At 43.6% G+C, this 53,486-nt stretch overlaps 1 protein-coding gene across 1 annotated transcript; it reads right to left on the bottom strand.

The window, feature by feature from the left end:
- Positions 1 to 4,446: 4,446 nt before the first annotated feature.
- On the bottom strand, positions 4,447 to 33,217 carry ZBTB10 (zinc finger and BTB domain containing 10). The gene is made up of 5 exons (XM_072330219.1): positions 32,277 to 33,217; positions 24,822 to 25,719; positions 11,046 to 11,219; positions 8,834 to 9,009; positions 4,447 to 6,623 (listed from the first exon to the last, which is right to left on the bottom strand). The coding sequence occupies exons 1-5, from the start codon at positions 33,213 to 33,215 to the stop codon at positions 6,318 to 6,320; spliced, it is 2,493 nt and encodes an 830-aa protein (XP_072186320.1). The 5' UTR covers positions 33,216 to 33,217; the 3' UTR covers positions 4,447 to 6,317.
- Positions 33,218 to 53,486: the final 20,269 nt, after the last annotated feature.

The following is a 53,486-nucleotide window of genomic DNA, read 5'->3' on the forward strand; positions in this document are numbered from 1 at the left end:
CAGGCCATACAAAAGTAGTTACTTAAAGAATCTTTCAATTAAAGCAGCAATTAAAAATCATAAAATACCTTCTGAATTTCAGCAATGAGAAACACAAGACAAACACACCGGGTAGGACTTCTTTCATGACGTACTTCTTTGTTGTTAACAGTTTCAGATCTACACCCAGAATAGAGGAGCTGAAGGTTTGCTTGAATTCACTGGATCCATGCGACACGGTGTACTGGGGGAACATAGCACATACTGCCTGTTAACAAGCAGGTCTTCCACACTGGAGGCATTTCAGGAGATGAGAAGTGAGATATAGTTACTGTTTCTTGTGGAGTTGCCTGGTTCTAACAAATGGCTGCGATGACAAAATGCTTCTTACATCCAAACATGAAAACAACACATTTTTATTCTATGAGTATGAAGACAGTGCTGTCTGAAGTAATCGCTGAAGCACCAGAGGTTGGTGTGGCTGGAGAGAAGGAACAGAACACCACAGCAAGGGGGCTAGGCACACTGCACAGCCATTTCTGAAGGGATCCAATCTTTTCAGCACCCATCCCTTAGGTCAGCTCACAACTCAGCTGAAGGTCGCCCAAAATCCAGTTATAGGTATGCACAGCTTTTAGGATGCTTGGAGATATCAGTTACCTTAACGCGACCTGCCTTATTAGGAGGGAAGCTTAAACTACAAATAAACCCTGTGTTAGAAATTCCATGCAGGGAAGAAGTGCACATAATCCCTCATCCATCCAAAGAAGCCACTCTGCATCCACTTGTGGAAGGTGAGGAGGCAGAGCACAGAAAACAGATGGAACTCAATAGTTACATTTCAAATCTATTTGCTGTACAGTACGCTGAAGACTGAGGCACAAGTTATTAGAACTCCTGGAACTGCTCATGTGCTGATATGTGAGAAATGGTTTATGGCCGCCTTCTGAAGCAGCCAATCCAAACCAGTTCAGGTAACAAACCACTGCGCATTCCTTAATCGCAACGTTTGTTCCAATTGCAGTAACGGGAAAAACAAAGTGCTTACAAAATGGGAAAATCAAACTGGCTGAAGTCATAGGAGCATCCTAATCTATGTTTTTCCTTTTTTTTTTCTTTTTTTTTTTTAACATACAAATATTTTTAAAAACCAGTGTATTTATATATATATATATATATATTCACACACACACACACATATATATAAAATCTTTTACACCTCCAAGCATCCAGTTCACCACCTCTCCTGCCCCTGGATTTTAAACAGTCACAGAATCACAAGGTTGGAAAGAACCTACAGGATCATCTAGTCCAACCGTACTCCCATTACCATTGCTACTACAAACCCCTAAGCCATATCCTGTAGCTCCTCATCCAGACACCTCTTGAACACTGCCAACTCCACCACCTCCCTGGGCAGCCATTCCAGTGCCTGACCACTCTCTGAGAGAAAAAGTTTTTCCTTATATCTAACCTAAACCTCTTCTGTTACAACTTGTGGCCATTTGCTCGGGTCCTGTTTGTTGCCTGGCAGAAGAGGCCAAGCTCCTCCTCATCACAGCCTCCCTTCAGGAAGTTGTAGAGTGCAGTGAGGTCTCCCCTGAGCCTCCTCTTCTCCAGGCTAAACAATCCCAGCTCCCTCAGCCGCTCCTCATAAGACTTGTGCTCCAGACCCCTCACCAGTTTTGTTGCCCTTCTTTGGACATGTTCCAGGGCCTCAATGTCTTCCTTGCAGTGAGGAGCCCAACATGTATTTTCTTTATTAAAGAGAGGCATATTTCATTACAAAGTCACTAAAAAAGAAAACCTGTGTGAAAACCCACATTCTTCTTCTTCAGCGCTGAACCTTTAAGCACAGCATTCACTGAAACGCACTGTGCTATTGTAGCACACAAAAGACCAATCTCAGTTCTAAGGAGTACACGTTTATAGAACAAGGTTAGGGACAGCAGGCTACACATGCTGTGCAGGATGCTACGACTGCAGTGTACGGTAAAATACCTCCAGCAAAACTTCTCGGTTCTTGTGCAGCATCTTCACCAGAAGGCGGTCACCAAAGTGTGCTACAGAGAAACGTTTGATACGTTTGAGTAATAAGCAGAACTGTAATAACTCAAAAACAATCCGTTTGCTCATCACATTGTTTCCAACATTTTTCTCCCTTTTCAGCTCCTTTAGGCAGGGGATGTGGGAGCGTTCAGTATCTTTTCATTTCCCATATTAGTTTCCAAGCCTATTCAACAACAAAATAAAAAGGATGAGCCAATAACGTACTCTCTAATGAAGACACCTCTGCATCTGCAGAGTCAGCAGGCTGCAAAAGTATTACAGATGGGATACTTATATGACCATGTGGCCAAAACCTTAAAGGAGCCTATTACAAGACTTGCCAACCTCCAGCCAGGCAAAGAAAGCATCTTCTGCTCAGTGAACAAGTAGAAACCTATCAAATGCCACAGCCTCAAACTTCATTCGATGATGCTGATTCTGCTCAGACGGAAGGGGGGGGAGTAATAAATAACTCCCAACTGTGCATCTGCAGAAATACACCTGCACCTGCAAAGCAACAGCATCCTTATTAGGTCCTTATTACAGGTCCTTATTAGGACCTCTGATTTTAACCCTTACTTCTTCAGATGTATTACCGTGCTGACAACCAGGCATCATCTTCGGCTTTAAAACTAGTTTCACTTCAGAAAGTTATTAGACCAATGACCTATTTGTTAATATACATATGTACAGTTTCTATGCCACTGAAAAGAATCCTGAAAGCTGCAGCTGACGTTACAACTAAAAACACGTGTCGTAACTAATTCCACATAGGCACAAAACACATCACTAAGCTGGAAACCCGCTCTCCACATTTCTGCCACAGTAGACAGCCACAGAGAGGGCAGAACTCTTGTCCATCTCAAGCGCACACGGCCCTTTGCAGAAGGCTATTCTTGCATGGCACTGCCCCACATAAGCAAGTCTTGCTCAGTTTGGAAGGCATCATGTGTGAAGAGGATGGAGCCGGGCTTTTTGGTGGTGCCCAGTGACAGGACAAGAGGCAATGGGCACAAACCAGAACACAGGAAGTTCCATGTGAATGTGAGGAAAATCTTCTTTACTGTGGGGGTGACGGAGCACCGGAGCAGGTGCCCAGAGAGGCTGTGGAGTCTCCTCCGGAGATATTCAAGACCTGCTTCGATGCTTTCCTGTGTGACCTGCTGTAGGGATCCTGCTTCAGCAGGGCCGCTGGACTCCACCTCCTGAGGTCCCTTTCAAACCCTCCGATTCCTTGACTCTGTATTTCATCAGAAAACAAAACATCACTGGGTATCAAATCAGAACATCTAGAAGGATAAGGGAGACAGTCTAAGGGCGGCATTTCTTTTTAATTCTCTATGATGTTTATTACAGCCGAGTGCCAGCATTTAAGAGGAAGATGGTTTCCAGTGCAAATTTGTTCCTACTGTTTACACTGGTAAAGAAATTCGACTAGTCCCTTTCATGGTAATTGTTAGGAAATTCATTTATCCAATCCCAGCAATACATTAAGAATACCATCTGATAGCAGCAGAGAGCTGCAGATCACAGTCAAACAAATCCATTTGGTCCTCCAGCACAAGAAGACCGGATCGCCATTAAATGTCTCACAGCACCAGCTGAAGGGTTAGCATGGCATTGCGGTGGCCATCCCTCTCCCTCCGGCCCTACCAAGAGCAATTACACGCAGCATCTGAGGACACTTCATCATCACCAAGGAAACAGCGATTGTCACAACGCAACAGAACATTAAGGCCAGCGGATAATAATAACCAAACCTTTATAAGCAACACTGATCTCTATTAAATCCTGCTTTTCCAAATGTAACCAGAATAAAGCACAACAATTCTGTAGTGTACCAAGTGTATATTTCAATTTACTGTATGCAGTCTAACAACAAATTTGGTCATAATTTACCAGATATACATAAATGATTTAAGTAGTAAAAGAAGATTCAGTTCCAAGAGAATAAGTTCATACCTCCAGGAAGAAATGAACAACGAAAAAATAAAATAAAAAAAACCAACAGAAAAAGGAAGATACATTAAGAATGTAGAGCCAGGTCCAGTTTCTAAGCATTAAGTGAGCAGTATTCTAATAAAGCGGATTTAGGTGAATCTCAGATATATATATATATATATATATTTATATATATAGACAGATCTACCAATTGTAAACTATGGTTTTAAAGGGGATAAATGGGATGAAAAAATCTTTATGCTATACTTACATATTCACAAAGCAGAACATTACTTTAACGTTTAAAATACTTTTTCATTCGTATCATCTTTGCCCAACTAATTTCTACTTTGGACCCCACCAGAATTACACATTACTCGTCTCAGTATAGAACAATGAGAATAAAGATGCATTCTTCAGTGTAAAAAAGAAAAGGCACCCACCCACCCCGCCCCGAGAAAACTAAATCATGTCAGGCTTACAATAATGTGGAAACTACCAATGAAACCAATGGATGATTAAAAAAAAAAAGGTATTTTAATTCCCACGTAACTGTAGTTCAAACTTCTCTCAGCTTCGGTCAGCAAAAGCAACGTCTTAACATCGTGTTGCTTGTTCTACTGATGGGAAGGACAACAGTAAAGCTCGTCTCTTTAAATACATCCCAACTGGGATCAGATGGAGCACCATTACGATTCTGCCCATCAAAGCACAGTTCAAGGTTACCCACACAACTAGCATAATTTAGTTACCGGATAGAAAATAGGAAAAAAATATATATATACTTCTTTTAAAATTAAACAAAGCTGAAGAACATGGTGACCCTCAATTGGTTTGGATACAGTACTGTCACACTGGCCTAGCTATGCGTTATGACAAATGCTCTGCATATTTACGTCAGCTGTGCTGTTCCGATGATTGCCTGAACTCGTTTGTCTTCGGTCAGACAACACACGAGAGTTGAAGATTAAGATGTAATAATGCCCTCCCCTCCCTACGAAAGAGGCCTGAAAAATCATTGGTACAATATTACGAGCTTAAGAAGAAAAAAAGAAAATCCACATTGCTAGAAAAAATTCAAGTTTAAATGCCTTATAGAAAATTGGAAACAAAGAGCAGAGGGAGCACATCGTCCTGAAAAGTACGCAACTCAGCGAGCGCTGTTCTGCTTTGGACTTTGTTCTCTTTTCTTTTCTTAAGAAAAAGAAAATCCAGCAAATTAAGTCAAAATGTAACTGCTTCGTATTAAACGCCAGCAATATCCCGTTACATACAAAAGGATTAAAAAATAGTTTGTGTTCATTTTAAATGACGAACGATGGGCACAACAGCCTAGTGTCCAATCTATATCACATCGACTAGCCAAAAAGCGGACAAGAAATTATATATCAAAAAGTTTGTTTAATATGACACTTTCTCCATTCCTTGGACTTTTATTTTGTAGGACTGAGGTATACAGCAGGGAAGTCAAAAATGTGAAGGGGGGGAGCCTTGGAGGGGGGGAAAGAAGCTTCATTACAGACACTTTAATACGACTGTCTCTTTTGACTGAGTGGCAGAAGAGCAGCCCATGCTCTGATCAGTCTAGAACTTTAATAACCGGCCATTTCTCCTGCGACATTACTCTGCAACTGTTAAGTCAATAGCAACTTCCTGGAAAATACCAAACTGCGAAGAAATAGACTCAATTAATGCCATTATTAACTTCTCCAGTGCTTATCATCACCTGTACCACCTGCTGGCGTAGAGCCACAACTTTTAAAACCAAATTTCAATCAATTCTTGGCATTCTCCATGATGCATATTTAAGTAATTGGCTTTCACCTATCAGCGTATGGGAGAGGTAACGTTTGTATGGCAAAGACATGCTTGTGGAAGCAAGCCCACCAGCCCAAATTAGCGTTACTGGTTCACTACAAGTATGAGTGGATCTGGGGAAGCTGTCTCTGTACTTCCATACCAAGCTGCAATCTCCTTCATTCATGTTAACAGACACATGAATGTGTAACGTAAGTACAGTTACTATATCTGAATAGGACCCAAGTAGCTATATCCTATAAATAATAAAAAATACATTTTTCTTTTGATAACTGACTGTAGATGTGAGGACTCTGTATAATTCAACCAAACGGTTGTATGCTGTACAGTCCTGTGCAAATATCATAAAAAAATTAATAATCCTTTTTGTTTTTTTGTTTTTTTTGCTATAAGGCTTTGACCCTACATTTTTCACAGCAACTTAACTACCATCCAGCCTGTACCATATTTCACAAGCCTTCAGTCCAAAATTCAAACAGTCAATCCATATAGTGTCCATCTGCAGCACCCTGAAGTCAAATATGCTTTCGTCAGTCATCTAAAGGCATACAAACTTCACCAGATTCATCCCACCGAGACTGGTCGTTCTGTTCTTCTACGTCATCGCCAAGCTCTTCGTCACCTTCTCCCACTTCATTTTCTTCATATTCTTCATCCCTAGGGAAATCTGTGTCCTGCACCTGGTCTGCTCCCTCTTGCCCTCCAGGCTGAGATTTATCTGCACAGTCTACGCAAACTCCATAGCGTCGAGATCCGTGTCTTATTCCAACACTGGCTGCTAGCATGAAGATCTTCTTACACACCATACATTTATACTTTTTATCCTTTTTATGCACCTATGGAGAAGAAAAATTAACAGCTGAGAATAAGCACATCGTACTAGAATACTATTAACAATAATTACTAATAAAAATACCCGTTTTGTATCATATCATCTCAATACCGTTCAGAGAAAGATTACTACTAGAGATCCATTTCCACTTGAGCTATTCTCACAACCAACCACCACCTCACTTTAGCAGATAGCTAAACTGCTGCCTGTTCGATAAGCAGCCATCGGCTACTCATTGTTCAGACCAAGCCACTGAATGGCACCGAGAACAACATAAGTTTATCCTGCACACAGTACCATAATAGTCATGCTACCCATCTAGAAAATTACCTCTAACAATATTAAGCTCCAGAAACACCACAAACAAATAAGAGTCTGGTGGGAAATGAAAGAGCAAGATTCCTCTTCTACCCCCCTACTCCCACGAGCCAGTCAAGCAAAATGAAGTTCAGCATCTTTTCACTCCATTTTCACTTTCTTCCTAAGGGTGAGCCTGCCTGCAAAGTTGAACTACTGTGGACTAACTTGAGGAAAATACATCTTAATGTGTAGCCCGTTAAGCAAGGGTTACAAAGTAGCTGCAGGTGCGCTTTTAAGAGCAGGGAAGAATGAATTTGAGGCTACATGACTAAGAGAAGAAGAAAACAAAACTAAGCCAAGATACAAATAAGTACTTCAGTCCTTAATCTCTACAGCTGATACAGGATGCATTTTCCTCCAGCGCCCAGACTTCTTACTATACTGTTTCACACAAAGCAAAATGCTTTAGATGTTCCCTGTGTGGTGTGAGGGAGAAACTGGTGTTCTGAACCCACTGAGCACTGCAGGTTAAACACAGGACTGAACTGACTCTACAGCGATTTTCACCTTGTCTGACTTCACCACTTTTCCTGGAGGAAACATCTTTATCTCCAAGACCTAGTCAGACATTGCAGGACAGAAACCTGAACAGCCACTCTACCTGTCCTGTTACAAGACCTACAGGGTATTTCTACTACCTCCTGGAGTAAGGCACATCCACAACATCACCACCAAGGTGATAATGACCTTAATTCCTCTACTGAGTCACAGAACTGCTCCATACCATCACCACCTCCCTCACCTATACATGCTACAGGACAAGGTTCTTCACACTTAGTAGCATCGCAGCCACTGACATCCTCCCTTCATGCACTTATGTCTTCACCAAGTAACAGGGGAGCAGGATGAGAAGGAGCAGTTCAACAGAGGAAAGATATTTAAGGTGAGAGAATTCAAGTGGAATGTAAGGAACGTGGGTTCTAAGATCCACTTTGTAACTATTACCATAACCTGCCTACTGGTAGAACAGTTCAAGGATATCTGAAAACTACTATGTTATAGAATCATAGAATGGCCTGGACTGTAAAGGACCACAATGATCATTTAGTTTCAACCCCCCTGCTATGTGCAGGGCCACCAACCACCAGCCCAGGCTGCCCAGAGCCACATCCAGCCTGGCCTTGAACACCTCCAGGGATGGGGCATCCACAGCCTCCTTGGGCAACCTGTTCCAGTACATCACCACCCTCTGTGTATAAAACTTTCTTATAATCTCTAACCTAAACCTCCCCTGTCTCAGTTTAAAACCACTACCCCTTGTCCTATCACTATCCACCCTTGTAAAGCTGTACCCCTCCTGTTCGTCAGTACCTTCTAGAATTACATTCTTATATGACTCAAGTCATCATTTTAAGAAAGGATTCTTAAATGACTTTAGAAAAAAAAATATTACTGGCTTACATGAAGTGTATCTTATGGTAACAGGTTAGAAAGGAAAGCTGGGAGGACTTGCAGCTCTTTACTGCATTCAGATGAAAATCTAGAAGCAAGCAGCATTTTCTACACATTCGGGAACAAAAAAGCCAATTGCAAGGTGGCTACAGAGACCTACAGGAACACCTTCATGAGGACGAGCACGTTTAAAACATGTTGTAAAATAAACACTGTTTTTATATCTCACTTTTTACTTTTAAGATGACAGCTTGGAGAAATACCATCATCTTCTCAATATGAAATTACCTTGAAGTTTTCTCTCAGCACTTTTTGATACTGCATTTTCCCCACAAATAATAAGCAGCAGCTATTAAACAGATAAATATCTTCATTCAATTTATTTACACCATGACAAATGTAAATGAAGACTCCGCTTGTACACATGCATTGCACACACACAAACACACTGATGCTACCTACCAAGGAATGTCTCTTGACGTGCTCTCTTCGAGTAAACAGCTTCCCACAGATGTCACAACTGAAAGACCTCACGCCTGTGTGAATGAGCAAGTGTCTCTTTAGTGTTCTTCTGTATTTGGCTACATAATTACAGTGGGGACACTTCAGCTTGTTCATGATTAAAGCAGAGGAATCGCCTACAAGAAAAGAAGCCATCAGTAGAAAAGATGATGGAACAGAAGATTTTCAGTCTGTTCTTCCTGGTGAGAAAAGAAAACAACAAAACACAAGCAAATGCCAAAACAATAAAGCACCCACAGATGCTTTATATCAGAACAATGCCTGCCTGCTGGAAACCACAAATACCGGTGGGTCCAGCATGTATGATCTTACTAGAAAAAAACACTTGTGAACAAGGAGCATTAAGTACAGGAGCACAGATCAATTATTTGAAAACAATCATTATTTCATGAGTCAGAGCGAGTAAGTGACCGGTTGATCGCTTTGCTCAGGATTCTGTGGCATTTAGACAGTTAAAACCTTCTCCCAGTATTTCTGTTTTAGCACTATGTGTGAGAAGCACCTACCTGAAGATACGAATCACTACCAAAATCGAAATAAGGTATAACCGAGTAAAAAACGAATGGTGACACTGACTAAAGGAGGACAGCATGAGATAACGTGATTCTGAAATAGCTAAAAGCGAGAAGTGATTAGCTCAGATCTTAGCTATTCTGCCCTCCAAACCTAATTTAGTCTAAGCATAGAAGAAAAAAGGGAGCAGAAAAGACTTCTGGAAGTAGCAATATCCCAGTTCTTTCTTATGAAGAGAGCTATTTATATTGCTTGGACTAGGGACAACACAGCTTGCTCAAGAGTTATCTGCAAAACCAAGGTTTACTACAGCTGCTTTTTGCTATGTGAAGCAGAAGAGCTTAGGATTCTGTGACAGCTGTGAAAGAGGCTGCACAGCAATAAAGACCTTGAGAAAAGGATATAGACTGAACTTACTGTGAGATAAGAATTTATGGACACGATTGTAACCATATACAAAGGGAGCATCCAAAAAGCTCTAAAGCTGCGTGACTATGTATGAGAGTTTCTAAAGTTGATAGAAAGAAAAAACTAGTCAGTTACAGGCATGCCTCTATATAAGGTGCCAGCTTCATAGTTAAAAAGCTTCAAAACTCATCATGACATCCAAGTTAAATTTTGCTAGTATTCAACAATGTGCCTTGGGATGTCTGAGTATTGACACAAGTTGCATATCACCATGTAATGGGTTACACGGAAAAAACAGTTTGTAAGTTGGAGGGTTTTTAATTGCAGCCTTATATATATCAGCAGGGCTCTGGACAGATGGACACTGGGGCTGTAAGATAGGAACTTTAAAGCAGACAGATCTCAAAAGACCTCAGTTTTCATCTCTTGCTCACTAGTGAACTTCACCTCCTGATGCCTCCATTTCTTCCCGTGTAAAACAGAAATTGCTTGAAGTAAACCATAAACCACATTCACAAGTAATATCTCAAAGTGTTACAGGGAAGAAGCAGGCATCGCTACTGCCTGGTCATATAAGTTCTTAAGGTCCTCTTTTTACTATGATGCATTTTAAGATCTAGCAATAACAGATTTAGGTGTGCTGTTTTTGGGATACATTCCAAATGCATTCAGACAAAATAATTACAGATAATTGCTCACTTGAATAGGTTAAGGCACAGAAGTGTGAAAGAGTAGGTTATACAACATCAGTCTGACTGGAGAGGGCTTTAGTTACAGCTGCACTGAGTTCAAAGCATTTACTGTGATTAAATTTTTATCACTGTATAGAAAATACCGAGATGCACTTTTTAATAAACAGATAAGAAGTTGACTAAGCATTCAAATTCTACTTATCTGCAAGTTAGCTTACTAAGGAGGGTTAAAAATCCCAACAAAACAAACCAACAACAAACCATCAGACCACTTCATATCTATATCTACATAGCCAGGCACAATACAAGAGTTAACTCATTCTGTTTTCACTCTTCCACATGTCTGTGTTCATTTTAGTCCCTCCAGAGAAGCAGACTTATTGATGTTAGCCAAAAAAGTAAAAGGAAAGGGGGAAGAATACGTAAACACGTAATCTAATAAATCTCTATGGAAGTTAATCAAATATTACCAGCGGTGGCACACAGGTTAAAGAACGGCAGCTAAAGAAAGCAACCTGCTCTGCATCAGATATACTTGCCATTTTCCCAAGCATCTTTTGGCCAAGATTCTGGCAGCAATCCATACTTGAAGTCACTTGAAGTACCCGGCAGCAGTCCATACTTGAAGTCACTCGAAGTACCCGGCAGTAGTCCATATTTGAAGTCACTTGATGTCCCCGGCAACAGTCCATACTTGAAGTCACTCGAAGTCCCTATTACAGACACAGTACTACTTCAGCTTTCCTGCTTACAATCAGTCAGTTTGCATCTCAAACTATTTATCTTCCTTGAACCATGACAAAAAAGTTTAAAATGTTAAAACTCTTTCCACAGTCTTTGATATTGAGATGAATAAAGCTGCATTCCTGATTTAAATGAAATTAGGTCTTTGAATTACTCTCCATGGCATCATTTCTTTTCCCCATCTTGAGAAACACTCAAAGCCTCTTTAATACCACAGGAATGTTTATGGTAAGGATATTTATTCACTCACTATCATCACGACAGCACTAAGAAGTTTTCCAGTGGTCTCTCCTCAGAGCTTCTATGTTCAGTGACTTCATCTGGTCTACCAAAGGCAGACTACTGGTTGGTACAAACGCACTCATTTTCTACCAGAAGTGTGACTCCTTCTCTATTGCTTTAAACTACCTCAGTGGTCCATAAAGTGTTTTACATACCTTTATTTTTATAAAGCATCCCTACAGCTAGATCTAAACCCTTCTTTGAATAGTCATCCCCATTACTCTATAACCACATCAATTCAAGAGATCACAATTATTAGCAATAAGTCAGCTTGAAATACTAGCTTGTGTCTTTACATTTGGTCTTTAGACAAGCTCTCTATGTGAAGCCTGGATGGTTTCTGTAGCTTTTTCCCCCCATAAAAGAACAGAATTAGTCAGAAGCAAACAACACCTTAAAAACGTATTTACTTGGTTTTGACTTGTATTAATTCTACACTTTTGTAGTAAGTAAAATCTGCACGAGTGAATACAGATTACATATGACAGAGAACCATAAATAGTTCACCAAAAATTGCAGTAGGCATTTGACAATCGTGTTTGTAGGTCAAAGACTCTTCTGGCAAGAGAGCAAATCAATCTTACACCCAATCCCCAAGACAAGAGTTTGCTGGAAAACATGAACTCATAAATCCATTACTCTCCTCACAGACACACAGTTGTTAAATAAACAAACTGCAATGGAAACTGGCACATTTCCTTTTATTTGTCTGGATGGTGCTGAGATCCTCACCACACTGGATTCCCAAACGTCACTGCTGTCAAAAACCTTGAGAGTACTTTGCGCAGCAAGTACATCTATTTTTCACTCTCAAGCCTGAGACAGTAGGTTTTAATAGTCCACAGGCTTCTTCACTTGTCCCTACGCTGCTCGTTCCAAGGATTTTTCCAGGAAGGGAAATACTCTCAGAGGGTAAACTACATTTTCATACAGCTAGTGGTAAAAGCAGCATACCAAAACACTCCTGACTTCCAGTTTTACTGGAAAAGAAGTACAGATCATATATCTTCACAGTATTATGCACAGACATTAGTCATAGTTAAGGCTCTAGCAGTATTACAGTTGGCAGCAGCAATTGCAGCTGCAACATGAGAAGATAACAGTTCAAAAGGAAAGAAATTAACAAATAGGAAATCTAGAATTTTACCAGATCTTTCACACAATGGCAAACGATAAGCAAAGCAAGTGCCAAACTACAGAGTAATCATAAAGCTATTCCATCTATCTAAGCTTATCACAAGCTGAGCTTGACTGGACAAACTAAGAGAAAAATCAGTATTTTAATTAACCCACCCAACTATATTGGTATAGAAAGAAATAAGGGGAGCTACGGAGGAAGGAAGGCTCAGTCTCCCTCCATTTGAAAGAAACACAGTGAGAACATTTTAATAAAACTCTTTTAAACCACAGACTCCAGTCGTTCTTGTGTCCAAAAGAGGCAAGAAGTCCTTATGCTAATTTGAAGCTATACATTCCTGCAATGCCAGCTCACCAGCTCAAGCAATAGAACAGATACCCTATGGACACGCCAACTAAACATTCCTTCGAGGTGAGCAGTAAACCTTCCTTCAGTAAAGTGCAAGCAGTGAAGAAGCAGTGTTGTACATCACTAGGCAACAGCAAAGATGACCTCAGAGCCCAGAGCCTCCAAATTAAAGCAGGCTTCGGGAGCTAACAGAGAAAAACAAAACTGTAGTTTAAAACATTAGACGTTTTATTTATAAGCCGTCTCTCTCCACCCCAATAGAAATGCCCCGTCTCTCGTTGAACAACAGAAGATCTTTAGTTGAAGTACTTTAATCACTTTCCTCTCCCTTGTAAGAGGATTATCTGTAAAATCAACAGACCAAGGACTGGACTGCTCACAGGTGCAACAAATATGCCACGTATTGGCATATTACTTTACTTCCTTCAAAATAAGCATACACCAAAGACTGCCAACAAGTAAAGACTGACCAAGCCAAGCGCATTTATAACACTGCTGCTTGGAGACTTCTTCTGGAACTAAGAAAACACACACTGTCATGAGGATCATTTATGCCCACAGCTGATATGGAAGTTTGAACAAACTTAAGAGCTCAAATCCCTGGGTAGGTCTAGATCTTAGTCTAAGACTCGGCAGAGAGCCAGAGAGACTTAAGAGCTATAGTCTAGTGCAGATAAAAAGCTACTAAATCTGTCTGCCTCCAATGTGAACCTGCTGCGACATGAAAGAACACTGGTATAGATACCACAAGAGATAAGAGGTTGCTGCAGACATTTCAGTGTCTGCAGAATAAATGACTAAATAAATCCTAATTAAACCTAATACTTCTTCTCATAATAATTTGTTGGCTTAAAAAGCCTACTTCATAGATAGAACGAATACCTAATGTGTTCAAAACAACAGAGAGGCACTCTGAATGTCCAATGGTTCCCACACAGGAAAGACATATGGAGTGTGAATGGGAAATGCAATGCCTAGCCTCTAATAGCTTCCCCGAGATGGACACAGAGTCTACAGTAAGAGAAGCTCCATACTCTTGCTAAGCTAGGCATAAGATGCTAGAGGACCCAACAGCTCAGATCAGTCTCTCCCATTGCTCCCACCCAGGCTACAGCACCTCTCAAACCCACCTAGAAAGATGCAGCTATAGTCACTGCCTAACTTGTTCTTGTCAAGGTAACAACCTGACTGATTTTGACAGGAGACTGAGGGCAACAACATAAAACAGTTGTGCTGGCAGATCAGGCAGAGAGGGAGGGGAACACAGGAGAACACAGGAGAACAGCAGGGAGGAAAACAGAAAAAAAAAAGGCAAATAATTAGAAGCAATAATTCTCAGTACCTTCAGACCAGTTCATCTGTCTACAACCTTATCTTAATCTAAGGATGCTTTTCAACAGCATTGTTCATTCCTAAAACAGGTGTAAGCTAATAACTCAGATGTCAAATAGCCTCCAACACCCACCCATACTTAGACTACGCGTGGAGAAGAGATTTCTACTAGCAATGCTATGTTTAAAAGAGAAACAAAACCAAAACCAACAAGCCACAAAGCAAAATAATAATAAAGCAACACAAACTGATTAACTATCAGCATTAAAACTCTCAAGATGTCAGTCTGAGAAGAGATTAGGACAGTCCCAAATACAATTAAGTGTTTGTGTAGGTTTTTACACAGCAGAAAAACTTTTGAAAGCTTTTTATGCTCTAAAATGTGCTCCTTCTCAGATGAAAGGATAAACAAGATTCAGACACTGAACTGCTGTTTTAAAGGCAAGAGGTGAGGGAGTATAATCAGAAGGAAAACACGTGAGCAGAAACTTCCTTAGTTTGATGGCTTTGCTTTTTCTGTACCCAAAAATCTACTAAAATTCTGGGAAGGAAAAGAAACATCGGGTGGGAGAAGATTAAATAGATCAATGAAAGATCAATGATAGAAGCCTTTGAACAGGTCCTTACAGAAACGGATATGGAGGTAAAGTGCATAGAAGGACACAAACTTCACAGGAGAACTAGCTGACTATAATATCTTCTGTTTTCTTTATACCTACAGCCACTAAAAACAGTGCCAAAAGAGGAGGAAAAAGAAATATGGTTTTTCTCTGCAACTCTTCTGACACATTGCTTATTCAGACCAATTCAAAAAAGACAGAAAGTAGATCAGATAAGCGATTAGACCACAGCTTTCAAGGATTGTAAGGAGAGCCCCGGTAATCTACTGATACAATCTGGCTTGCTATTAGAGCTGGATTTGTTGCTTATGTTAAGTAACATGTGACAGAAAAAAACCAGCACTGCCAAGAGCTACATACTGGCAAGGTGAAGAGAAGAAAATACATTGTACTGTTCATTCCCAGAGTATTACTCACTTCTTTAACCTTGCTTCTGAAAAGAGGTCAAAGCAGATTACTTCTGAACCACCTCTTGCAACAGAATCCTCTGACAAACTTGAGATATTTTGCCAATCCAAATTCCAATCCCAATTGCTCGGAATTTTTCGCTATTTCCCATTGATGAAAATTGGTTTACAGCAGAAGCAGAACCACTAAATAACTGCCAGATAACCACCAATTGCTGCCAATCAATATTCTATTTATCGTATGTTTCCTCCAAAAGTCTGCTGTTCACTGTCACTGCTTATAAAGCCAGCTTGCTGATCTCTCCATAAAGGCTACAACAGTGAAACGCGAGCTAGTAAGGACTGTCCCGATCCACATCATTTATTTGTGGAGGAGCTACTGATCTCAGGGAACAAGGAAGAACTTAGATCACAAGGAATCTCTGAAGGTCACCTAGATCAACCCAGCTCAAAGCAAGGCTAACTTCAAAGCTGGATTATATCTCGCTTTGAACCTTGCCAAGTGTTAAATGTCTACAAGGATGGAGTACGCAATCTGCTCCAACAAAACTGCTTTCACAGTCCGCGTACAGGCAGAATTTCCCTTGCTGCAACAGATGTTTTTACAGAGGTGTGCAGCAGAAGGGCAAGTATCTGGATTCATATTCTATAAAATCCACTTAAGATGGTGACAGACTGCAGGTATACGCCCCTCCAGCTTCCCTATGCTAAATAAATTCAGTATCCCAGACTCTCCTCAACATTTCTCCAGTTCCTTATTTCTTTAAGTACGCACCCACTGGACTCTCTCCTGCTTAATGATACCTTTCTCATTCTGGGCTGCCCTGCACAGGGCACAGCATTTAAATGTGGTCTTGCAATCCCTGAATTCAGGGAAATTCCCCCTTCCCCCAGCCCACTGGCTATGTTCTTGTTAATTCTGACAGTCTACGGTGCCTTTGCTACTGCTATGATGCATGGCTGACTCACATTCAACTTGCTGCCCCCAAAGGGGCCTTGGTTCTTTTCCTCAGTTACTACACAACCACCCAGTGCTCAGCTGTACCGATGCAGAGTTGTAGAAGAAAAGGCATCCAGTAAAAAAAGGAAACTTTATGCCCACTTCAGCCCTAATACACGATTCTCCACAAAGTAAAGCTGTTCTTTCTGCACCAGTATCGAGAGTTGCTATTGCTACCATTTCATCTGCTACATGTTGTTCTTAGGCCCTTCAAGGAATAATTAAATCAAGAAAACATCACCAAAAAAATCATACATGTCTTTGTTTGTGTTTATTCTTACATAAAGACACAAGCACAGATACCATTGCTACATAGATTGTTTAGGTCAGAACAACCTTATATGCTAAGTAGTTTTAAGAAAATATTCAAGAATGCTTCAATTTATGTTAGCTTCTCTAGCAGTAGGCAGTCTTAGAAGCAGCAGCATCCTTGACCAAAATGGGTACCTCAGGATCACCCATTCCAGTCAGACATTGCCAAAGCCTGACCAGGAATACCAAAGCATTTGTCCTTTCATAGAGCTTTGAAGAAAAGGAAGGTACAAGACTAAGATATAGATCTATAAAAACACAGATTTGTACAAAACAAACAGGAAGCACACATGAAAATCTTGCCAAACAAATCATATAACCTTGCTATACTATGAGCAGAATACTACTGTATAAAGTTTCTATAATGCAGACATTTCTGGTTCACAGAATCATAGAATTATCAAGGTTGGAAAAGACCTAAAAGATCATCCATCTTGAACACCCCCACGGTTGGTGACTCCACCACCTCCCTGGGCAGTCCATTCCAGTGCCTCACCACCCTTTCCTAGCAGTAATACTTCTTAATGTCCAGCCTGAATCTCCCCTGTCGCAGCTTGAAACCATTCCCTCTAGTTCTATCACTGTCTACACGAGAGAAGAGGCTGACCCCCAGCTCACTACAACCTCCCTTCAGGAAGTTATAGAGAGCTATAAGGTCTCCCCTGAGCATCCTCTTCTCCAGGCTGAACAATCCCAGCTCCTTCAGCCACTCCTCATAAGGCCTGTGCTCCAGACCCCTCACCAGATTTGCTGCCCTCCTCTGAACACGTTCCAGGGCCTCAATGTCTTTCTTGCAGTGAGGGGCTCAAAACTGAACACAGTACTCGAGGTGCAGCCTCACCAGTGCCGAGTACAGGGGGACAATTACCTCCCTGTTCCTGCTAGTAACACTGTTTTTGATACAAGCCAGGATGCCGTTGGCCTTCTTGGCCACCTGGGCACACTGTGGGCTCATGTTCAGCCGTGCATCAATCAGTACCCCCAGGTCCATTTCCTCAGCGCAGTCTTCCAGCCACTCTGCCCCAAGCCTGTAGTGCTGCCTGGGGTTGTTGTGGCCAAAGTGCAGGACTCGGCATTTGGTCTTGTTGAACCTCATTCCACTGGCTTCAGCCCAGCTCTCCAGCCTGCCCAGATCCCTCTGTAGGGCCTCACTACCCCCAGCAGATCCACACTCCCAGCAAATTTAGTGTCATCTGCGAACTTACTGAGGGAGCACTCAATGCCCTCATCGAGGTCATCAATAAAGATATTGGACAGGACAGGCCCCAGCACCAACCCCTGGGGAACACCATTTGTGACCGGTCGCCAGCTGGATTTAACTCCATTTACCACCACTCTGAGCCCAGCCCACCAGCCAGCTCCTTACCCAGACAAGAGTGTACCCATCCAAGCCATGGGCTGCCAGCTTCTGCAGGAGAATAGCATGGGAGACAGTGTCAAAGGCTTTGCTGAAGTCTAGGTAGACCACATCAACAGCCTTTCCCTCATCCAGCAGATGGGTCACTAGATCATAGAAGGAGATCAGGTTGGTCAAACAGGACCTGCCCTTCATGAACCCATGCTGGCTGGGCCTGATCCCCCGGCCATCCCGCACATGCCGCGTGATCTCCCTCAAGACTATCTGTTCCATAACCTTCCCTGGAACCGAGTTCAGGCTAACAGGCCTGTAGTTCCCCGGATCTTCCTTACAACCTTTCTTGTAAATGGGAGTCACGCTGGCAAGCCTCCAGTCTTCTGGGACCTCACCAGTCAACAAGGAGCGCTGATAGATGATGGAAAGTGGCTCGGCTACCACCTCTGCCAGTTCCCTCAGCACTCTTGGGTGGATCTCATCTGGCCCCATGGACTTGTGGCAGTCCAGTTGGAGTAGTAAGTCTCTGACCGTTTCTTCCAGAATCAAAGGGGGGTTAGTGTGCTCCCCAGCCGAGACTACCAGGTCAGAGAGAGTACCCTGAGGATAACTGGTCTGACCTTTAAAGACAGAAGTAAAGAAGGCATTCAGAACCTCCACCTTTTCCTTATCCTCAGTGGTCACATTCCCAGCATCATCCAGCAAAGAGTGGATATTCTCCTTTGTCCTCCTCTTACTGTTAATGTATTTATTAAAGAGTTTCTTATTCCTTTTCACCCCAGCGGCCAGGTTAAATTCGAGCTGGGCTTTTGCCTTTCTGATTGTTGTGTATATTTACTGATGCCTGCCAGAAATTTGCAGGAGGAAGAAATGCTGCTCACCTCAATTTCTTCCAGTCCATGAAATTACTCTGAGACCTGTACAATACAACTTCAGAATTCTCACAGTGCACAGAGGATGAATGGTTGTACAGCAAGAACTCAACAGGAGAAACTGAAAATACAGTGAAAGGAAACATTCCCTAGTCAAACTTAACGTTGATTGAAACCTATAGCCCATTATACCATACTACAAATGCTGAGGTTGACCAAACCTTCCCTTCAAATGAAACAGAAACAAAAGCAAAAGAACAACCAGTCAAACCCTGAGGCCTGTCAACCCCAAGAAACTGAACAGGAGTTGATCCACTTATACTACAATAAACTCTTACGAGACAAAGTCACCTTAGTGTAAAAGCTCTCACAGGGAGTTACAGTAGTTTAATTGAATTGAACAGGTCTGCCAATGCAGAAAATCTGGAAGTTAAACAAGGAACTTATGGCTGTTTTTGTGTCAGTGAAAACAAAGTCATTATTGGAAGCCCTTTACCAGACTTCTAGCTTCATACAAGTAATCTATTAAGGAATCTGTATTCTAAACACGCTCCATTAAAGTCAACAACAATCCAAGAGGATCTTAAACTTTTGTGTCAAAATCACTTTCACTGCTCAACATGTTCTAAAGTTAATCAAATTTGACTTCCTGAGCTACGTTTTTGAGGCACAGGAGGGAATACAGCTGAAAGAATTGCACAGCTAACTTCTGCAGCCAGAGCTGCATACCCCAAATGAATCTGGAAGATATGCAGCCTCTGCTTTTCTTTATGGAGTTGCTGCCACAATCCTTATCATTTCTTAAATAGTTGAGGTAATGGAAAGATTAAGTCAGCACTGCAGATTGATGATTTCTTATAATTCAAAATATTGCCTGTGTTTTGATTGCATCCCTTAAAGTCATAAGGACAGCTGTCCTTATATCCATTCCATCAGAACGTGGGAATCTACCTGCATTCCTAAGAGAGGCAAATTTACTGGATTGGCTAGATTCCTGCTTGTTGGACTCTCTCTGGAGAGTCTTTCAAAATCCATGGGGCCTTTATTTCCTTATTAGATAGGAAATGGAGCAAATAGAAAGGTTAAACTTTCATTAAACAATTTTAACCATCCAATCAGGGTATAGTGCCAGGAAAGAAGACTGGAAAAAAGAAGTTTCCTAATGCTGTATTTGTTTTTTTCGTATGCCAGACAGTCCAAGCAAGCACATCACTCCTGATTTCTTCAAGTACAAAGTTACTTAACACTATAGTAAAACTTTTTCATCAAGTTATGACTTGAAGGAGCAACATATGACAAAAACTGTGACTAGCACGTTTTTTATAAGCAGCTTTAGACACTACTTGTAACGTTACGAAAAGTAGTTGCTTTTACAGCCAACTGAATTCAAATCCTTCTTTAGGAACTCCTACAAAGCTACCCAGAAAAACCTTTTTCCACAAAAAGCTGTTTTCATCTTGTCCTTGTTTTGTTACCCTTTTCTCGGATGCCATCAAACTAATAAGTAACAAACATTATGTAGCCTGAAAATCATGCAAAGAAATGGCCTGGTGTTAGCGTCACAAAACCAACCAAATACTCCATTAAAATGTTCCAAAGATTCAACTCTGTCAGCTCTGGAGAGCATAAGGAGTAACTGACGGTTATGTCTTGAAGTCTACGAACAGAATACTATTCCAAATCACAAACTGAAATGAAAAACAAGTCAGAAGTGGTGTGAATTTACAGAATCTACAGACAGACACTAAAAATATCATTAATTAGAATCACTGAGATTTCATGAACTGGAAACTGACTAAAAGATACAGACTGATTGCACTGTTATTTCCACCATGGTAAATGGTTAATTGCGGGATGCGCCCTGGTTGCAAACAGCAAAAGTATTTTTAACAGATGATTAACTAGAAGGAAAAATAACAAGATGGATTGTACAACTCAGTGAGAAGGAACTCAGCTACTTTATTTCCCATAGTTAAACTTGGGGAACGTTTGAAAGCATCAGTAGAAGTAGATAAATGAAGCAAAAGTGTCATATTGAATTCCAAACTCATCTTTATGAAGTTTTTTTGAAGCCCAAAGTGCTACTGCTTACAGGAAAGGTGTCAAATATAAACCCACTGTTAATGCAGAGCAAGAGGAAGGAGAACTGAAGTACCCTCATAGCTATCTGCAGGAAAACTCACATTCACATTTGCTTTACCAGGATAAGAGGCAACAGCATCACTGAGAGAAGTTTTAATATGATTTATCTAACACTTACCTAGTAGCACTCAATCAGAAACTCCATTTAGAATATTATTTAATTCAATGGCTTTTGGCTATTGTTTTTTTTCCTTCTCCCTCTCCAAGCATTGGATTCCATTTTAAGTTTTCATCATGAGAGCAGCAGTCCTTAAATTGGTTTCCCTTCCACCGCACCACCACCTATTGTACTTTTTCCCACCCCACAGAAAAGCCAAACAACCTAAAACCATCAAGGACACAGCAACCCACTTTGCATGTAATCAGACATCTAATAACCACAGCTGGTGTTAGTTATCCCCATCAGCACACTGCAAAGTGTAACAGTAGAACCTCATTCTCTCTCTTTCAGCAACCAAAGAGACAGCAAGTGTATTACTTAGCTTGCACCACAAGAATTTACTATTCATTCTTTTTCTTCTAAACTTACTGTCTTATATCTGTTCCAGAAAACATTTTCTCATGAATTTTTAACTGCCTATTCATTTTTCCATCTTCACAAAAAAACTTAATTCACAACTGCAAAGTTATCATGTAACCTGCAAGTTATTCTACAACCCATGCCTGTCATTCTTCCAATTCCCCACTCTTTCTTCTCTCTCTCTCTCTCTCTCTCCTGTCTCTTGTACCTTTTCTTGGATCTGAAGGGAGGAATTACAGAGTGTTTTAAAGAACAAATGCACAAATCATCCATGGAATCTACCTTTACTTATCTGGCACACAGTAAAGGAGAAAACACAAGCTACTGAAGCATAACTAAGACTAAAAGTAAGCGATATCATACTCTACCTCCACCATCTCTCATAGAAGAATTGTAAAAGTAAATATTTTAGTACAAAGATATTAAACAGCTTCCAAAACAGTTCTAGTACTGACAGGAATAAGTAAGTATTTGCCTAGGACCTCTCATGTTGCAGTCAAAGTACCAAGGAGATCATTACTTGATAACACTGTTTTTTTTAGTTACAGAATAAATTCATTCTCCACAACCTAAAGCTCTCCACGATTTTGGACTGACAACACAGCATAAATTCAATGCCTTTAATACACTTCTTTTCATCAAGATGTAGAATGAAATACATTTTACAACTTAATTCTGCAGTACAACAAATGACTGGAAACCTCAGATTCAGCGTGTGGATGAGGGGATACGAGATATGGTTTAGTGGCTTCTGATAGCAAGGGTAATGGGAGGATGGTTGGACTACATGATCTTGTAGGTCCTCTCCAACCTTATGATTCTATGATTCTATTTCTGTCCAAACAACTGAACAAGTTTAGTACTTGTTCAGTCATTGCTGAACTGCCCCACCACCCATTGCTTCCATGAGAAAGCTCTAGTACACCTATTTCAAGTCTGCAGAATGCAAACAACCATTTATTTCTGTTGTTGAACACACCATTTGTTAGCCGGATACTTACTCCCTGTAATGTTTCAAACAGTAAAAAAGCTTAACTGGCTAACCCAAATAAATCAGATGTAAAGACCACGCACTAAATTGCATCAGAAACTTGATATTTGTGCAATTTCTCGGAACTCGGATCCCCATTCCTGCTCCAGACTTTTTTCTGCTGCCCTTCTTAAAGCTGCTGCAGCTAAAGGCATGCTAGCAAGTAGTGCCATGCAGCACAAGTAGATAGATCTGTTAGCGTGGGTTCTGAAGACCCAACACCCCTACCATACAAATTCAGAGCTGTTTTACTTCAGGCCAGATCTAACCCTGGTGCTGTGGATCTAAAGCCTGTCAGTGGTTGGCACGTAACAAGCATGTTTCTGAAACACAGCTTCCATTTTCTTTTCACACAGAAGAAACTCTCTGCAGGCCAAGAATGCTTCACAACATTAATCAAAGTACACTAAGAGAAGATCAAGAAATCCACTTTACAAGAGTACACTCTCAAGCTAAACTGAAAAGCTAGCGTGGACATACCTACTGAGCCCAGAGACAAGTAACCCCACTCAAGCACTTATGGAGTGAGTGTCAGTTCCTTAGCACAGCAGATTCTGATTTCCCACATCTGCTCCTGTTGTGTCATGCTGCTCACTAGCAGCACATCCATCTCCTGTGTTGTCTGCTCCTGCTCTCACCATATATAGGTGCCTGTAGCTTCAGTCCGCAGTACTCTACTGTCACATGTTGTTGTGGTGCTCACGTATATGTGATACACAAATGCACAGCAGTACAATGCAGCGCAGAGATACCACGTGCCCACTGCTGGACTGCTATTCACGTATTGCTTCCTCACACCTCAGCAGCTGCCAGCAACAGAGATAGACTTCTAACACTGTGGGCAAAGGCATTTCAGGGCCCCAGTACAATTGGCTTGGTCACAGCACTCCTGAAAGGATTTCTTTCAGTCTTTGCTTTTCAAGGAGACTGAGGGTACAAGAACGAACTAAGGTCACCTCTACTTCCACCAGAATAAAGACAGGTTTCCTAGGCATTCCTGAAAACTCAAGCTGCTTTCAAATCTCCTTTTTTTAAATCACTGGAATGCAAAAATTTCCACAGAAATACGCTGCACCCACAGGTCTGACTGCTGGTGTTTTTTGTTAGTTGGTTGAGTTTGTTTGGGGGTTTTTGTTTGTTTGCTTTAGTTTATTTACACATGGGTTGTTCCCCTCCTGCCCCCCAAATTCTGCCATTTAAACCTGAGAAGTAATGGTCGTTCACAGGCCTCTGAGATATCTGAAGAAGACATGCATGTTTAAAACGCTTGAGAAACATGTTTAAAGAACTTTGTTCTAGCTACATCTCACATCCACATGTTATTCAAGAGTCAACTCCGAAACTAAAAATATCCAAAGTCATACTTCCAAGATTGCTAATCCACCTACAACTCATACAGCAGTATTTCAAATCCATGTTTCAGCTACTCATGCAAAATAGTGGTAATTAAAAGCTATATTACCCCAAGTTCCAAATATACCAGGAACAGTCTGCTTAGAATTCTATGTGACAGTATTTACCTAGAACGCATTTAATCTTATCCTAGCACTTTCAATAACCAATAACCCTTGAGGAAAAATAAAACAAATAACCCCATGAAAAGTCACATTCCAAGATTTGTTTAAAGGACAGTTGAACAAACAGTCATTTCTCTCTACCACAACAACATGTAGTATCTCTTTCCCATCTGCTTCACAAATCTATCTGCTTTAAGACATAATGGGCAGTATTACTCCATTTTGCAGCTTCCCAGATATCCACACACTTAACAGTAGTGGAATGCTGATTTCTGCTTCTTGTTCAGATTCAAGGAGATGATCACAAAAATCTTTTGCTAGTGAAAAGAAGGAAATTAATAAGGCCATCCCCATGCAATCAGCAAGCAGCATCAGCTATCACTTCTTGATTTTGTGTCTAATTTTAGCTAGAGATTAAAACGTAGATATGAAGATTTTAGCTTCTACTAGTTGATAAGGACCTGCAATCAAACATCAGTTATAAAGAACATGTTATGTACCACATGAGACTGGTTAGACAGTTCTCTAGCTGAAGACGCACTGCTGCTGCACAAGAAGGGGAACCAAGTTGCTGAATAACGCTAAACATGTGCTGATTTTACTAGAGCACCCTACCCGCCATACCCGTAAAGAAATTACGGTGCCATGTACCTGATTGGGAAATGTTTAAGTTATACGATTGATATTAAGCAATATTTACCTGCTTCTTCTTTAATGAATGACAGATCTTCCTCTGGATATGGGACTGACGGCTGCAACACTGAGCAATCTTCTGAGTTCTCTTCAGTGTTAGGCGGTATATTATAAATAAATCTTTTTGCAGTTTGGTTTTTCCTTCTCGCTTTTCCAGGTTCTTGAACTGATTGTCCCTGTGAGCCCATGTCATTCCACACAAAAACTTTTCCCTCACCTTGAGACTCATTTTCAGCCATTTCAGGTGAGCTGTCCTGGACCCAGCTGCAGTCATTCATTTGGTAGCTTTCCATTTGGGCCTCATCAATAGAGTAACCATCGTTCTCAGTTTTTATGCTGCTTGCCAAGTTGGTAAGATTTCGTGTTGCCCAGAAGCTGGCAACTTTCTGATCCCTTGGAGACATACCATCCCTACTAACAGACCTCCTGTTATAATCCACTACAACAGTCTCTGGAGCTTCTGATTTTATACTTATGTTTAAGGCATCTTTAATGAAATTGCGGCAAGACTGGACAACCTCCGTCATCTGAAGGTAGCTGGCCACTGACATCACTTCAATGGCATTTTGGCTCGTAAGCACGAGGTTACCAGAATACAAGAAGTCCAAAATGACAGAAAAACCTTGAACAGCAACAACATCTAAATAGGTAACAGTGGTTTGGTTACGGCTTTCTTTGTTTGTAAAACAATACAGAGTCTTAAAGAAGCGGCTGCCTGCAACCAGGATGTTCTTGTGAGCTCTGAAGACCCTCCCACTCACCACAATATTGACATCACAGAGAATGCCTTTCTTCCTCTGCTCGTTTAGTTCTTGCAGGAGCTGATAGCAGTAAGAGTTCTCATTTGGCCTGCTGTTAAAATCACAGTATCCTTCATTGTTCAGTTCTGACGGTAACTCTGACTCCTGGAATTAGAAAGAAAAACAATCAGCTTTTCACAGATGCTCTCTTTAGTCCTACAACACTATTAAAAGGATACCAAACTGAAGGTAACGTTACTCCAATTGTTCTTAATTAGAATCTTGGTTATAAACGCAGGCTGGAATGCATGTTTAAAAAACATTTCCATCAGCTAAGAATCATGTTCCCAAACTGCACCTTCCTCCCATATTTGGAACAAAACTAAAAGAAAATTGCCACAAGGACAAAGGAAGTAAAATTTGGGCCAAAAGTGAAGTAAGATTTAGATGAGAATGAAGTACTTGACTTTGTACATTAAAGATTTGCAGTCTCTTCCCTGAGATTTATCTAGACAGTTCTCACATTCCCAGTTCATTCAGTCAATAAAGAACCTTGATCCAGACTAAGCTCATGCTGAGAGATGAATACATAAAGACGATCAGTTTATCTTCCCATCCTGCACCTAACTGTTCTCCATGTTCAAAAGAAATCATAGTACCAGAGCAGTTGGAACAGCAGCTGTATTTCCACAGTTCTACAGATTAGGACTTTTTACAATAAATCCCCACTGTACAGGCTTAAGATTAAATACTGGTAATACAAGTGAACAGAATGCTGCAGGTGACCAAACAAGAGTCAGGCTCCCATTACATTACTTAGCCAGGACTTCCTTGAATCAAACTACACCGGAACTTCCCAGCAACACCACCTTTAATTGGCTATCATACCGACAACATGCACTTACATGCCTCTCCACAATCTTTTCAAGAAGTGATCTTAAATGTAGCTTCAGACATAACCCAGCAGTAGAATCAGATAATCCAACACCAAGAGATGAATTCCTAAATAATTAGTTCAGGCAGAAGCTGGCGAGTAACAAGAAGTTTGAAGTACATTTTACACTACTCTGTAACTGTTGTTTAGACAGCGATGATTCAGATCTGTTACAAGAACAGCAGCTAGAAGAGAGCAGAACACAACAAAAAGAGATCATACCTATATTAACTGATAGATGCCATCAAGTGCATTGACGATGGCAGCGCTGTTTTTTCCACTAGATCTCTAAGACTCTTCTTTCCTAGTAATTAAGAATAGTTTGGAATGGCTGATTCCATTATGATTTTGGATAAGAACAGACTGCATTTAGCAGTTTCCAAAACGGACTCTCAGACCTGGAGGTTTGAGAGCATTAAAATCTGCACTACCTCAACATCACAGGTCAGATTCAGTTAGTGGGTCTTCATAAGATCATAATATAAACTGGGGCTAGAACGCATCCTGAAAACGAGTACTACCCCTAAGTTGGGATGATGGCAGAATTGGCTATATAAAGAAGCCACTTTCCACCATACAGGAATCGGTGCCTTAAATCAGCACTTGCTTCAAGTTATAATCCCAGTGTGGATCACTAGAATGACAGCTGAGGTCACAGAATCATGAGGTCAAGCTACATACTTCAGAAGAGATGTTTTCTATCTCTAAGCAGCAAGCAGTGTCCAACACGATCAAAAGAGAAACTTCCCAGTATCCCCTGCAGAGAAAATTCAGTTTGCTGCCATGTTCAACTCACTTCTAAACCTCTACCCTTTTTGGGGAAAAACCAAACAAAAACAACCTTCAGTGGAAAGAAGAAAATAAGAAAGAAGTAGCACGACAAGCAATGAGGCTTCTATGTGAAAATGAGGCACATCTTTGTCCAGCCTCAGCTTACTTCTTTCTATGTGCTCTCTGACAAAGGCGAGCACTCCCTCTGATCAGAGCTCTGAAACAGGAAGCACATCCGAGATGTGACAGCTCAGTCTGCCACCAAGTTCTGAGCATTTCAGAGCCAGACAAACTTTCTCTGACTCCACAGTGCAGTTTCAAAACTCCGACTACGCTGTCTTTGGGTCAGAATAAAAACAGAAGCGATGGCACTGAAGTGTCGTCACTCTAGTCACAGCCAAACATCAGTGCCTTCTGTCTTTCACACCGTCAGGCACATGCCACAATGGCTGATGTGTCTTACTTTCCTGAGACCAGGCAATATCCAAAATCACTCTGCAGCAGGACTTTTCTCTTTATGTTTGACTACACAGAAGCAATAGAGTATGTTTGAAGTAAGGATGTGTACGCAACCAATCCAGCTGAAAAATAAGTGAGATGTACAGTGCATCTTTCCTCAAGGATAAAAAGGCAGCACAATGAGAAGGACTTGCTGAGTCGCATGCTACAGAAGCGAGGCTGAAGTCTTTGTTATGAAAACAACAGAATGCCAAGTGAAAATAAGGGACATAATGCAACAACCATTCAAAGTAAATGCTGGGAGAAAGGGATAAGTATTAGCAGTTAACAGAGAGCACGCAGAATTTCTTTCCAGCTAACTGCAGTGCTGAACATGAGCAGCTAACTGCTGCTGGAAGCCAGCAACTCTAACACTGCACCGTGAGCTAAACGAAAGCACTGCCATCAGAACAGTTAACCAGTCTGTGGAAACCAAGTGTTAGCATCTACTATGGGAAAAAATCTAATATCCCTTGGAGACTTTTAAACATCTCCCCTCTCCACAGAGACAGTATAATGCGATTCACTGGGAGGTAAAGTTAAGAAAATAATTACAGGAAAAAAAATAATCAAAGAGGATTTATTTCTCATTTTCTATTACCCACGTAATGCTCATAGCAATCATCATAAGGAAACTGTTTTTCTGGTAAGAACCACACGCTACTATTTCCTTAGATGCCGATTATATTTTCAGAATACAAACATAAATATTCCCCTAGCTTAAGTTAGCTCACCAGCAAACAGCTTTATCCTTGACAACTGATAAGAAACACAGAATAGAATGGAAGACTTTCATTCTTGTTTGTGGAATTTCCAGAATCAGCCCGAAAAGTTTCACTCTGTAGGTGAGATTAAGCAGCGGTGTAACAGATCATGAACTGAGCTCAGCTAACTGGTCTCCAAATACACCCAAAGACAAAATGACTCCTCTGTATGTGCAGCTCAGTAATTACAGCCACCCAAAAGTTAACCGTGACACAAGGATGATCAGAAGCACTACTAGAAACTTGCTTCCTTTCTCGCTGTGCCACCGACATGCTCTCCTCCTAGGAGTGAAAAGCAGGAGGGAGGTGAAGGAAAGCACTCTGACCACAGATTCCACCCCCAATGTATGCATATTTAAAGCAGTAAAGCCACATTTTTGCAATCCCTTCCCTATTGCCACACCTTGCTCTACAGCAACTTTTCAATGCCCCCAAATTAATTCTCCTCCTGAAAAAATAGGTTGTTTTTTACACACGTGTGGCTGCAGAAGGAAATGCTCTCAGAAAACAGCCCCATCAGCTGTACGCAGGATGCTCTGCTGCTGCTTCACAGGCCTCAGTCAGCATCCCTCAGGAAACTCAGCACTGCGGCACTGCTGCACTAAGTGCCTAAATGCACAACCCAGTAGTTCTGGGCCTGGAAAGAACACCGCATAAATCCACTGTAAGCGATGGTCCTTACTCTGAAGGCCCGACTGCCTCCTCAAGCAGAGTAATTCAAGAAGTTAACTTAGAACACTACAATGCAACTTTACATTTGAAGCACGACCTCTATTCATCACTGCACACACAAAGCAAACAATTACAGTTCAAATGGAAAAAGTAACACATCAAAGGCCTTCCTCCTTTCCAAGAGCTTCTGCTTTAAACCAACACGCCTGCTAGGCTGGAGAAAGCTTTCCTGGCACTAATGCCAAAGCTCGCTTCGAATTATGTCCACATTAAAACAAATGTGTTTTAAGAAGCAGCTTTGAGGGTAGGAACCACAAACAGATGATAAATCTGCACCTCATGGATCTAAATTCATCACAGAACTAAAACGTTTGGCAGTGACTTCTGAATAAGTCTCAATTCTTTTTCAATTAAAAGAGAAATATTTCTGCAACAAGTCTTATTTAACAAAACACTGAAGGACTGAAGGTAGCTTCATACGGGATTATATCTCCTTAAGCTTTAACGTGGCAACACAGACCAGCCAAAAAACAAAAACAGAAAAAAGAACTGAATTTTTTGTCTTAGAAAGTAGCACCAACCGACAGCTCCGTACCCTTGAACTGCAGCAGCTGTAACCACTTGTGCGTTTGGGCATTGCGAATTAAAAGTATCCCAAAAATAAACTGAAATCATCACTCACTTCTTCATGAGTGTAACATCCAACAGACCCACAGAAATTTCCACTGCTTTACTGTCTTAACACCTACCATTTCCTTTTTGCACTTGAACGGTGGCACTACGCCATATGTTTATTAGCAGCTGCTAAACATGCCCTGCAGTTGAAGCTTGTCAAGTCAGGAATACATATGCATTGTCTCTAAGACAAAGAGTGAAAGACCTCTCCCAAATTTCATTAAATTTAAAAGGCTTTGCTGCCTCATTATGTATGTTGGAAATACAGTCGGGGTACAAATTACCTACTTTTGTTCCAAGTATCTGGTATCAAGGCATTAAGATAAAAATAGGGCTATTGTTTCGGCATTAGTTAAACATATGGATCTAGAGAAGGAAGAGTGCTATTACTAGCACGAAAGGGGAAAATAATGACACAATAAGCACAAAGAAAACACAGACTCTTAACCATATTTACAGTAGGACAAGTGCAACCCACAAGTGCACCACAGAAAACCTACGGTGACCCTTGATAAACTGAACTCTTCGCCTTGTAAGAAGTTTCTAACTCAAGCGCAACTGAGCAGGGATGCATCCAGCACTGTTTCTACTCACAACCACCACTCCTACGGCTTACAGAACCTTACTTGGTCCAAACCTTATCATTAATTATAGTGCAGAACAGCCACTAACACTTACTGTTTCATTGGTTATTACAGTCACGATTTTTTTTCTCCATAGATTGTGATTAAAAGCAGAGGCTCATTTTATAAGGATTCCAACAACAAGGAAAAGTTAACACGCAAATGCAAGTGATACTTGCACTAACATTCAGGCTGCTCCCTTCTCCCCAATATCAATTAGTCTTATGACAAGGTATGGAGAGGAGGACAGAAGGAAGGAGTATTGAGTTTAGTAAGAAAAACTGCTTGGAGTATGTTTTATTTACACATAGCTAAGGGCAGTAAAAGAAACTTTCACATGTGACACAAAGTAACAATATCTGGTGGGAGGGAGGCAGCACAGCGACAGGACATACCTCTGCGGGGTAATCACCCGTAACAGGATGGCGGGGAACATACCACGCTAACACGAAACAAAAAGAACGTTTACAAAATAAAGAGAACGAAAATTGCAAATGAGAGATTCAAAATAGAAACTGGAGGTATTTAAGGCAAGTCAGGCCAAAATACTGCAGAGTAAACAGCAAAACCTCAGATTGCAGGAAACTGATAGTGACCTACCGCCATGAAGCGTGCATAGCAGCGGGCCCACAAAGCCAGCAATAGCACTCACCCAATAGGGAGCGTTACTCATCTCAAAGGTGATCGCTGCCTTTATCAATCCCAAACAGCGTCCTGGATGACTGCTATTCCTTCACAAATCATAAGGTTCTCTTTGCAGTCCTGCAGGAGCTTCACGCGAAACTCGTGTTCCTTTACAACTAGCTCTAACATCACACTCACCTAAGGTGTCTGCCATCCTAATGCCCTACCCAGAGATTAGGGCAGCAGCTTTTGTCTAAGGTACCCTGAGCTCCTTAAGGTGCTCAAGCAACATGCTCAGTGCAAGCAACGAGCTATGAGCTGGACTCCGGATACATCTGCACAACCATAGTAGGGGTCTCAAGGAGAGCTCAGTTCTAAGCTGGGAGAGCACAGTGCTGGGGGACTGAGTGCAACCAACAGCTCCAGGATGACCCTAACCCACAAGCACAGCACGCTGCAGGCCGGTTAGTCCACATGAGCAGGCTTCAGCAGTGCAGGCAGCCTTTGGAAGAAAGGCTGGTGATTCAACGAGCCCATTCCTTAGAACATCTGTAGGTGAAAAGCTCCAACTTCACCCTGACTTATTCACGAGAGCAGCCAAGAACTCCAATAACTCTACATTCAGCAGGGAACAACAAAGAGTTTGGCCAATCCAAAAGCGTTAGAGGAGATGCTGGCGTATTAACGCAGCTTTCAGGAAACCACATGTTTATCTCAAACAAACACCGAGCGATTACACATTTCTGGCTAAGTAACTCGATCTAAAGCGATCCGTTCGGTTAAGGCTGAAACCGGGAAGCCTGGCCTGCAGCAACCCGAGCGGCAGGACAACAGGACAGCGGAACAACACCGATTTAACGGCGGCGGACAGTACCCTCCCTCCGCCAGTACCGCAGGAGGAAGTTGTAACTCGCGCTTGTAAATCAGTGCAAGAACGCCGCCGTGAATACGCAACTGCCGCCCGCAGCGCAGCTTTTCCTCGGCGAGATAAAGGCAGCCGGGGATGCGGGTCCCTCGCGCTGCGGACGACGCGCGGAGCCGTGCGAGGAAGCTCACGCACGTGGGCAAAAGGCAGGGGGGAAACAAAGCAAAAGCCAGCAGAAAAAGCAAACCAAACAAAGAGGCCGCTATAAGGGGGAGGGAGGGCGACCCGCCGCCTACCTGCTCGGCGCTGCCCGGCTCGTTGAGGCGATGCTCGGCGGAGAGGTGGTGCCGCAGCAGCAGGGCCCGCTTGTAGTTGCGGGTGCCCTTGCAGAGCTCGTCGTGGCCGCCGGGCACGGGGCCGCCCGCCAGGATCAGCTCGGGCGGGGCGGCGGCGGCGGCCGCGGCGGTGCACCAGGCGCAGGACATGAGGCCGGTCTCCTGGCAGTAGTAGAGCCATGGGAACTCCTTCAGCCAGGAGCCCTGGAAGGAGACGTGCAGCTTCTGCAGCAGCGACTTGGGCCTGGCCAGCGGGAAGTGCCTGACGCTCTCCCCCTCCCCCGCGCCCACGCTGCTGCCCTCCGCCTCGTCCCCGCCGTCGCCCCCGGACCGCCTGCTGCTGCTGCAGCTGCCGCCCTCCGCGCCGCTGCCGTCGCCGAGGCTGCCCCCTTCGCCGTCCTCCTCGTCGTCGCTGCTGTCGCTGAGCGAGCCGCCGTCCTGCGCCAGCTCCTTGCCCTCCAGCAGGCCCTCCGGCTCCAGGCCCTCCGCGCCCTCCAGCTCCATCTCCTCGTCCGCCCCCCGCCCGTCGTAGCGCTTCCGCGGCCAGGCCGCCGCCTCGCAGCCATTGTTGGCGCCCGGCGGCGCTCCGCCGCCGCGGAAGGCCAGCGTCCGCCGGTTCCTCTCGGCGGGGGGCGACGCGGCGTCCGGCGGTGGCGGCAGCAGCAGCAGCTCCTTCTCGTCGCCGGCCGCCTCCAGTTCCTCGGCCTCCAGCCCCTCCAGCTCCGCTTCCTCGTCCGCCCCGCGCCCGTTCAGCGCCTCGGGCTCCTGCCGCTCCCAGGCCTCGGCCCCTCCGCCTCCCGCCGCCGCCGTCGTCGTCGTCGCCGCCGCGGCCGCAGCGGCCGCCGCCACCAAGCCGCCGCCGCGGAAGGCCAGCGTCCGCCGGTTCATCTCCGCGAACATGGCGGGCGCGCGCGCGCGCCCCCCCCGCCGCCGCCGCCGCCTCGCGCCCCCTCGCCCGCTCCCCGCCCGGCCGAGGGGCTGCGCCCGCGGGAAGGAGAGCGCCGCGGCCGCCCGAGGAGAAGGGCGGAGGGGGGGCGGCGGCCGAGAGAAACGCGCGTCCGGGCCGCCCCCCCCGGGCTCCGGCCTGAGATCGTCGCCGCCGCCGCGGGGCTGGCCCACAATGGATCCGGCCGGGCTCGGCGCCGCTTCCGTCCCTACAGGCCCCGGATCGGGTCGAATGGCAAATGAACAACGGGCGGCTCCCACAATGCACCGGGACGGCCGCCGCAGGGGAGGGGGAGCGCGAGCGGGGGGCGGGCGGGCGGCCGGGAAGGAGAGAGGGGGGGAGCGGGGGGCGGCGGGGCGGGAGCGACGACTGCGACGCGTCACCAGCCCCGCCCCGCCCACCGCGCGGATACCGGAGGGGCTGCGCGCCCCCTCGCCCCGCTCCGCCGCCGTCCTCCTCCCGAGGGGCCGCGGGATCCCCCTCCGCCCGCGCACGCGCGGGGGGCCGCGCGGCTCTCGGTGGCGGCCACGGGGCTGGGGGCCGCTCGCCGCCTCGGTTCGCACACGGGGGCGGCCGGGCTCGGCGGGAGCGGCCGGTGGCGGCGGCGGCGCGTTCGGGACCGTTATGTGCGGCGCGAGCCCGGCGCGTGCGGCGGCGGCGGCTGCGCACGTGCGGCGCGTCCCGAGCCGACCGGCGGCACCGGGACCGCTCTCGTCGGGAAGGGCCGGGCGAGGCCGGGCGGGCGGGTGGGGGACGTTCTCCTGTAGGGCCGTCGCTTACGGGGCCGTCGGACGGTCGGTTAGCTCCGAAAGCCGCCCGTTCTGGCCGCGAACAGGTGAGGTCGTTTGTGGATAAGGTCGGTATTAGGTGAGATCGGCCTTGCGTTTCTTTCCTGACGGTGCCGTGCGACGCCGTGCTCAGGGAGCGGAATTCCAGCCACCTGGCCGCGCTCCGGGCGTGGTGAAAGCACGGCGGTAGTTTGACTCGGAGCGCGGTACCGTGCCGGTATGTCGGCAATAGCAGCGGCACTCGGTGTCGGAGCTCCAAAGGAGTTCACTGAAAGATACCGGAGAGAAACAAGCGAGGAGGGTTTGCAAGAGTGTGCTGTGAGCGGTGCACGGGAGAATGCTTTCCTCCTGCTCAAAAACGCCTTGGGAAAAGGAATTGCTCAAGTAACTGGTAATTGCTGCCGGGTACTTAGTGAAAATCTGTCTTCTCGTGGCTGGGATTAAGAAAGTCTTTCTGAAATTCCGGGCACTGCTGGTGAATCTCGGATGGATTAAAAGAGCCGCCTTGGAGGCAGCGTCACGTTTCCAGGAGGGGGGAACAAAGGTGCTCAGGATTTCGGTGAGGGTTTGGAGATGGGGAGGTGATGCGGCACAGAATTTGCTGTGCCTCGGCGGGGCGCGGGGTGGAGATAGCGGTTCAGATCCAGATCCGTCCATGCAAAGGGTTCCCACCACGCAGCCTGTGTGGAAACGCAAAGCGGGGCGGCACTTGCTGAGCTCCTGGGCTTTGTGATGCTTTCGTATCCCTGAGCGTGAGATCCTCGCCTGTCAGAGTTTGTCAGCTGACTGCTGCCTCACGCTGCAGTTTCCCATCCGCTTGAGAACTGAACTGCTCTTAAATCCTGCTGTAGGTTCTTTCTTAGCGGATCTTTCTTACTGAATGGTTAAACTAGAACGGGTTGGTCGCATTAAGAATCCCTGCAGGGATTCACATGTAGGGGGAGACTTGTTGTAGTCAGGAGCGTAGTCGGCATCCGGGAATGCGTAAAGCATTCCCAGTGGATGCTTGGAGATGCACCGGGGTACTTAGAAAGCGTGAGAGGAACTGCAGGAAAAGGAGCCATAGGTCTCTGCAATAGAGTGCAAAGATAATGCGTGTTTGAGTGCAGTGGCTAATCTAGAATTGCTAATAAAATTGATAGAGAACCATAAAATAATTTAGATTGGAAGGGATCTCTGGACTTCAAAGCGGGACTGGCCTCCATTACATTGTGTTGCTCAGGGACAACGTCTCAGCCTCTCCCAGACTGTTTGCTCAGCAAACCTTGAGTGACGTACCTCTTCCCAAATAACCTCACTGATTCCTTGCTTTGTCAGCCTAATATAAGGGATTTCACCTCCATTCGGTGCATGGGGATCTTAATCAAACCTTAAGTGGTCCATAGCGTCTCTGTGACACCAGAATGTAGGTTGCATGGGTGAACTGGGTTCTTTCTACTGAGTGTCTTCACAAACACAGGTCTCACCGGGCAGTGTTAACTTTCTCTTAGCACTTACACACACTCACACATGCACACACACATTAAAACCTCTTATCTTCATTGCAGAAGTTTTAATTGTCAGACTTCATTGTTGCAATTGAAGTTTAATATTAATGTTGGGAATAAATATTTGGGAAAAAAAAATCATCCTGTCGTGCTGCGTGTGGCAAGAAGGTGTTTGTAGTAACATTAATTCGCTGTTTCTTCATCAGCAGTTTTTCACTTCCCCAGTCAAACCCACATGCTGCTGAGGTTTATAGATGGAAATAATCACTGATGTGCAGCTCGTGGTTGTTTTTAACATGCGTTCCCCTCCTGTAGTCTCTTGAGAGTCAGTAGGGTTTACTACCAAAGTCTGTATATTCAGACATCAACTAACATCAGCTGCCCAAGGAGGCTGTGGATGCCCCATCCCTGGAGGCATTCAAGGCCAGGCTGGATGTGGCTCTGGGCAGCCTGGGCTGGTGGTTGGCGACCCTGCACATAGCAGGGGGGTTGAAACTGGATGATCATTGTGGTCCTTTTCAACCCAGGCCATTCTATGATTCTATGATTAACAAACATCTCTTTCCTTTTCAACACTTTGACCAGGCAGTGTCAGAGAGAACTCTTTGTTGTTTAACTTCCCCAGTCCTATAGATAGCATACGCTGTTTTATTCAGTCTGAAATCCAATTCTCCAGTTAATAACATTCAGCTTGCTTGTTTCTCTGATAATCCCTTGGTTCTTTCCGCTTCTTTCTCTTCTATTACGGAAAGACCTACAAATCTCCCACGGTTCATTGACATGAAATTCATAAAGCGATGTAGCTTCCTGTAAATGAAGAGCTCTCGTGCCTCACATGAGGGAGTGGAATAAATAACAGGTGCTTCACGTACGTGTGCTGCTGCAGTGTGGCATTTTGCACCGCATCTAGAGTAACACACACCTGCACTGTGCTATTGTCAGTTGCTGGCATTGCTTTGTTTAAAGATAATTAATGGAACGGGATACCATGAAAAGGAGCAAATATTGCATGAACTCCTACTTATCTCTCTGTGTGCTTATATGTACATATACGAAGAGAACGATTTATAAAACTGCTTAGAGGGTGAGTATCATTGCTGAAAAATTCTGTACATAATAGTATTACAATTCCATGCTATTAAATTCAATGCTATTAAAATTCCATTAAAGCATTTAAATGTGTCCTTGTGTGTTCTGCTGAATTAAGGTTCCAGTGAACAATTTGCAAGCTCCTATGAAAAGAACAGAATCTTCTGCTTTCAAATGATAAAACCCATTGCGAGAGACTCTGAGGACTGAATTCTCAACCTGGTGTGATCCATGGTGGAGTGTCCTATCGATGAGGGACAGTACTCAAGCCATAGGGGCTGTGAGCTTTCTATGCATACCCAGTGTTTCCTTTTGTTGGAGCTGAGTATTTGAAGTCTGAGGCAACAGAATTCAGTGAGAAACAGGTTATGCTATGAGACATCTTGCATTTCCAGCGTATACTGATGGTAGCTTTTTTCAGCAAGACGCTTCTGATACTAACAGCATGTTATTTCTGGAGACGTTTGTGTCCCCGCATTCCTGCTGTGACCTAACAAACACTTTCATGACGAAGCTGGCTTCTCCAAGATATCTTCAAAGGCTGAGGGAATGTTATTCATTCCGAGAGCATATTTCTGCAATGGATGTTCATAAAATAAAGAAGATTTTAAAGAGAGTTGAACCTCCACTAACATGTTTTTTTGTAACATTGGAAATATCTATTCCCAGGCATGTGAAAGTTTCACATCAAACGCTCCTGGATATTAAGGGATTTTTGAAGCTAGAAATTCCCTAATAGGAGAGGCGTTTCCATGTCTCAAGTAAAAGCTTTACTCTGGAGAATAGGACTATTTGCTGCGGGGATCGCACAACAAAGTGAGCGTGTCTGAATTGGAGCCTTATTACTGTGGCAGAAGTGAATGCACGTATGTCAAAATTGGAAAAACAGATTTGAGCTGAAAACAGTCGGTATAAGCAGCCTCTTTGTACTGTGGGCAGCACTACTCCATGAACGGGTACCAAGAAGAGGAAATAATGCTGGAAGCTCATGAGGAAGGAAGGACTCAAAAATCTCAGTGCTGTCACTGTCCTGAGGTCATGTCTGTACTGCATTTCCAGGTGCAGCCAAAGTAGACGTACCTGCATTGAGTTGGCAGCACGAGTTCAGCTGTCTGGGCAGCTCTGGGTGCCCTCAGAAGGAGTGTGTGTGGAATTTCCACTGCGGTACAAGCTGACACAGGCACGCCTGTTCACGTCACAGTCCTTGCTTCCAGCTCACAGTTAGAGAAAGCTTTGGAAAGTAGTTCCCAATAACAGGAACTCACACATATTGTGTTTCACATCTAACTGTGCCATTGGAGGATTTTGCCACTTCCCATCTTTGATGCTGTGGTTGCTGCTGCCGTAGCTCTGCTGATTAAAGGGTTTGTTTAAGAGCTCTTTAACTTGCTCCAGGCAAAGCGAACAGGTTAATTTAAACCCTTTGCACTGACTAATCCGTCTGACTTGTCAGAAGCACGTGAAGGAGAGCTCATAATTTCTTTTGCCAATAGAGCTGAGCGGGTGGAAGAGGTGGAAGCTATCAGCAGAAGAGTGGGAAACAACTGGCACACCTGTCTGCAAACTCATTGCCAGCATATGACTTAGTCCTGCATGCGCTGTGGATATTACAACTCTTCCAAACATGTTCATGCCTTTTCTGTTACACATTCTTGGCTCAGCTCCCTTTCTTATGCTAAGTACTTTTGTACTGCTCCGGCACCGTAAAACAATTTGAAAGTGTTCAAAGATGTAATTTATGCCCTTTTATTTGAAAATGTTAGAAAAGGTAATTTATAGCCCTTCTAAAGCTTTCTTCAAAACCACATGAAAATTGTCTAAGGGGTGAACAGCAACGACTGCAATCCTGCAGAATTAAATCCATAATATTTTCCCAGAACTTCAGCCCCAAATTCAGTATGCCCCTCAGCCAGATGGTGGTCCACAGGGGGGCTTAGTGTCACATTGATTTTATACCACTGGAGAGAAGCTGATGTTGTAGAGCAGGTTGCAGTGTTCTTTCCCGGTCTACACTTCTCGTGTTCTCTGTATATATGTGACTCCTCTTACTCTTCAACCTACATGGGTCCAGTTGCACACAATTCTCTGAAGAGACCTAACTTGTTTTGTCTGCCTGGCTTTAAGCAGCTGTTCTCATCACGGTCTTTCTAAGTTGTCCTTGCTGCCACAGATTCTTCCCCTCCACAGTACCACCACCTGTATTCCTATGGCTATAGCTGTGGCTTGTTTTGCCTTAGAAAATGCATTGAATTCCCTCTTTGTTTCAGCCCTTTTTTTAAAGTGACCTATCCCTTTTTTGCCTAACATTCTTCTCACTGAGATCTTTATGATCCTCCTCGTCTGTCTTTGGTTAGGCCTCTGCTCTGAGTGTTGATCAGCTCCTAAAGCCATGGGATGGCACCACGTTCCTGACTGAAAAAATAGTGCCTTCTTGGTATTTCACAACTTTTTTTTCTTTGATGGTTCTCCTTAGCAGTTCAGTATTTTACAGTCTGTATCTCGGACAGATGTGCTTCATCAGAGAGTGAATGAGCTGTGAAAGATGCACTCTACTCAAGGAGAACACAAAGCTTCTATTCTGGGTGTTTAAACAACAGCACTTTCCCTGTGGCTTTGATCAGTTCGTGTTCAATCAGGGTGCATCCTCCTGCTAACTTTCTGACTGCTGACTTCAGGTAATCCGGTTTGACCATCTCTTTGTTACAGTATCTGCTTTCCAACTTTTGTTTATCCAGGCAACCTGAAACATTTTCGCTTATTTCTTAATCTACCAGCAGGTCAGTGATACTCTTTCTTCATCTTCATGTTCAAAAAACATCTGTCTGTCTCAATTAATTTGTCCTCATATTAATTAGTGAGCATTTATGACAGCGATCGTGGACTGCAGAATCTCAACTGAGTGAAGTTAGTCCACGCAGTAATGAACAAGAGTGAAACTGTCATTGCAGAACAACATTTGTGAATCGTTGTGATAGGAGGAGTTAGTGAAACACATTTGTAAACGTGTTTGTTGTGGCACATTTGTTAACTGCAGTTCTGCATAACAGCCATGATTATACTTGCTGAAAGGAACTCGGGTGGTTCTTAGAAATACTTTTTTAGGGTATTTTTTTATCACTCAGAGAATCAAGTTTATTACTAAGTTCCTTAAACAGAGTGAGATCTGCCAGCAAGGATGCTAGTACCAGGTTAGTGAGGAACAGGGTCAGCACTCTCAAACATGATTAACAATGTACTCATTATAGGATGCTGCAGTTCCTACCATTGCAAATTTATGGTCACTGCTAATGCCAGTCATGGTCTTGGAAACCTTTTCTTCTCAGTCTCACGGGTGATGCAGAGGCATGGCTGCAGCCCAGCCACAGTATAACACCAGCAAAGAACAAGGGCAAGTCTCTCAACTCAAAGCCTATCCTGGGAAGGAAGGACAGCCTCTGCTGAGGCCTTCTGGCAAAGATTTGGGAAGAGCTTTCCCCAGGGCCAGCAGCACTGTCACTAGTGCTGGCCTGGAGCCCAGAAATCCAAGTCTCAGGAGGAGAGGAGTGGGCCCACAGCCCTGACACATAGTTCTGTCCTCACTTAAGTCCTTTTCCCACTTAGCAACCGTTTGCTGACCCAGTGCTTGCTTCTTTTCCCAAAACAGGCTAGTGCAAGAGAGCAGTAGTGCTGTCCTTAACAAAACCGACCACCTTTGCACTGTCCTCCTGCCATCCTTCTTCCCAAGATATGTTTTCCAACCCCATTATGGCCTTCAAACATACCAGAACGCTCCTCTCCACACAGATTGCTGCATGGGCTCCCACAAACCAGTGCTGGTGACCTTTTGCCTACTGCATTCCCCTATTTAAATTATAACTAAAGTAAATAATATCTGCCACCTCCTTAGAGTATGTTGTTCAGTGCCTGGCAAAGCGTTGCCCATATATTTGTGGCTGTTGCTTTTGCTATAGCATGAACCTGGATCATGTTCCAGAAGCACCAGCAGCTCTGAATGCTGATATCCCTTTCTTTTATATCCTGTTGACAGCAGCTGCTGATGCCTGCACAAAGTATTCTTGCTTAAAACCTTATTTCCCTCCTCTCTGTGATGCAGGCAGGTGGTTGCCCTAAGCAATTAATCCATGCACCTGAGGCTGCAACCTTATGTTGCTATGGGGAACAGTTGTTTTCAGGTGGATGTTTGAGAAAGTCGTGTCTGCCGTGCTGACATATCTGTCTTGTATTCCTACCACTCCTGAGTTGGACAGCAGTCCCTCAATGTACCCACATGAGATTCCTTGCACCAGGGACATCCATGCAGTATGAGAACGTCGCAGCAGCTCTGCACAAAGACAGAGCTTCTTTAAAGTATACTTGACAACTACTTTACGTATTGCATTGTCTTGCAGAACACTGACAGAAACTTCAGATCTTACTTTGCATTGTTAATGTGGCATCATCAGTAAATCATGATCTAGATAGTGGTATCCAAACTTTTCTTGTTGCACCCTCCATTAGTAAAAAAATTTGAGCACGCACCATCCATTACATACATTCAAATATACATACAAATATGTATATTTATGTATTAGTGGGTTATATCACTTATAGAAGATGGGCTAAAGCTCAAGACAGATAAGTAAGACAAAAATCAAGGGGAAAAAAAGACTTTACTCTTTAGCCTCAATGTACTCCACTTTGGAGGTTAAAGGCTTTTAAAGACTGGGCCCAGTATGGAATGAACTCCCTCCGGAGCTGAAGAATATCACAAAGATCATCATCTAAATGTAAACAAGATTTCTTTAACAAGCCTCTATGACATAAATGCATTGCAACATGTGCATTAAAGAAAAGCACCCAAATTATCAAAGCAAATCATTCTACAAACCTCTCCCCTGGGGCAGAGGAAGGGAGAGCAAACAACGTGTTGCTTAATGCACTACTGGAAAGAAACTGGGTACTGTGGCAAGAACGTGAACAGACTTGTGTGTAATAGAAGACTCTGTCTGTAGCTGTTTCCACTCAAGATGAAGTATCTACATCAATACGAAAGAACTGTCTATTTTGGGTCAACAGGCATTATGTATTAATTTCTTAATTGGATGCTACTTGTTTAGGATTCTTCCATTGTTTTGTTCCTTCCTCAGTGGGATCCTGACTGTGGAACTGTGAGTCATTTACTATAAATCATTGACTCTGGATGTGTCCGGCTGTAAAACAGGCTAATTTACTGACCTCGGTTTGAGAGCCTTTTTTCAGTCATATTTCAGTACAGCTAGACTGTTTTGTTGGCACAACTCTAGATATAAATCAATCTGAAAACTACTCACCCCCAGAATTTATTCAAAGAAGTATTCCAAGTCAGATATGCAGTTAATACACATCTAATCCTGGGGTAAGGTAAGGTAGACTGCTATTTTACTTGAAGGGTGAAGTTTGTGTCATCTTTGCTGACAGGCTGACTCTCTTATTGCATGAGTTGGGGTGATCCTGGAGTCAAAATTTCTTTGCCCTTTGCATGAGGGAAAGTAGTAGGAAAGGCAGGCTGTGTGCTCATTTACAGCAGCTCATTCACCAAAATCCAAGTTTGCAGATGCGTGTAGGAATAACAATGACAAGAAAGCACTCTAGATTTGAGAAGTGATGAGGGCTTGCCAGAAACTTGTGTTTTACATTAGAACATGTACTTCATTTATATATATATATATATATACATATATATATATATGTATGTGTATATATATATATAGTGGATGGGGTTGTAATTATGGTTTTCCCAGCTCCTCTGTTAGGCTGATGTTCCTGTGTTACAGCTCCACTAGAGCACTGTGCTCTCCCTACTATTTCCCTGGCTGGTGTGCTGTGGAAGTGACAAGCCTTTTCAAGTTAATGAAGCAATGGGAAATGAAAGTTTACTATTGAGACAGCCAGAAACAAAGATTCTCTATCAATGAGTTAATGTGATTCTCTACCATGAAGTTTCCTGATTAAAAGCTTTTCAGTCTGTGCTCTGTTCTTTTCCAGGATGTACCTTTAAAAAGTCAAATGCAGCTACTGGAATCTTTGAGAGTGGGGGAGTAACGGCTGGTGGGAAATACAAATAACTTGGCTGAGTAGTGTAATCATCAATAACAATGCAGCAGAATTTGCATCTATTGCAAAAAAATACCAGCTTTTGAGGGGATGATAAAGCAGGATGAAAGTGGATACTGACACTTCCTAATTTCCTGGGGGAGTAGGGTTCTGAATTTAACTTGAAGTATAAAAAGATCTCCCTTGACAAGTTACACATAAACTTATCACTTGGCTTCTCCCAGGTATTATTAAATGCCTTGTCTGAAACTGATCTGACTATGAGGCAAGGCATTTCAGTTGATACCTCTATAATGTTCTGAGTAATAACTCAGTAAGTATGCTAGCAACTTGCCTCTTGTCCAGTCTGTCATAAATAATGTGCAGCTTGTATCAAAGCCAATGTTTTAAATCTGCAACAGACATAGAAGTCACAAACAAATGTTCCTGTGGGAAAACAAAAATGCGAGTTGAATTCTGCCAGTATGAACTACTGGAGTCTTGAACGTACTAATCCTTGTTTCTGACCAACTGTTAACTCTGAAAGCAAGGAGCTATCAAATTGAGATGTGATGGAAGGTACGCTGAACAACTGTGGCTGAAAGAATCATAGAATCACAAAGTTAGAAAGGAACTATCAGATCATCCAGTCCAACCATCCTTCCATTACCATTGCTACCACAAGCCACCAAACCATATCTCGTAGCTCAGAAGAAGTACAACATTCTCCTGTTTCTGAAGAAATCCCATTCCAATGTTACTCAAGCGTCTGTTGCAGAATTATTTTTTGTGTTTTTGTTTTGTTACGTTTTTCTGAAATCATTGGCTAAAACATTGCCACTTCCTTGGCTGTGCTGCTCAACTAAGAAATGCACTCAATTAAATTTTCTTTCCTCTTGAATGAATGAATGAATTCTTGACAGTGCAATGCTTTGCAAGCAGAACTACCAAATGTGAACCACAGGGACCCATGGCTGCTCCTGAAGGTCTAATCGGAATTATATTTGGCATAACCAATCTGTAAATGGCACTCAAGTGTAATGGGATTTTACATGGCGGAAATGTTGCTTCAGACTTTTGGAAAAGAATCATTGCTGAATGCTTCTGCATATTTATATTAATTTTGGTTTACCCTCATCTTTAAAAAAGAAAAAAGAGATACTGTCAAGTTATATAGGAAATTGAGATCGTATAACGTTCCCTGCTCTTGCTCCCTCACCTACTAACAAAGGTGGTTTCACACTTATTTCCAGAAGGCTTTTAGCCAGTGTGTGCAACCCAAAGAGCACAGATGCAGACTCACTCCTTTGAACTGAGACTAAACGCAGCTGCTGTCTGTGCTGGAAGCAGTCACAAGAATGCTCTAGTATTACATGGAGTGCACATTGCACCAGATGATGCTAATGGGAGAATTACAGATCCTTTAGCTTCTCCCTGCTTCCCTTCAACCTCCAAATACACACATCTCTGGAAACCACTACTACAGCTTCTATTTGTAGTATTACATTAATGCTGTGGACTACTGTTGAGCTCAGGAGAAATAAAACTGCAAATGTGAATGTCCTGTTCCAATTAAGCATTCAGTGGCATGAAGTGTAGGCAAACTGCACCATCGAAGCCTGCTTTCAGAGGTCATTTAACATCACAGAACATACACTAGATAATGCTAGTGAGTCTGGGTGTTTTCTCCAGAAATCCCAGTAGATGCTGACTTAGAGCAGACACCAGCTGTTGCATGGTTCAGTAAGGGGTGATTTGGGTTAGGCTGCCTCCTCTACAAAAAGGATGTTCCCTTGGTCACATCCTGCTCAAACACGCATGGAAAGGGGTAGTCCTTTATAGCAGGAATGCAGGAGCTCGACTGGAAGGAAAATCTCTTCCCCTGTCCTTCCTAAATGTCCTCAGTGATGTTGGTAAAGTACTTTTTATCTGTGGTATTCAGCTTATGGTCTGCACTAAGGTCACGTGGCCTGCAGTGTCACAGACAGAATGCCACATTTCTTCACAGTGTTACAGTTTTGGCCACTGAACCAGACCACGTTTGGTTCAACTTCTTTTATGTTACACCATGGCTGGAAAATCTTGCCCACATAATACTATCAGCTTCATCCCATAGCGTATCCTGTAAATAACACAGTGATCTGAGGTAGGGATTGCTTTCCTTGAGGTGGTTGTGAACCCGTGTGTCTCACCTCTGAAATTCTTTGTCTTCACTATTCCTGCTTCACATTCTGGCATCTGGGACACTCCTTAGCTGTGACTGGTTTCTGCTTTTCATCTTGCTCACACCTTTGGTTGTTGAATGGCACTGGAGAAAGTCCAGACTTCTCCCTAGTGCCTAATTCTTCAAATTAAACCCATCTTTGCAGGTTTTGGTTTAGCTTTCATTTTCAGCCTCGTCTAACTGTGATACTTACCTTTACAATTTCTTTTTTTCTAACTTTCATTCTCTTCCAGGGTCTTTTGTTATACTATCCTGATGCTTTGATACATTTTGCTGCGTTTTTAACTGTTACTTCACTGCCACATCTCTTCTCCTGTTTATGGTCTATGCCATAGAATTAATCCTTTATATTTCACTGTGTTGTCCTGTCACTGTGTGAATAAAGCAGTCATGAAACAGCAACAGATTCCTAAGAAGATCTGATAAAATCTTCAGCAGACAGAACCAGAATAGTGACCTGTAAAAGCATAACCTTTGCAAAGGATCCTGGCACAAAGACCTTGGCCAGGAAGGTGTTCCTGTGTCCCAGCTGTTTGAACAGCGGAGAGGCTTCCCAGACCAGATATGTTCTATTTTTTGTGGCAAGCTTCCTTCCTTCCTTCCTTCCTTCCTTCCTTCCTTCCTTCCTTCCTTCCTTCCTTCCTTCCTTCCTTCCTTCCTTCCTTCCTTCCTTCCTTCCTTCCTTCCTTCCTTCCTTCCTTCCTTCCTTCCTTCCTTCCTTCCTTCCTTCCTTCCTTCCTTCCTTCCTTCCTTCCTTCCTTCCTTCCTTCCTTCCTTCCTTCCTTCCTCCCTCCCTTCCTCCCTTCCTCCCTCCCTTCCTCCCTTCCTCCCTTCCTTCCTTCCTCCCTTCCTTCCTTCCTCCCTTCCTCCCTTCCTCCCTTCCTCCCTTCCTCCCTTCCTCCCTCCCTCCCTTCCCTCCCTCCCTCCCTCCCTCCCTCCCTCCCTCCATTCCTTGACTAGACCCTTCCCTGTTTTCAGTCCTTTGTAACATTTCCTCTTGGAGATAACTTTGAGACAGAACATTTCCAAAACCCATTGCTGAAGATGTGACTGCATTTCCTTTATGATTCTTCCTTACATAAATTACTCTTCTCTTTTATTCATATTCTCAGTCATTCAGCTGGAACCACCTGTCACAGGTTGTTTATGTCCACCTTTATCTTAGCTGGGAAATCTTCCCTGTTCTTATAGATTCCATCTTGCATTTCTGACTACTTCTTCTGAATGGCCTGGACAGGCAGTGTGTTCTCTGTGTGGTTATGCTGTCTTTCTTTTCCTCCCTTCACACACATTCCTTTGGTATAACTCACTCCAGATTTTCCTTAGGCTATTTTATAGGCTGCTGGCACTTGAGTATTCCTTTATTTTCTATCATTAATATGTGCTTTCCTACATTTACTTGGTTATTCTTCAAACAACACATGGCTTCCCTAAAATCTGCATACTGTTATGTGCTTTGATGATTAGCTGGTTTAGCACAACTATAAACAATACATTTATGCTGTGAATATCCTTCACTTGAAGTGAAATGTTTGAATGCTTTGCAAAGGCATTGTTTTATAAGCCTGTAAGAATCAAGCTGCAGTCCACTGTAAACCACTGCTATTATTGGTATGCTATTTGGGGCAAATACCTTGACTATGACATCAATTATATGCTCATCAGCTGGGTAATATAGTTCAGGAAATGACAGATAATAACACAGAGGCAGTATGGAGATCTCCAGGTCCAACACCTACCTAAAATGGGGTTGGATGCAGCAGGTTGCCCAGGAGCTCAGGATACACAATTACAATATGCCTCTTGCTGGGGTTTGTGCCACTGGCCACTGCCCTCTGAGCCAGAGTGGTGGCCAATTAGCAAGTCTCCTTAGAGCTAACTTTTTTTTTTTTAATGCCTTAGTATACACGACATTGAATTGAAGTCTTTGTTCCAACTTTTTCAAATTGTACTTATCCATTTGCTGTTTGTCTACTTCTTGTGTGTGTTTGCTGTTTGTTTTTCCCTGTAATTCCTACACTTTATTTGGTGTTACTTTCTTTAGTTCTCATGGGCCTGTCTGCCTCCCATGAGTGCTCTGCTAAATAACACCTAGAGAACAAGATCGTTTTGCTGGACACAGACAGCTGGTACCCAGTGTGTCCTGACTGGCATCATTGCACCTGGACTTTTGAAAGAACTTTTTTACAGGAAGCTGCTCAAGCATTGAAACAAGTTGCCCAGCAAACTTGTTGGAGTTCCCATCCCAGGAGGTATTTAAGAGAAATGTGGATGTGGCACACAGTTTAGTGATAAGAAAGTTAAGTGATGGGACTCGGTAGGTCAGGCTGATGCTTGAACTTGGTGATTTTCAAGATCTTTTCCCACACAGATTGTCCTATGATGCTATGGGGCATCCATATGTACTTCTGGGTAAAGTTGAGGGCCCACAACAGACCCATGCCCTCCTGAAGTAGCAGATGACATCCAAAAGGACCCCTTAGGGCACCTTGAGGGCTGTAAATAAGCCTTGAGGGCTGTAAATAACTTATTTAGGCAATTGAATTGACTCCCTCTTACCGAGTCCATGTTTTTCAGCCCTTCCCACTAGCTGAAGTGACTATGAACATGTTTGTTTTCTTCCTGAAATAACTGTTTTTCCTCCACCCCAAAAGGTGAATATCACTGGCCTATATTCAGCACGCCTAGACTGCCTTTGTGAAGACTGGACTCTAACTGCAGATACCACATCAACCTGTCTGAAGCTTTTGCAGAGAACAGTTTCACTCTTGTAAATATAGCAACTCTGTGGAGCGGGGTGCTCCTGGTCTGAGCTTGCTTCTGGGCCACAGGCAAGTGTTCACCCTGCTTCTGTTAAAGCTCAGTCCTTTGCTTTTTGAAGTCTCTCCCTCAGCTTTCACTTTTGCTGTATCTGTGTATGCTGTGTATCCATCTGTGGTTTCCTAATTTAAGCCGCTGTTTGTTTTTCTTCTTTGTCTTTCAAGAATTTGCTGCTGGTCTTTTGCCAGGATGCAGAACACACATGGCCATTTTGTGGGAGGGGATCAAAGGATTTGAAAACATCAAAACTGAAGTCAGCAGCTTTTTCTGGGTCTCAATTCCCTCCTTGCTATCGCATGAGGATTCCCTAGATCCTCTAACTCTACTTCACCGTAAGATATCTAGTCTGTTATAAATGCCCAGAAAGTGTTTGCATATTTATATATCACAGAATTTTTCACAGAATCACAGAATTTTTCAGGTTGGAAAAGACCTAGAAGATCATCTAGTCCAACCATTACCAATACTTCCCAGCTAAACCGTATTCCTCAACGCAACATCCAAACATTTCTTGAACACTCCCATGGTCGGTGACTCTACCACCTCCCTGGGCAGTGCATTCCAATGCCTGACCACCCTTTCTGAGAAGAAATACTTCCTAATGTCCAGCCTGAACCTCCCCTGTCGCAGCTTGAAACCATTCCCTCTAGTTCTATCACTGTCTACACGAGAGAAAAGGCCAACCCCCAGCTCACCACAACCTCCCTTCAGGAAGTTATAGAGAGCTATGAGGTCTCCCCTGAGCCTCCTCTTCTCCAGGCTGAACAATCCCAGTTCCCTCAGCCGCTCCTCATACGGCCTGTGCTCCAGACCCCTCACCAGCTTCGTAGCCCTCCTCTGAACACGTTCCAGGGCCTCAATGTCTTTCTTGCAGTGAGGGGCCCAAAACTGAACATGGTACTCAAGGTGCAGCCGCACCAATGCTGAGTACAGGGGGACAATTACCTCCCTGTTCCTGCTAGTAACACTGTTTTTGATGCAAGCCAGGATGCTGTTGGCTTTCTTGGCCACCCGGGCACACTGTCGGCTCATGTTCAGCCGTGCATCAATCAGTACCCCCAGGTCCGTTTCCTCAACACAGTCCTCCAGCCACTCTGTCCCAAGCCTATAGCGTTGCCTGGGGTTGTTGTGGCCAAAGTGCAGGACCTGGCATTTGGTCTTGTTAAACCTCATCCCGTTGGCTTCGGCCCAGCTGAGACAATATACCTATACAAAAATATATATATATTAAAACCACCTGGCCCAGTCTGCCTGCTTCTGCCACTGCGGAGTGTACGGGATATGTTGGTCAACTTCCAGCTGGAGGTTCTAAAGCCTCCACTGTCCCAGTAAAGTGAAAATTACATAGTAAGCCTGCTTTTCTTGGATGGACGTTAGGAAAAATTTCTTCTCAGGAAGAGTGTTAATGCACTGGCATGGACTGCCCAGGGAGGTGGTGGAGTCACTGACCCTGGAAGCATCCAAGAAGACGGTAGATGTGGCACTGAGAGATGTGGTTAGTGGGCATGGTAGGGATGGATCAACAGTTGGACTGGATGATCTTAGAGGCCTTTCCAACCTTTATGATTCTGTGGTTCTCTGTATTGCAGCTATCGGTCATGGAGAGCACTCCTGTCCTGGATGCTATGGGAAATTACAGCAGTGTTTAACTGAAAAATCGTTGTTGTGAAAATACAGCACTGATGAGCTAACAAGAACTGCTTTGGTGGGAAATCAGTTAACAAGCCTGAAGCCGATGCTGGGCTTTCAACAAAATTCAACTGATCCGGGAGCTTTTTGCATATTTGTGTCAGAACAGCTCATGTAGCCAAAAAGGAAAAAAAATGCTGGTGTGACCAGCATCCCTTCCTGTGAAGACATGGGGTAATTGCTTGTAAAATTAGAACTGAATCTAAGATGTATGTTGGCGTGCATATGCAGTGCAAGATGTCTTAGGGGAATAATACACATTTAGTCTAAATCTTCGTTCATGAGAGAGAGAATTGGGGCACAGGCTTAGCAGGGTCTTCTTGCCTGGAGTGAATGCTACCAGATGGGTAAGGCACAAGTATTTCATCACCTCCAGCAGCCAAATCTTTCTGTGCCCTCTGGAAGGTGTTGCCTGCCATTTTTGTAACCAAAGGAAGAGTTTTCTGATCTCAACCTGGAAAAGGCACTTTGCAAAGCCCTCCGGCCTGGCTTTTCCTTTCAGCCACAGTGACAGCCATGAGGTGGGCTGGCTGCAATGCTGAGGCACCTTCCTGCTGCTATCCCTTCCAGCGAGATGGACTGCCTTACAGCCAGACAGCCAACAAGGTGTGGGTCATTGAAACCAGGGTTGCATGGGTGCTCATCACCATAAGAAAACATGGCTTTGGTGTTTGGCTTGACATCTGACTACAACCACGGTCCTTCTCACTGCAGCTCACCCTGCGACCTGCTGCAGCCTGTGTGCTCACCCAGGGCAGCACTTTGCCCTCACTCCTGTTGGAGCCAGGAGAGTCTGGCCTGAGAGGAGGAAGGCGCAGGGCTGTGTGTTATTGCTTTGCTCTGAGGGTGACAGCAGTGCCTGGAACACTTCAGTTTCTCTCTGTATATACTGCACGGGTGCCAACCGGAGTCAAAGTGGCCTTTATAAGGCAAGGATTTGCAGCTTGCCATCCTCCATCTTTAGCCTTTGCTGTGGCTACATACTTAGCGGGGCAGTGCAGGGCATTGCTGGTGCCATTTTTGTCACTGATGGATCTGGGTTGATCCCAGCAACAACAGGCTGCAGTATTTTCACTAGTGCCTTTGGTACGGGTCACCTCAAGAGTTTGCCACCTCTGATGCAGGGGCATGGGTGCTCTGCATGCATCCTTATTCTGGAGCATCTTCCTTCCTGACCACACCCTGAGGGCTTCTCTTTGAGTTGGTGTCCTGAGACACAGAGTGCCTGGTTTGTTCCCAGAAAAGCAGGCAGGTAGTAAACCTTCATAAGCAGAAAACAAGACATACCTTACACAAAACCGGCAGCTTTTCACAGAACTGCAGGCTGGGCTGGAAATCTGCAGAAGTGGCATAAAATTGTCATAGAAATCAAATCAGAGGATTTCATTCTGTCAGGTGGCATATGGCATTCTTAGACCTACAAGCATTGGAAATCGTGTATGTGAGATTTTCTTATATTGTTAGTTTTCAGATCTCTGAAATGGCTGCTCAGTTGTTCAGCACTAGTTGAGTAAAATAGATACGGTATAGATGCATCGCTTGATTTAATCAATGTGTGATCTTCACCCTTGGTGCAGGTGGTGAAAGCTTCTTGTTGCTAAGTATCTGCATGTGAAAATTATAAAGTGAGTACACCAAGAATAGTGGCATAACAGCTCTCCAGGTGAGAAAATTAAACTGCTGACTTGGGAAAACAAACTGGATTGGGAAATGTAAGATCTGTAGGGTTTCCTGAAGCAAAATGTGGAGGAGAGGTGGCTTTAGTCACAGGAGATTATAATGGTGCTGGAACTGGCTGGAGAAAGTTGAGTCCCTGTGAGAGTGACTGGGGTGTTTTGTTACTGGGAAGGTTTGATTCTGCATTTACTCAGCCCGGCTTTATTATTAACTTTAGAAGAGTTAATCCTCATCTACTCCCACATATGTGACAGCAGAAGCAAATATTTTTGCAGCTCCTGAGACTAACAGGGTGCTTCTGAACAGATTAATTGATGTGAGCTAACAGTGAGGGGCTAAGACTTCTCAGGATAACAGTGATGCTTCCCATTTGTCATCTGTATCTCATTACATGGGAAAGTAATCATTGTCCCCAGTTTGCGGTTAAGAAAAAAAGAGATAAAGAAATCCATGGACCTATCAAAGGTGAAGTAGGCAATTGCTGAAAGAGACTGAAATAAGAGCTTATTTCTCATGCCTTCCAAATCCTTTGCACATTCAAACACAGTGTACCGTATACTAGGACATTAGTCTCTTCCCATTATAGTTGGGTAACTACCCACTGCAAGCCTAACTCAGGTCTAATGTGAACTCACAATGTTATTTCTGTTGAATTACTCAGAACAGAAAAGTTAATGCCATCTGGAAGAAAACAGGTTGCACCTGATCAGAAAAGAGAAAGGTCTTTGGGGAGAAAATTGTCCCTTCAAAGTTCTCTTGAACACATTTGAACTGGCAGGAAGATTTCATACCCCTTCAGCACCTTTTGTTAGATAAATGTGATGCATTTGGGCTGACAGCAGGAGCCCTCCCGTTGGAGCTCTCCCACGGAGTCACTGCTGCATGTGACACACCTGGAAGTAAAGGAGCAGCCAGATGTGAAGCCTTTTTGATGCTGTTTTCCATCTGTTTTTCTGTGAGCATGCAACGTGCAACTCACCATCATTTCTAGGGAAACAAAATTCTGTAACACCTCTATGTGCATGTGTCCTTCCTGTTACTATCTTTCAGTCCACCATAGCTTTGACCATATTTTATATCAGGGTATATGTCTCAGAATAAAATGTTGTTCCTGCATATCCCATGTAAATAATTTACCAGGGAAGGGGGAGAATTGGTTCTGAGTGTGCACAAGATCTGTCCTAATGACTTCTGATCCTGATGGCTGGGTCGTACGGCTGGACCTGGCAGACAGCAAGCATATGGATGACCAAATACTGTTCAGAAGAAGTGTACTATCAACTATGTTAAGGTTTCATCTACACAAGCCAACCAAGAAACAAAAATACTCAGGAATTCATTCAAGGGACCTCACTATTTACACTGCAAATGGAGCCTGTCAAGGAAGAAGTAGGCCAATGAATGCAATGAGCAGAGGGTGTTGGCTCCACATTTGTTTTTCATTAAAAAAATTATCTGGCTTCCCACAGATCTTAGTTTGTTGTTTTTTTTTTACCTGTGATACATCCCCAGGGTTTTACACAGGAATGTGCTAAAAGTGCCCAATTGTACTTTATTGCAAGTCAAGCTACTGAGCTTATTTACTCAGGAAAATAAGTGATAATGGACCTCTTCACTGACAAAATCACTAGTTAACTGAGTATATGTTTCTTCTCCCAACATAAAGCACTGATTTTTTTTAATGTAGAACAACGACATTGAAGCTGTATTTCAAGTGGAAAAAAAAAAAAGAGACTGAAAGAAAGATTTGAGGTTACCTCCTTCATACAACACATACGCCCTTACTCTAGTTAGTATAAGGAATAACTTGATACTGGAGACAACGGTTCTCCTTTCTTCCCACTCCTCAGCAGAAATGGATAGACTATTATCACACTGACACGGCCCACATTCCAAGTGCTTAATTACCCCATGCCTCAGCATCAACACATATAGCAGAAGTTGTCCAACACGTGCACAAAGAAGAAAGAGCAGCAGCTCAGAAATGACACCAACGCTCCTTCAGTTTTGAGCTCAGGCTCTGCATCCTCACCACAGCTTTAAGGATACAGCTTTCCTTCTGGGTAAATGGTGGCAGTCCTGAAGTTGAATTCAGTATACAGTACAAAAGGCTTGGAGCTCCAAATTCTATCAGGTGCTATTCTATTCAAATATTTCAGAAGGGAGGGTTACTATGTTTAGGAAGGGACAAAGAGCTGGGGGAAGAAAGTAAGGAAGGAAGCTAGGGAGAAAGGAGAGGAGGGAAAGAGGAAGGGAGGGTGGGAGGGGCCTGCTATTTAGGTTACAAAAGCTAGTGCTGGAAGAGGAAATGATTTAATTGCTTATGCCACTGTAATTCTTTCCCTTCAGTGCATGCTTAGGGCAGTGTTGACGTTAATGTCAGAACCATAACTACATGAA

Source organism: Excalfactoria chinensis, chromosome 2 (assembly GCF_039878825.1).
Source record: "Excalfactoria chinensis isolate bCotChi1 chromosome 2, bCotChi1.hap2, whole genome shotgun sequence".
In the NCBI taxonomy this organism is placed as follows: domain Eukaryota; kingdom Metazoa; phylum Chordata; class Aves; order Galliformes; family Phasianidae; genus Excalfactoria; species Excalfactoria chinensis.

Bases quoted from the DNA above. Each gene is read 5' to 3' on its own strand.
- ZBTB10 (XM_072330219.1), bottom strand. From the start codon at position 33,215: ATGTTCGCGGAGATGAACCGGCGGACGCTGGCCTTCCGCGGCGGCGGC. The intron at 25,720-32,276 runs GTAGGCGGCGGG...TTCTAATTCCAG, and splicing joins AGCCGGGCAGCGCCGAGCAG to GAGTCAGAGTTACCGTCAGA. The intron at 11,220-24,821 runs GTAAATATTGCT...TGTCTGTAATAG, and splicing joins ATTCATTAAAGAAGAAGCAG to GGACTTCGAGTGACTTCAAG.